The 60,948-nt window shown below is 37.1% G+C and overlaps 1 protein-coding gene across 1 annotated transcript; it reads left to right on the top strand.

Moving 5' to 3' along the window:
- Positions 1-11,897: 11,897 nt before the first annotated feature.
- LOC106055423 (silk gland factor 1-like) lies at positions 11,898-37,335 on the top strand. Its single transcript, XM_013211680.2, has 3 exons — positions 11,898-12,572; positions 32,926-33,068; positions 34,141-37,335. Exons 2-3 carry the CDS (start codon positions 33,026-33,028, stop codon positions 35,505-35,507), a joined length of 1,410 nt encoding a protein of 469 aa, XP_013067134.2. The 5' UTR covers positions 11,898-12,572; positions 32,926-33,025; the 3' UTR covers positions 35,508-37,335.
- The last annotated feature ends 23,613 nt before the right edge of the window (positions 37,336-60,948 follow it).

Here is a 60,948-nt window from a genome sequence, read left to right as displayed (position 1 = left end):
TAAGAGAGGTTCTAACTAAGGCAAAAGACAGAGAGGAATGAAGAGTGAGTTAATATAAACTTTGTAAAAAAAAATTAGTTTCAAACCAATCAACCCTCAAAAAAGCAAAACCAAATCTTTCACGACTTGGACAAGAAAAAGACTAAAGTAGGTGGTAGACATTGTTCTAGGTGTCTACAAGTACGTCTTAATAGACACGTCCTGATGTCAACAGGTTATATTCAAACGTCATTGTTGAACTACGTGTTCCCAGCCTCCACCCAATCCCCACTTCACCATGTCTTTATGAATCACGTCTTAAATAAATGAACACTATGACAGGATTCAAGTTTTTAATGTTTAACAATATTCAAAACACGAAACAAGCAATGTAGCATTCACGAAACAAAACAACAAATAAACAAATACTAGATTTAGATTTAATAAGTTAAGCTATAAACCAGGGGCGGCCTTACCAAATGCGCGGGGCCCTGGGCGAGTGTCTTGATCGGGGCCCTGAGCCGTAAGAGCAGACTATGTATATCGTACCGCATCACGCTAACGGGCTAGTCCGTCACTAACACTGTAACAATAACAATTCAGTTTGTACGCCCTTAACGCTGCGGGGGCCCTATTTTTGTTACAAAGCAAAGAACATTACGTAGGTACTGTTGGCCTACTATTGGCCCACTATTGGCCGCTGAAGTATATTATATACTGTCAGTATATAATATACTTCAGCGGCCAATAGTGGCAATACTGTATTGTAACTGTTCTGCATACAAGATTTTTTTTTTAAGTTAAAAAAGTCATTAAAAAAATATTCCCATGGCTGCGCGATGTCTGTACACAGTAGCCTATAAAACACTTAGGCGGAAGCAACCAATCGCAAGAGTTTAGTTGTAAATGTTTTGTTTGTAAACTGTTTTATATTTTATATATAAACATCGACATCCAGTCGTATTTTATTAGGAAAATGTTTAGTGATCAAGTTTGTGACAATAAAATCTCCGATAGCGGGGACCCTCTCAGGCGCAGGTCATGGTGCGGCTGCCCCACTTGCCACCCCCTAAGACATCTACTTCTATAAACTAAAAATGTCAGAACTATGGAAATGCTGCCCTAATGACCCCGGCCGAGTTGGTGCTCCTGCACAGTCACTTGTACCGTAAATCAAAACCAAGTTACGACTTTAAGACGACACCTGAATTTGAAATGTCGCTAAACTTTAGGGAGGTGACAAGAATCGATGAGGTGTGACACGAGACAGAACCTGGAAAGATTAGGAATTGCTCGCGCGTGCTAGCACACATACGCACACACATACAGTAGTGACACTTTCAATGAAATGATAAGATGTCGTCTGCAGTTGATATTGCTATTACAATTTGTAATTATCTCCCTTCTTTCTTTCTTTATGTTTCTCTCTTTAGGTCAATCTTAACGTAAGGTGTCATCAGAGCAGGGCGTATAAGAGGAGCGGATAGGGAGCAGGGCGTATAAGAGGAGCGGATAGGGAGCAGGGCGCTACGTGATATGGATGTAGTTTGTTACGGCTAGTTCAAACTTTTTAAAGTGGACCATTTCATTTTGTTTTGTTTTCCACGTTTCGTAAGCTCAGCTTTGAAACTGAGTCCACCCTAGACCCAAGCTTTCCACGGTGTTGGTGCCAGACCATTTGTCTCGGTTGGTGTGAGTTTTATTTTTTTCGGCAGCAAGGTTCGAACCGGGGACCATTGAAACGACAGTCCAGTTCGCATAGCACACGACCAGGCGTCCGACAATTATTTTTTGTTTTTGTTTTTAAATGTACAGTCCTACAAACTGGTGAATCCTGCTGGTCTGGTCACAGGTCACTTGACGTGCTGAGCTCTACGTGGGAGAAACAGTTTACAGTCGCAGTTATGAGCTGACCGTCTGAATTTGCATCCACCTCTCTCACCCCCCCCTTTTTTTCCAATCACTTTCCGCCTCACTCTGACATCACGTGATATGCTCCAGTTGAAATTTTGTTTAAAAAAAAACACAAACTTCTGGGAAACCCCAGATTGTACTTTCATGTGTGACGTAGGCTCCTGGAATACAAAAAAAAAAAAGGATGGCTAACTGATCGAGTGATATATGGGGTGAGGAAAATGGTGGAACCCTCTCCGGCCGTCATGGTTAGTGTTAGGACATAATAGTATTAGGACATAATAGTTTTAGGACATAATAGTGTTAGGACATAGTGCTAGGACAAATTAGTGTAAGAACATAATTGTATTAAGACATAATAGTATTAGGACATAATAGTGTTAGGACATAATAGTATTAGGACATAATAGTGTTAGGACATAATAGGACATGCTAATCTTCATTTCTAACGGAGGCTGTTTGACGAAAATAAGTCTACAAAAAAAATGTTTGCTTCTAACTAGATGTCAGCCTTATCTTTCTATGGAGTTCTTGTGTGTATTATACAAATGTGTTTTTCCTAATACAAGAATAACATAGAAACTAGAACTCTTTTCATTGCACATTAAAAACATCTTTCAATGTAGAACTTTGGTGTTTGTATTATTTGATATGTCTAGTCACGTTTGAGCAAGTCTCTCTCTCTTTCTTTCTCACAAACATTGTCACTCTCTCTCTCTACCTCTCTCTCTCTATCTCTTGCCACTCACTTCATTAGTAGGCCCACTGAAGTTCCCGGATCTACCCGAACGCCACTTGCTGTATTGACATTTTGTCACCTGTCATGACCTTGACATCTCGTGCTCCATTTTAATAAGATGAAGTCTATTGACACAGTCTTCAGTTCACCAAAATTTGAAATTCTCAACTTCAGAATAAGTTAGAAAGTACATTGATGATTGAGAGCGTTCAGAAAAATAGTGTTTAAACACCATTCTATTGTCTTTTTCAACAACAGGGTTTCCCTTGTACAATGTACACTTTAACGAAGAAACTATTAAAGATTTTCACAATAAAATCTTATCACAATATTGTATTCGTTTGGTTATTGTTATTGGCAGTAGTTAACTTATAGCACTAAGTTAGTGGTGAACGGCTAAACCGCTGTAGGCGTATTATGTATTAGCAAGAGAGAAAACTCAACTCATTCCATTTGCGATGTCTCCGTAGGATCTTGAAAATCACATGGAAAGAAAAAGTGTGCAATACCGAGATCCTTGCGCAAACAGGTATTCCCAGCATCTTTACAGCCCTCAGACAACGCCGTTTGCGCTTGCTTGGATATGTTCGCCGGATGGAGGACAAGCGCATCCCGAAAGTCATCCTCTACGGACAACTCGCGACTGGCACAAGAAAAGCTGGTCGCCCCCACCTCTGTTACATAGATGTAATAAAACGTGACCTCAAATCAGTGAACATCAATACTGACAATTGGGAAGACATAGCTCTAGACCGCACCAGATGGAGAGAGACAGTGACCAAGAAAGCTATGGTCAGTGAAAGAACATGGGTCTCAGTTCAGGAAGAAAAACGTACAATCCGAAAACCGGCCAGCTCCTCTACCACCGAAGCAAAAGCCACCTTAACCTACGATATTTGTGGACGGGAGTGTCTCTGCAAAATGGGGCTGCACAGCCACACGAGGAAGTGTGCGAGATGAACCATAGTCGTTCTACGACTGAAGGAAGCCAATAAGTACAACTTAACTTGAATAACTTCTAATGTAAACAATATTAAATATGACTTGTATTATAACATAGACAAAATCAACTTGTGATGAAATGCAAACGCAAAAAAAGTTAGAATATAATGTTAAAATGGCTGCTGTTCGTGCGGTTTGCGCGTTGGACTGTCATTCAGATTCATCGATGATCCCGGGTTCAAACCCTGCCCTCTCCCATCCCCCGTCGTCCTGCGGGAGGTTTGGACTAGGAAGTAATTATCTTCAACTCTGAAGAAACATCCGAAACATTTAAAACAAACAAACAAAATGGTATTTTTTAAAAAATCTAACTCCCTACTTTTCAGTCTTTCGTTCTAGAATCGTCTCCCCTCAACTAAGACCCAAAGAGGACAATGCCACCTATCTTGCAGCATTCAGAACCTCTTCCCACCTTCACCATGGAAACACACAAACACGCACACACACACACACACACACCATAACATTTATAGTTTTATTCTATGACTTTTAACATCCCTTTGATATTATGTCAATGCTATAAGAAACACAAAGAAGAGAAAGCGATATGAATAAATATGGTGGCTATTTAATGGAAGCTAAAGAAAAACATAACTAGACAAACTGAACAATGTCAAAGACGATATATTTAAAGATCACTGTCGCCAACTAAATAATACAAATGACATTCTGCTTCAGACGATAAAGCGAAGGTTATGTTATATAATGATGATGTTGATGACAGGAGAGAAAGATGACAAATTTGAGTTGATAATGCTGAAAGCTGCACAGAAAATAATATTTTGTTATCAAAAATTCTCCGAGCATCAATATTTCCGTATTCCGAGCACTGGGTGTAACAAAACAAAAAAGCTGCGACAAATGGAGTTTGTCTTATGTATGCAAAATCTCCAATTACAACCTAGGGCGGGATAGGTGGTTGAGAGGCTACAACCGCCTTGCTACGGTTCGCCCACATATCCATGAACAGCAGATCAGGGCGATAAAAATCTAACGTTTTGTCGGTCATGATAGGACTACGAGGCTGAAGCAGATGTGGGTTCTTGAAGTTTTTCTTACCGTTCAAATTATGTGTCAAAACCAAGTGTTGGGGTATTAACTTAGTTATGGCGAACTATTATTGTTATTATTATTATCTCAGCCATAACCCCCACCTTTAGCAGGGATAAATTTAAACTAAAAGAAGTACATTAATGTCGCCCATTCAAAAGAACATCAAAAGGACATAAATGAATTGAAATAATTTTGTGTTTAAGGCGACAGTGAAGTTGAAACTTATCTCCCCTTTGTAATCGTTTTGAGCTACGCAATCTTTGTGTCCAGTGATAAGAACTGACTCAATCCAAGAGATAAATGTCACCAAGACTGACCACTGGACCCAGAAGTGGACCATGGAGGTGCGATGATACGAGTGACCCTCAGTAAACATCCAAGTTATCAGCCGCCTCTTTGATGTGCATGCGACTCGGGATGGACACGAGGCCTTGCTGTACCTCGATATGGCTGGTCACCAAGGTCAGGTGACATTTGTTTAGCGTCCAAGAAAATTTTCAAGTGGTCAGCGCAAAGACGAGGCGCGAAAATTCTTCTTTCCTTTCAGAAACAAGGCTTAGGCCTTCCCCCCCCCCCTTTTCCCCATGTCCCTTCTTTACTTTAATTGATTAAAAAAAAAAAAAGATCTTGTTTGCTTAAGATTAAAATGATTCGCACATTTTTTCTAGGTCAGTTCTATTTTTAGAATGAAGGGAAACGATACACTTATTTTGTCTTCTGTTCTTTTTTTTTTTTTTTTTAAATGCTAAAAGGTTTTTCCCTTTTATTTTGGCTTCTGGTATTTAAATTGTATGTTGACATTGAAAATATAAGATTATTTGTCGAGACACTGAACACGTTGTGGCTATTGATAAGAAAACAAAGTTTGATTAATTAATCTTAAAAGGAATCAACGAAACATGCAATACACACCAAGGAAAAAACAACAACATTGTGTGCATGGGCGTATACTTTTACAATGCTGATAATAGTGACAAGAGCACTGGACTCCCATTTTGTCTTTAGAAACTTCCTTTTTAAAATGCACCCATTTGCAAAATCTCATATTCTAGGTACATAATCTCATATTCTAGGTATATGAAATATACGTAGTCTCATATTCTAGGTACATGAAGATGTACTAATCTCATATTCTATGCACATGCAATATACATAGTCTCATATTCTAGGTACATGAAGATGTACTAATCTCATATCCTATGCATATGAAATATACATAGTCTCATATTCTAGGTACATGAAGATGTACTAATCTCATATCCTATGCACATGAAATATACATAGTCTCATATTCTAGGTACATGAAGATATACATAATCTCCTATTCTAGGTATATGAAATATACATAGTCTCATATTCTAGGTACATGAAGATATACATAATCTCCTATTCTAGGTATATGAAATATACATAGTCTCATATTCTAGGTACATGAAGATATACATAATCTCCTATTCTAGGTACATGAAATATACATAATCTCATATTCTAGGTACATGAAGATGAAAGCTATTTTGATTTCTAGATATACAATAGTTGTGTAGTTTTATTCTCGCCTTGAGGGGGTGGGGGTGGTTGTGAGTGGCAAAGCGGCTGACTTCCGAAACGACATGTCTCGGGTTAGAATCTCCACACGAAGACAGGGATTTTGAATTTCGAGATTTTTAGGACGTCCCTAAGTCCACCTCCAATTGGTACCTGACAATATTTGTGGACAGGCGGTTGGTCGTGGTATTGGCCACATGACGCTCTCGTTAACCGTCGGCCATAAAAAAAAAAATGGATGAGCTTAACATCATCTGCCCTTTAGATCGCAAGGTCTGAAAGGGAAACATTTAATTTCTACTTTTCTTTTTTTCCCATAAACATCTGATTGAATTTAGGGCAGGAGTTGGCCAGGTTCATGTCAGGTTCATGTCAGGCTGGTGTGTATTGGATCTGAACTTTTTTTTTTGCCTGGCGTTTCTCTTATCTTATCTTATATAATACAGACGTTACTTCAAAAAAGAAGATGATTACGTCCTACGCGTCATGCATTTAGTCATGCATATTAACCAATGACCTAAACTCTGCCAAGTCACTGGTTTTCCTGGCTAGCTCAGGCAACCCATTCCATGCTCTAATAGCACTAGGGAAGAAGGAGTATTTGTACAAATTTGTCCTAGCATATGGGACGAGGAATGTGCCTTTATCTTTGTGTCTTTCAGAGTATTTTATTAAATTTTGTTTTTGTATTTGAAGATTATGGTTCAGTGTTTTATGTATGATTGCTACTTTACTTTTGAGTCTTGTCAATCTCTCGACTTGTAGCCACCCAATGCTCAACGCCAAGAGTTTCTGTCTTGAAGTTTCTCAGAGACGAGAACGGTCACTACAGACAACAAAGTTTAATTCTCTGACCTTGTGACCTCTGTCAATTCTCTTCCTTCCACCTGACAGTCTGAACGTTTCTCTCTCCCTCTAGACGTACATTAGAGCTGATATCTTCATAGACCATGCATGAGATAATTATGCTACGTTGATATAAAGTTGATCCGGATGTTTTGTAGTTGTCCACTTACCAGGAAACCAATCGGGGCTGTGCGAGACAGTGTGATTCTGTCGTGACAAATCTCTGTCAGAGAATTCCTAATCACTATCGTAGTCTGACTATGACGTCTTATAGTAACCAATGATCTGGTGTCTACTTTTATAGAGTCGCCATTATAGTTTTATACAGGAAACGGACACAAGGAGGACGTTAATTGTTAATGTCAACAATTCAAACATTGATTAGAGTGTTTTGATTGTTCTTTTCTAATCAGTTCCAAACAAACAAAAAAATACCCATGTTGTTGTCTAGGTCATTACAATATTATAACCAACAGGAAAAACGTACTTCTATAAGTGATTTTGTTTTGTTTTTGTTTAAAGGTTTAGGAAAGGGAAATGAAACAAAGAATGCGGATTCGTCGTCATAGGAGAATTTGAACAATAAATGTGTGTTTTTTTTTGTTGTTGTTTTGTTTTAAATGATAATAACAACTACAATACTACTAATAATAAAAATAAAAAGAATCTCATCAGTGCCGTATTGAGATTTTAAAAGGCCCTAAGCTATTTGAGGTATTGGTCCTTTTATAAGTCCAGATATTAAAATCAGAGGTAAATATTTCTTGGGAGCCCTAAGCTGTAGTTTGTGCTGCCTACAGATGAATCCGGCCCTGAATCTCATCTCTGCCTGAACCTAATCTCTGCCTGAATCTCGTCTGGGTCGTGGGCCACTATCTAACTTCCTCCATGCGTGTCCGTTCTGGGTCAATCTCCTCGATTGAATAATTCAGTAAGAAAATCTAGAATTGCTACTTCCAAAGAGGAGCTCTTCATTCTGGACACAACTCTTCGAAAATTTGAGATACACTGTAGACTTCAACAATGAATCCTTTCTATTTCATGTATCAGTGTAAATCTACCCCCCCCCTTTTCATAGGCTCACTTATTTATTCCCCCCCCCCTTTATTCTGTTGGTAAAATACCGCTCTTTTGCTTCTTTGATTTGTATATTCAAGACTTGCAACGAGTTATCATCCTTCTCAATTCAACGAATTTTTCATCTTTCTTGGTTTAACGAATTATCATCCTTCTCAATTCAACGAATTATCATCCTTCTTGGTTTAACGAGTTATCCTCTTTCTCGATTCAACGGGTTATCCCCGATCGATCTATTAAAAATGTCATATAATTTTACTGGGCGGGACATTTCAGGAAAGTTTATCCTAAGTTGTTTTTTTGTCTTCTTTGCTATCAGTCCTCTCCACCCCCCACCCCCACCGTTTCTTTTGCTAGTGTTCGTATCCCGTGGGTCATTTAAAAAAAATATACATGCCCGTGGATGTTTCGCCCCTCTGCCAGGGCTCAAGTCATCGGCCATCAATTCGCTGCGCACCACATGCAATCACTGCAGAGCAAACACGGCGCCCATTGTTGCATTTCCTAGTGCCTCCCCGAGCCTAGGGCGCCGATGAGACTAAAAGGTTATGATACAGCCATGAAAACCAGTTGCCCTCTTTGACCAGGGAACGCCAAGTTCACGTCTGCAACCTACAGCTAGTGCACAGATCACATACGCCTGGGCGTAATTGGAAAAGTGAGGAGGGGGGGGGGGAGATCAACTAAATGTGACGACAGCGGAGGGAGCAGATGTGCACAAAGACGATAGAGTCATTTTATGTGGTCATTAAATGCTCTTTTTTTTTAACTCCTCTCATTTGATCTTTGAGCACCTTACCTCTCCCTGACTCATATCACTTGCTCTATTCATCTGTTAAAAAAAAATAACAACAATATAACAGACACTCTTTTGACTTGAATACTTGGTCATCAATATGTCTTCATGTTGTTCAAATAACAACAATATAACAGACGCTCTTTTGACTTGAATACTTGGTCATCAATATGTCTTCATGTTGTTCAAATAACAACAATATAACAGACGCTCTTTTGACTTGAATACTTGGTCATCAATATGTCTTCATGTTGTTCAAATAACAACAATATAACAGACACTCTTTTGACTTGAATACTTGGTCATCAATATGTCTTCATGTTGTTCAAATAACAACAATATAACAGACACTCTTTTAACTTGAATACTTGGTCATCAATATGTCTTCATGTTGTTCAAATAACAACAATATAACAGACACTCTTTTGACTTGAATACTTGGTCATCAATATGTCTTCATGTTGTTCATAGCAATCTTTTTCCAGAACTATATCTGTGTCAGGACCCGGTGTCAGGACTCAAGGGACGCACCTCTATCCTCTCCACCCAGGGGCGGACTGGGTGTCAAAATCGGCCCGGACATTTCTATACAGTGAGGCCCACATATTGCATATGATTTGATGGGCATCCATTATGTTAAATTTGATAATGTATCGATAACTGTACGCATGCATACAGTGAATTTTGTGGCTTTAAAAGAAGTATAGGCCTTATGTTGCTTTTTGATCGCTAAGTGAGTTGGCCCTAAAAGGATGCCTTTCGATGGCCCTACAGGCCCATTTGGTTACCTGCCCACCAGGCATTTGCCCGAAAGCCCATATAGCCAGTCCGCCCCTGTCCCCACCCCTCCTCCAGGTTTAAAATGGAACCTTACGATCTGGCCTCAAAGTTACGTTGTAGTGGCGACACAGTACCGTCGAAGATTCTTGAGTAATTAAAATAAAGGATTTTTTTTTTGTTCTTAAAGAGAACTTTATAAAAAAATAAAACTAGCGAGATGATTTAGGTCAGGGTTTGAACTAGACCACTCAGGTCTATTGCTCTCATATACATGTAGTGAATTGCATTTCCCGATGAAATCAATGTACGTAATGAAAGTAGACAAAGTTTGTGTTTTTATGACGTCATTGTTGGCTCAGAGTTGGAGATTTTCATGCATGGCGGGAAAAAAAAACTATATATAGCTAGCTGTTTGGTGTATCCGGTGTAGAAACTAAAGAATGTGTTGATAAACAATTTTTTTTGTTTGTTTAAAAGGTAAATGTTAGTTTTTGTCCAGGATCCAATTCTTTAAGCTCAACTTTTGTGACACTTTGTAAAGGCGGTTGGTCGTTGTGCTGGCCACATGACACCCTTTTTAATCGTAGGATGCAGAAATAGATGACCTTTACATCATCTGCCCTATAGATGACAAGGTCTGAAAAGGAGGAGGGGGGGGACCTCTACGTACAGTACTAGACTTCTACTCTAAAACGTATTTAAAAATAAATGTTCTACTAATTAACGGTGTTATGAAAATCAACCTCCAGGAATCGAGATATTGTTAAAACAAAAGAGTTGAATTGAGCGTCCTTGACATTGCTTAGTTTATTATTTAATTTATCGTGAAAAATCTCCGGTACAATGCAGAATACAAACGGATACTGATATTGCCTGGAAATGCCTAATTCGTGTTCAAGTATCTAACATATAAAGTAAATATTTAGGAAGTTTCAAGTCCCAGTAGGAGAAATGTGTTTTGTCATGTAGCCTGTGTCCGGTTGTCAGACAATATTTTAGTGTTTTTAGATCAGTTCAAGTGAATAAAGGAACTATCGTAACCTTTCACACCTTGCAAAGTTCGTCTGTTTCAATAGCCGGCGGTTAACGAGGGTATCATGTGGCCAGCACAAAGACTAACCGCCTTTATTTTTCCTAACTAATGTCAGGTACCCATTAGAGTTGGGTGGACTTAGGGGCGTCCTAAAAATCCAGGTTTTCAACGAGATTCAATCCCTGGACTTCTTGGTTCGGAAGCCAATTGCTTTACTATTGAACCACCAAAAGTTAATCTCAGATTGTTGACTGGAAACAAAATTTAAGTCCGGTGTGTGTGTGTGTGTGTTTGTGTGATTGTGTGGTGCAGGGGTGTAGAAGTAAAGTCAACTCAACTGTATCTGTCTCACTCCAACTTGAGACTCCTTCTTGCTACGTTTGACCAAAGACTCGGCCATGTGACTCCGGGACGTAATGAGAGATCAGGCCAACAGCTAATATTTAGACTGCAGAAACTTTTGGAGTTAATTAAATTGAGAAGTTGGAACAGTTGAACATAGGAATGGGGGGGGGGGGGGGGGGAGGAGGCTAGTTCTGTAGGAGGGCGCCAAATATTAATAAGTTGCGGGGAGTTGAATAGGAATTGTATTCACATCGATAACATAAGACTTTTGGGTGTAAGAAAGAAATACTGAGAGAGAGGGGGGGGGGAGGTAAACCAAAATAAAAAAAAGGGGGGGGGGTGTTGAATCGATGTGTTGAAACCAACAACTTTCAACATCAACTTGGGGGGGGGGGGGAGTCCGCCCCTTAATTAACGTCTCGATGTCGCGAGAGAAATCATTAGTCTTCTTGTGATGTTCCAATTTGTGACCAGGTCCGTGGCGGCACATCAGTCAAAGATTCCCCCTAGCCCAGGCCCCCTTCCTCTGGGCGCTATGCTTCAACCCCAAAAAAACACGAGATCTAGGGGGTTTGTTTTTCACCCCACAGTCGATGAGAAGCGCTTAGGCCCCGCCCAGAATCGATCGATAGCCGCATGAGTGACGTTGCTGAACCTCTTCAGCCAGCGCGGAAACGGGGGATCTGGTTGACAAAGAAGGCGTGGCCTGAGCAGATCCGTGTCCCCTGTCGCAAAAATAAGATCTGCTTGTCACCGCGTCCCGCCCACCTGGAAGAGGTAGCCGAGGAATACATCGCTGAGGGTCATCTTCCATACAGGGGTATATTTTCCCAACTCCACTAAAGGAGTTGCTTTACGAGTGTGTGCCGTCCAGTCTAACAGGACTTTGTGTTTACCGAAGTTGTGGAGTTTTTAGTTCAACCCGTCAAACAGTCGCTCTTCTGCCCTTAGGCTCACAGGGAGGCTACTGCAATCAGACCATTAATAATATTAATAATTGCATATGTGGAGTGAGTGCGCCTGTTGTGTTTAAACATTACCTAGCCGAGGAGCATACTAAAGTCGTTTACTTAAGAGATAACTCTCTCACCAGTGGTCCATATTGACAATAAATACATGCGGCCTGTAGTGGAGAAATCAGCGCAGACTTTATTCAGCGACTACAAGTTCTCTACCACAGCGTCAACATTCAAGTATAAGTCTTAACTCTACACCAGAGTACATGGATGCCATCCACTAGCTAGAATTCATGGATTAAAACTATTCAGCGTGTATCCAGAAGTTATCTTCAAGAGTGTCTTTTGTGATTCGTTTATTTTTTCTGTTTAAATTTCTGTAGATCTACACATTTTGTTCCAAGCATGGCTCTAGTTCTAACGTGATCCAAGTTCTTGTGACAATTCCTAGATTCCAGGAGGTACGGAACTAACCCGTTAAGGTGTCACCATTTTTTCGTTTACAAGGTAAGACTCAATATTCCTTTACTCCAGTTTAGTAGTGACTCAATTTATTGGTAGACAAGTTGATTTTGAATAAAGTTACATGTTGTGAAATTCTTACAAACTATTGAACGTTGTGTATCCTGTCCCACAAGTCTCCCACTAAATCTGTTAGGTTTACACAGAAAACTACAGGGTCTAGTCATAGTAAACCAACACTCACGGTGTTCGGTCGCCATTTTGAATGTACTTGACAACAAAACAAATACTTAAGTCCCTTCTTAATTAACTAATTAAGTTTCTTTCGTTTTATATCTTTTGGATGTTCCTTCATAATCAAACATTACATTCTCGTCCAAACCTTCAGCAAGACGGCGGGTGGTAGCAAAGGGCAGGGTTCGAAGCCGGGACGATCAAGATGACAGCCCAAAACACATACCACTCGACCAGGCTGTTTTTAAAATGATTTTGATAAATTCTGTTCTAATTTTTTTATTTTTTGTAAGTTATTGTTTTTGCTAAATCGTAAAGTGTGGTCTAGTTATGAAATGTAGAAATCCTAATTGTTTACCAATCGCAGGCCTACATTTTATCATACTGAATTCTGTTCACCTAAATAATTGATTTTTCTTAATAAGCCTTCCATTTACGAATTGTACATAAATCGTGAAATAGTTTATATTTCCTAGCACGACTAGACGAAACAATAACAAAACTGTATTGAGTAACATTAACTAGATGAAACTATTCTCCGACCGACTGTAAACTTTCTCGATCCAGTGGTGTAGTTCAACTCTACACGTCTCTATTTATCTGTATCAACACTTTCAAGAGTAGGTCATGGCGGTGCCTGAACCTGATTGAAAGTGAACACACTGGAGGACCACGGCTGAATAGATTTCTGTACAGTTCTTTCAGTCGGCTTGTTGAGGTGGTTGAAACACAAAAAAATCGTTTTCCATTCGACACTGTTCTCACAGAGCCATCTACTGGAGGTGATCCAGTGCACTGACAACCACCAAACTTCTGGCTGGATTTAATTCTATATATAGATTTGTGTCACATAAACAGTAGTATGAAGACAATTTGTAGAATTGTAACTTTAGAAATGAAGAAACGCTAGTCAAACCACTAATGATAATAAGCTAATGGAATAAGTTTAGAAAAGATTAACGTAAGTAAATATAGGAACATTCAAGCATTTCTTCTTTGACCTTAAATGTGAGTAGGTTCATTTTGTTAGCACAAATATTTTCTCTGTTTCCTGTCAAAGTTTCTAACTTAAAAAACATATCAAAACTTAAGACATAATATCAAAACTTTAGACATAATATCAAAATTTAAGACCTAATATCAAAAAATAAGACATAATATCAAAACTTTAGACATAATATCAAAATTTAAGACCTAATATCAAAACTTTAGACATAATATCAAAACTTAAGACATAATATCAAAATTTAAGACATAATATCAAAATTTAAGACATAATATCAAAGTTTAAGACATAATATCAAAACTTTAGACATAATATCAAAACTTAAGACATAATATCAAAGTTTAAGACATAATATCAAAACTTTAGACATAATATCAAAGTTTAAGACACATTATCAAAACTGAATAGACACAATATAAAAAAATACACTCTATGAAAATCGAGCTACTTAGGCTCTTCAAATATATTATCCTTTTTTTTTCCCCCTTAGTTTTACATGTCAATTTTTGGATAATTTAAAATACTTTTTTTTTTTTACTTTAATACAAAAATACTTACAAAAATAAATTTTATTGAAAGCCAGACAATAGTGTTTTATAATATAACATTTAATTCATCTCCAGTGTTTGGAAAATGTCAGAAATAAATGTCAAGAAAAGACAAAAACTAAGAAAAAGTTTTTAGATTTAGAAATGTCTTGAGCTAAGTCGGACAATGCAAATGAAACTCAAAATACAGTACAAAACAATCCCAGATCTATTTACCAGATATACAAACGTTCGATAACTAGTTTAATCATCTATTCGTTTCCGGGACAGAATCCCCCATTTGTACAGAATGATCTCAACGTTTTATAATGTCAATAATTACACTTTCTGTCTGTCCAGAAATCAAAGTTCACATGTATTGACCAGTGTTTCATCTTGCTGACCCTCAGTTTTGTCTTCTTTCTGTCTGCCATTCCATCTCTTTCTCTTTACTGGGGTTGGGGGGGGGGGACAACTGATGAGAAATAAATGTACATTGTGTGTACTACAAGGTTCACTCAGGGCAGAGGTACACAGTACAAACTTCTTCAATATCAGCTATCTGTATGGGGGGGGGGGGAAACAGCTAACAACTCTCCGAGTTTCGATCTTATATTGTCTGTTTCCCTACTGACGTGTCAATCCAAGAACTGTGCTCAAAGATAAAGGATTGTTTCGAGTAGACGTGCCTTGAATGTAAGTTTTATTTCTGCATTCAACACGCAGTCACACAACTTTCAAAAGTCCACAAATATTTAATTCGTTTAAATTTCGCGTTACTTGTTTTTATATTCCCTTCAGTTTTTTCATTTTTTTAAATTTTCTTTCCGAGAAACATTGTATTAGTGGCGTGTTTTTCAAAATTTAACACATACTAAATACAATGGAAAACGCAGCTTATGAATTGTGTGATTTAGCTTCATTTCGTTGAGATTATTACAATTTTATCGCAACTGTTAATTTAATAATTCAAATTCTATTTAATTTAGAATTTTATGACCACTTTTAATTCTAATTCTAATTTTAATTCTTCCAACATAATAAAAAAAATGAAGCCTGTCATTTCCTGACATACAAAACGAGCTCTAAGATAATGACACATGTTATTGTAAACTTATAACTCAGTGGTTCACAGACTTTTTCCTTAACGGAACACTTCACACATTCGGGGAATTCGGCGGAACAATATATTTTTAAGGTTGGATTTTTTCTATTATTTAAATAAATTAGGCTTTTTTTTTATAGTATAAAACTTTTAAGTAAAATATAGATACACTGTAACGATATATATATATATATATATATATAATGATACATATACATCTATGTAATAAAGGTGTCATGACTTTGATTGTATTGTATCCTTAAAGAGCTTGATAACTTCTTGACATCAGGTACGATATATAGGTGGGTTGAACTCTCTAGTATGGGGTCTGGCCAGTTTCTGGAATTTAATTTCGTTCCAACATAAACTCCTTCTTGGCACTAACAGGTTATAAAAAAGTTAATTAAAATAGCGAGCAGCTTGTTTTGAAATAGTGTGGTACTCTTCAGAAAAACTTGACCGGAAATCGTTTAATGGTTGATCTTTTTTTTGGTATCTTTATTTGAAATCAGGGTAAGAAGCTAGATCAGTTCAAAGTTCAGAGAGATGTTATAGAATTTTATTGTTTACAAAGAATCTTTTTTGTTCTGCATTTATTTAGAGGTTAATTCACATGTAGGTCTAGTAGGCCGAGTTGATTAGTAGTTCGTGGGGCGCCTAGTCAGGACTCGCGGAACACTAGGGTTCTGTGGAGTACAGTTTGGGAAACACTGTAATATAACGCAATAACAGCACAATTTTCTTAAATCTATCTATCTATCTATCTATCTATCTATCTATCTATCTATCTATCTATCTATCTATCTATCTATCTATCCATCCAATGATATATATATCTATCTAACCAATGATCTATCTATCTATCTATCTATCTATCTATCTATCTATCTATCTATCTATCTATCTATCTATCTATCTATCTATCTATCTATCTATCTATCTATGTAACCAATGATCTATCTATCTATCTAACCAATGATCTATCTATCTTTCCAACGATCTATCTATCTTTCCAATGATCTATCTATCTTTCAAACGATCTAATTATCTTTCCAAACATCTATCTATCTTTCCAACAATCACTCTATCTTTCCAACGATCTATTTATCTATCTATCCAACAATCTATCTCTAAAGGTGTATAAAGATATATCTATGCCCTATTTCTACGTCCTGTACATCTCAGGTCTGGGTTTCCTTCTTTCAACTTGCTTTTTCTTGTCTTTGTTTGACAATGTAAAGAATGGCAACAATGTTCTCAATGTCGGCCGGTCGAGATGTTTTGTTTTTTTTGTTAAGTCACGGGTTCCTTCAAGTGTCTTCTGCTGTACATCACACTCAGGGGCCCCGTCCATTAAGCACGTGTCGAGGGCCCTTGTCTCTGATAAGATACACACCTTGTGTGTTGCGTACCTCTTCAACCGCTAGGTGGCGGTATGAAGATATTTGTACTACGTCATCCTGGAGGTCACATTATCTCTTAATGATAGCTGAAAATAATATAGTCATTTAGTTGTCTAATATTAAGAATTATTCATAGTCGTCAGCAACAAAAGAAAAGCCGAAAAACTTAGAACTAAAGCAGTAGGCTTGCTCTCCCTTTTAATGCGGTAGCATGATATTTACAAAGCGAATTGCAGACTCCACATCAATCTTCATATTAATATATAAAAGTAAAATCGACAACGATAGGCTAGGATATAGTTATGTTGTATTGATTATTGGAAGTAGTTTGGATCCAGAGTTATTAACTGAAAACTAATTATGGACTTGGTCTAGATCTAAATTTAGTTGTCGAATTTGGACAACAAATAGCGGACATAAGTGAACTAGTAAAAGTTTAGTATCAAAAGCGGTCGTTTAATTTCAATCTGTCCATTATTATCGCATTTCTTTGTCTTGTGGTCAATTTTATCTAAAAGTTGCTGTGTCTTGTAATGACGAAGTAGACTGACCTACTTACGATGACCAGACCTAAACCACTACTGTAGAACTATTACTAAGGAATTTTTTTTTTTTGCCAATACATAGTTTATTCCCTGACTGGTTTAATAGTTCCGACATTTGCGGCCTTTTGTACAAAATGAATGAATTAATTAATTGAAACACACACAAACACCTGAAGATATATTTTTTTAAAACCTTTAGTTGTGAAACTTAAAATTAAGCTGTTAATAATAATATAAGAAATATAAGACTATATGACATGAAAACATTTACAAAAGTGATGAACATTTTATATCGTTTCATTATTAGACTTTGGTCTCAACGACTTTAGAGCCTACTGTCTCAATGACATTAATGAGCGCTAGAACTAGCCATCTTGGGCGATTTGATGAGCCTATAACCAAACTATAAATAAATAAACATTATTCTTTTCACACTGTAAAAGTGGGGCACCACCCAATGTATAGACGCCCCAGGTGGCGTATAATTACCAAAATCGGTACAATATAAATACATATGAACAACATATATAGAATAATATTTTTAATTAGTCTACGAAATTATTTATTTATTTTTATATTACCATACACCAACTACTAATAAAAATGTCAATAGTAAATTACAATTATAATTTTAAATAAATACACACACACAATCAAAATTATTCAATAGCCTCTTATCAATGTCAAGGCTCTGCTATATTTATTCATACAACTGAATATTCACGTAAGCCCCAAGATATTACAACATCACGACAAAATTAAATAAACATTTAAGATTTTCTTTAATGAAAAAAAAAATACAAAATACAAACAAAATAACATAAAACTAAAGTTTAAAAATGCACAGAGCTCAAGACTGAAATAATTGTCTTCAATTGTAACAGTGTTAGGCAGACGAACCGGAAGTAAGCTACTAACCGGTGACAGCTGGGTTACAAACAATGCTTTGCGCATGACAGTGTTGTAAATATAAACTGATGATCATTGTAATTATCTCTATCGAAGTGCCAGAGCTTGAACATTGACTTGAAAATAACAATAAAATAATAATAATAATAATAATAATAAACTATTAAGCAAGATCAATTATGAACTATGATAGTAGATTATCATAATGTCTATGAAACAGCGTCTTTGTGTTTCTCGTTTCTTTCTATACGAAGAGAACTATTTGTGTTACTGAAGCCCTAAACATTCCAATGGTTTTAGTGTCTGCCCAACGGAATAATGCTAACACTATAAGACTTGGTCTCGTTGATATCTGTAGAACAAATTAATGCATGATTGTATTGGATATTTTGGTACACGGCGGGAGATAACTCTAAGAAACTAGCTTTCTGGCGTATCCGGTGTACAAACTCAAGGGAGTGTTGATAAACTAGGTCTTTTTGTTTGAAATGTACATGATCAATTGTGCTCACTTTTTAACAAATTGCAAAACAAAAAAAGGCAATAAAGACGATAAAGAAGAATACATTGAGATAGTGTTACATTTATAGATTCTTTTTTTTTTAGTTCGAGCTCTAGAGTTCTTCTTTTTTTTTTTTTATTTAATTGGCCACAGAGACTTTTAATTTATCGTCTTTGACATTGTGGAGTTGAAGTTGAGAAAATTCTTCAATAAAACAAAGCCAAAGCAACTTGATGAACAAATATTCTAAATGTCTTGTCAATGGAATGCAGGAGGATGAGATACTCGTTTGTGCTAGTCTCACACCACACCCTGGTTAACATTCTAAACAGACGAGCGCTCACCTCCATAATGGACCTAGGTCTTGAAACCAAACAAAAAAAGATTCAATAATCTATTGGATCGATTTGTAGGTTACAAGTCAAGCATTAACTCCCTTAGTGCCCGTCAGGGGCGTAGCTAGGAATTTGCCATCATTTTTGGGGGCCCGGGGCATGACCTCTTTGGGGGCCCCTGCGTTTGGCGTAATACTATATATTCAATGTAAAAACACACTTTGGAAGCCCCACTGAAGTTGCGACCCGGAGGGGGGGATTTTTTAAATTCTCTCCCCTCCCTCCCCCACCCTAGATACGCCTCTGGTGCCCATTTGCCAAAATCCGCGAGTAATGAACTTAATATATATATATTTTAAAAATGTCATCAATATTTATTTAAACCATATTTAGAATAAATGTGATAATAGCTAACTATGGATTCCCATGTGCTGGAAGATGCTCCGCTATTAAGGTCACCCTGACTTAGCCAGTCTTATAAGATAGTTCATAGCACGCACGTGTAACTGACACAGTAATTATTACCGTTCGACAATTGCCCTACCGTGGTGTGTATATACACACACACTCGCACATACGTCTCTCTCTCTCTCTCTCTCTCACACACACACACACCACAACATGTCTTAACAAATGGTAATCAATTAATACGTTTTGATACCTACATTTAGACATGTGACAGTTCGGGGGGGGGGGATGGGGGTGGTGGTAGAGGAGATAGATTTGAAGGTTGGGGGGGGGGTGTTTCTTCGCTGGTTTTTCTGGCTGAAGATAGATCTAGATCTTCTCAGTATCGATGCTATAATTACACACGATGTAAGAATTAGATCCCACTCGATACCATCCCATGCCAGCAATTATCGCCTGCTCTACATGTCCGTGGCCAGACAACACCACAGCGTAAAACTTACGACCGAGTAATACGACTCAGTCTTGCGCTATTGATTTTAGTTTACATCAGACCTTTTTTTTTCAAATGTTCTCCGCTCATTAAAGACGTCGGTAATGGTGTGATAATTAATAGTACCTTGAACGCCTGTTAATTATCTCTGGAGGTTATGTGTAAGATATCACAGTCTAGGTTGAGTGATAATTGCTTGTAGAAGTAGTAGGGAAAAAATATATCCAGTACAAAATATAAGTACAATTTGATTTTTTTTCTTTTGTTCGTGTCTAAGTATAATAATAATAATAAGGTTTGTCTTCGAGTCCGAAGATTAATGAGGAATTCTGTATTTCCGTGGCTACGTAGCCCCAGCTGCGACCTACATAGTTTGCGCAGGGAATAACCGTTGTCCGCGGTGGTCAATTTAGATTTTCTTTTTGCCGTCTACATCTAAGTCAATGTTTAAGTGGTCTGTGCTTCTCAATACTGGCATTTAATTTCTCCAGACCAATGGGCCGTCACAGACTGCCATTTCTTTTCCTTCCAGAACTTTGAGTATCACTAATTACACACTACACTAATTATGTCTGGTTCAACCTAGCACACATAGTAAAATTGTTTAAAATTGGTTTGAATGGTTGAAAAATACTGATATATAATTATAAAGAGTGTCCGAAGATTAATGAGGAATTCTGTATTTCCCGTGGCTACGCAGTCATAGTAATGTTTGATATGATTTGGTCATATCCGGTGTAGAGGTATATATTGTATATTGTATATATTGTATATTGAAGATGGTTTCCAAACATTTTTTTGGTTTGTTTGTTTTATTTGTTAATCAATTTTATTACAAAGGTTTTCTACTGAAAAAGTAATGTTAAAATTAAGTAGGCCTGAAAGGGATTTATTAGTATAATCTCTGTAGTGTGTGCGTGTGTGTGTGTGTGAGAGAGAGAGAGAGAGAGATTGTGAGGAAGAGAAAGAAACAGAAAAGAAAGGATTTATCACAAAAGCAGAGAGAACAAAAAGTCCAACTATTTGGACCTACCCACGAATAGAACTTCCTTAACCAGCTTTAACCCATAACCACCTCACAACAACATTGGGCTTTTTTTTTTATTTCGGTTTTATTTAATGACATTGCGATTTCAGAGTTTCAAATGCCACAACTAAATGGGACATCCCCAGGACATGTCTCCAGCTCCGTTATAGCAGGTCTAGGAGATAATTGTTTCCCACTAGGTCGCAGTAGTTACTAATGTTTGATAGAGACTTCAGACATTTCTGGATCATCCTATAAGCACCCTTTTTAAAAATTGCTTTATGAAATAAAATAGATTCGAAACAATGTAAGGGTTAACTTAATATAAGCTACATTACTGTGTATGTACGAAACTAAACATGTTCGTGTTCTGTTTGATTCAATGAATTTTTAGCGAGAAAACTTTTTTTTACGTTTCGTCAAGAAACTTTCAGTAGTTTTATAGGCCAGACGTGTAACTCATTTGCAAGTGGGTCAAAGTTTGGTCGAAATTATTACAAGAGACACTTAACTGCCTCAAGATGGCCGACTTACTAGCGGCAAATTATTCTACGGTCTTCCAGCACTTATAAGTATGAAACAGTAAATATTCATATTTCTGTAACCAAATTTTGAAATGTATCTAAGTAGTTCAATAATGAACATTAGTATAGGGCAAACAAGGATAGCAAAGCTACGTAGAGAGTTGCTAGATGTAGTTCCGCCTTCCAGCACCCGCTTCGCTAACACAAAATATATAAATTTCACTGTTTTATTTGGAGCTAGGTGGGCAGAACTACCGGAAAACTAAATGTTTCATTTTGTCTGTTAATTTTATTTCTCTCGTGTGTTCACTTAATTTTATCTCTATCTTGTGTTCACTACCTAACAATTGGAAAATATACAATATTTCATTTATTTGAATATCCACATTTTTCTTTTCCTTGATAAGTCGGTAGGAAATGGTTGGTTTCTCTTTAAATCTCACTGTTTCTAAATCCGAAAATTGTTGACAACTAACTTTAAAGACAGTTCAAATCTTAGTTTCTGTTTCTTGAGCAGTCCACTCCTCTGTTAATATCTAGCGATGTGTGGAAAGCTTGTTGAAGGAGTTGCTCCAAACTAATTTATCTTATTCCTAATAGGCCTACTTGCTGCCTCCTTTCTCTGCTTGGTATTATAAATGTTCACTCAATCTAGTCACTATCTTCTCAACTCTATGACTAAGTTTACAGTCTACTATTTGACTTAGTCTACACTTTAAGAACGTCCAACTTGAACGCATTCCCAAGATCTATTGATTTCTAATATCCAGTTCTTAAAACCGGAAACGCCATGAGAGTCTCGGCGTAAAATGAGAATAGCTGGGTCCTTGGAGAAAAGCACAACATGGAACAGGTACCAGACGTGGAGACTGCGAGGCGCCCTTGAGGTGCCAGGTTTAAAACTGCCAGCCCTGCTCTCGTCCACTCTAGTCTGTGTCGGGGTTGGACATATTTGTTTTAAATTTAACAAATACTTTTAAATCTCATTCATATCGTGTTGAAAATATAGTACTTCTATTTCTAGACTTCCACTCAAACTGAAGATCTAGGTCTCTATCAAACTTTATCTCCCGGAAGTTATGCTTCTATTCTAAACTGCTCTATTTTAGTTGTATGGGAATTCCTATTTTGCAAATCGCCATGTAAATATAATCAGTTTGCTTTGTCAATGTTATTTCTAAAAAACAAAAACATAAAAAAAAAACAACTAAATATGTGTTCCAATATGAAATCTTCCCCACATGTGTATGAATACATTGTTTTATTACTGAGTTTCCTAAAACATTTCCATATTGTTTTGGATTGAATGATAAGCATAATGTCTAGAATAAGTTTAAGAAAAATCCTACCATTCTAAAATTCTCCTGAGACAATAAAATAAAATGTCATGAATTGAATGTATTTGTAACACATTTGAACTGATTCAATGGACTGTTAAGAATGTCTATTTCATTTATTCATAAATATTGTCTACTGGTGTGTTAACACACGTGTGTTTGGTATTTGGAATAACTTCCAATGAAACACATTTGTTTGTTTTCTCTCTACAGCATACAGTCTGACACTTTGCCGTTTCTTTTATCACGTTCTTATAAGTAAACAACTGTTTTCTCTTGTATTTCGATGACGATAGTTAAAATGTGTGAACACTTCTTTGTTAGTGCAGCCCATATTTACTTGACCAGTCTTATCATCAAGGCGACAACTCTCATCAAGATGTCTGTACCGGCTTTCTTGCATCTTTCCATTCGGATCTCTACAGAGAATTTCGTCTCTATGCCCGACCTTCCAATGGTTGTGGCTCTATCTCTGCGTCACCAAGCCGCCCTTTTCGTGGTCTGTAATTAGAACTAAAACAAGTTACAAAAAGCTAATACAAATCTTTATTATGATTGAAAGAGTCTTGATGACGGTCGTTGGCTTTTAATATCCGAAAGACTCGGACGACCCTACCGCTGTCATCGTATTATATCTTAACTTATAAAACTTACAATAGCTTGAATAACTTTTTTGTGAACAATATTATATATATAAATTTTATTATAATATAGACTAAATCAACTTGATATAAAATGAAAATAAATGTAGTAGACTTTAGTTTTAATATAAATGTAGTGGTATTTGGAACAAAATGTAGCTCACTACAGTAACATGTCTTTTCAGTCTCACGTTCTGGAGTTGTCTGTCCTAATTTTAGACTGCTGACGACAATGTCACCTTTCTTGCATCCTTCACAACCAATCGCTAACCTCTTCCCACCGTCACCATAGAAACACACACACACACACTTCATTACAACGAGGCACCGAATAACACATCTATCATCACCAACACAATACAGCAACATTGTAACCATATTTTCACCACGTGACACAAACATAGACACGTATCAACACCATCAGCACAGATCTCCTGTATCATGGGTTGTTTTGTTTTTGATCTTTTGGATATTCATTCAGCAATGAAGATAATTTCATCCTAACCCTAAGCGTCTCGAAGGGCATCGTGGGACGGCTGCCAGCAGAGATCGAACCCGGGACCATTAAAACGACAGTCCAGACAGCATACCACACGACCAGGAAACTACTTTTGTTGGAATGCTATTTTCTTCAGTTTCATGACTTGTTGGGAGATACTGTGGTTTATGAAGCATATAACATCCCATAACATCATAGAACATCATAACATCATAGAACATCTGGTACAAAATCAAGTTATAGTACATCATCCTGACCTACATTTTATTTTTCAGTTAAAAAAAACTTCCGCGCAAAAAAAAAAAAAGTGTTTCGTTTAATCAAGAATCAAACTCTGACAAGAATTTTATAATGAAATGAAACAGGAAGGTGGGTGTGGGCAAAGGTAGGGCGCTACGAACAATGATTCCACCAGACCGGGTAGTTTCTATTCGGGAGATTATACCCCAGTGCAGTTGTTCAACCCTGGGCATTAGGCCAGCTTAGTGTTATCACTGCGACCTGTCATCTGACGTCACACAGGGGCCCTCAGGTGTGCTATCTCGTAGGGCAGATCGTGTCGTGGTGATATTATCAGCGCTGCTCACAGGCGATTGAGTGGTCACTAACTCAGCTTTGTCCTCCTCTTATCTCAGGACCGTCCAGGGGCGTAGTCAAAGTAAGGTTCATATACTAGCCATTTGACGTAACTGAATAACTCGTGAGACTGTGTTCTAGCTTGAGGCTGTGTATATTCATGTTAAAGTTGGCAACACGCGAATAGATGCACTTATCTATATGTCATGATAACATGTTAGGTCCAAGTGATCATTGAAATTATTTTACATGTAGTATCTATATTTATCATTGGATTTAATTTTAGTACAATTGGAAGTAATCAAAGATTCATATCACAGACCTATATATATTATATCTAGACTAGACATGGACATCTTTTAACACTAAAAAAAAATGAAAAAAGTTTAAACAAAGCGTTCTTTTGTGAAGTAGTTATAAGAAGTACATTTTTTTTTCAACCCTAACCTATGTAATATATAATTTAATGTTTAAATCTAGACCTAGTAATTACACGTCTCGTTATTATAATTTTACCATTTTTAGAACATATTCTTGAAAGATCTAGATAATCAATTTATTTAAATGTACATAGAATGATTAAAAATTAACAGACTTCAATTATTTCGATCTAGGATTTTCAAAACATTATCTCAATGAAAACTCACAGGAAATGTCTTTATTTCTTAGATTTGCGTGAAAATATAGTTTCAGTAATGAATAGCCAATTCTATTTAAAAATCTGCAAAATGGTATTGTATTATTTCTAAACTTTGAAAACTAAAGATGATTCAGAAAAGATTGCTTTTCCTAGATTCGAGGCGACTTCCCATACAGCTTGAAAAAGAGTTACGTACATAACAATCCATATCTATATAGGTCTGTGATCTGATCATTATCGGATAAGAATTAGTTTCCGTTTTCCAGTCTAGGTAGAATATATATAGGTCTGTGTTGTTTTTTTTATAGTCTATTTATAAAACTATGATTTGTACAACTGATGACATGGTCAAGACTGAACCAAGAGTCTATGCAAGAATCAAAACGACTGAACCAAATAGAAAGTCTACCATATTTTCTTGTTTTACAACCATGTTTTCCATGTAATAATAAAATAAGAATAAAATGTATGCACTACGTAATGTTGTCCTACGCTGTGTACACAATGTGTACACGTGTGCAACACAATTATGTAGGTTTCTAGGTTCGGTTGGCATAATGATAATGTTGGTCTATTGGTTTGGTTGACCTAATGATGTTGTAGATTTCTTGGTTCGGTTGACCTAACGATGTTGTAGATTTCTTGGTTTGGTTGACCTAATGATGTTGTAGGTTTGTTGGTTCGGTTGACCTAACGATGTTGTAGATTTGTTGGTTCGGTTGACCTAATGATTTTGTAGAGTTGTTGGTTCGGTTGACCTAACGATGTTGTAGATTTCTTGGTTTGGTTGACCTAATGATGTTGTAGATTTGTTGGTTCGGTTGACCTAACGATGTTGTAGATTTGTTGGTTCGGTTGACCTAATGATTTTGTAGAGTTGTTGGTTCGGTTGAGCTAATGATTTTGTAGAGTTGTTGGTTCGGTTGACCTAATGATTTTGTAGAGTTGTTGGTTCGGTTGGCCTAATGATTTTGTAGAGTTGTTGGTTCGGTTGACCTAATGATTTTGTAGAGTTATTGGTTCGGTTGGCTTATTGTTTCTTCATTTATTTTACGATTTAAAAAAACACAAACTTTACTCATCGATTGCTGTATTAAACATTACTAATAGCTTGCTTTATATTACTTAAACTAATGTTTAGTAGAATTTATTAATACTTCATTCTTTCTATAACATCTATCAAATATATTTTCCATTAAAAAAAATACTATTGAACAAAAAAAAATATTTTAATGTGCAAAGATAAGCTGGTCGTCTTACTGCAAAGATAAGCTGGTCGTCTTACTGCAAAGATAAGCTGGTCGTCTTACTGCAAAGATAAGCTGGTCGTCTTACTGCAAAGATAAGCTGGTCGTCTTACTGCAAAGATAAGCTGGTCGTCTTACTGCAAAGATAAGCTGGTCGTCTTACTGCAAAGATAAGCTGGTCGTCTTACTGCAAAGCTAGAACGACAAAACCAAGTCGTTCTTTGGAGAGAAGAATGTCTAAAAATGATCTGCGAAGAATATATAGGCTAGTTCAGTGTTTTCCAAGTTCCGCGGAACCCTCGTGTTCCACGAAGCCTGAACATGTTCCACGAATTAATGGAATAATTAACTACTAGGCCTACACATGAATTAATGTCTGCGTAACAAAGCAAAGTGTTCCGCTAAATACTCAGAATGTGCGAAATGTTCCGTTAGAGAAAACGTTTTGGAAACACAGGGTTAGCTCGTCCGAGACCAATCGTTTTACAAGTCCTGCGACATCAAATCCCGTGGGTAGTTTAGACCAATAGCTTGTTGCCACGTCACACTTCCGACGTCACGATTCACCTCGGTTCATCCACGTTGTTTTTAAAACAGACTTGGAAATACATTTCGTCTATTGAGAGTCGGAACACATTATTTGGAGAACTATTCGCACGCGGGGAAATTCTTTAATTTGTTAAAATGTATTACTTAAAAAACAAGAACACTAGTTCAACTATAGTTCATCAAGTTTTAGTTAATTACTGACAGACATTTTCATGTAATAAAAATAAATTCTTAGAAAATGTTAATTGTGGCTGTCCACCTTTATTTATTTGCGTAGGTACAATTTTAAATTGTGCCGATGTGCCAAAAACCTAAAATACAAATACAATTTTCATATCAGGCGTAAGCATTTAAAGCGGATAGCTATAAATAGCAAGATTTTCGGTGTATCCGGTGTAAACAACAAAGGAAGTTTTCATCATCTATCTAGGCTATTTTAAAACGCTTTACGAATATTTTTTGCGCCCTTTTTGTAAACACTGTTGCAGAAATGAAGTTGTATTATTAAGTTGGCAGAAGTGACCTTTCAGCTTAGCGACCTTGACATTGTTTAGTTTGTCCACTTCTGACCTTTTTACTTTACGGTTCCTTATATCGCCTCCATAAATTCTCTACAATAACTATCTCTACGTCTGCTGTTCAAACTGTATTTTATTGTCGTAAACTAGATCTTCACAAAATTCGACACGCTAAATAGGTGGAGAATTCTTTGTTTAAAATTTGTCACAAAAATCTCTAATAGTGATGGTTTTATTTATATAATTTTTTTTTTCAAAGAAATTTTTATTTTGGTTCATTATTTTACAATGAATAAGTCTTCTCTTAATAATGAAACTCTAAAGAACAATTGAATTAGCGTCCATGTGAGAACTTCATACTACTTTTATCTTTAGATACAATCTCACGTTTAGTTTTTTGTGTTTTTTTTTAAATCAAAATTCAATTTTATTTTCAAACCAATCATCACAGAAATGTCACAGAGTTGAGGTTCTTAAAAGGGAAGCTATACCTGGCACAAACTGATTTTGTCAGACCACAGTTCTGCAGGTTAATGCTTAAAATTGTATCACGTTGCTAGGAGATTAACCCGTTGTAAACACATGAAAATAAGACATGAGGTATTGTCATATTGACACAATTCTTAACTATTCCTTAAATAGTTCATTAATGGTATGGAAATGGTAAAACTGGGCGAACATTTCTTTCTACAAGTAAACATTAGTTTTCTAATCATAACAGGCCAAACACAAAATAAAATCAAAGATCATACAAAGTTTCATAAGGAAGCTATAATAATTCTAATTTTATTGAATAAACAACACCTTTTTCATAAAAAACAAAGAATCAGGACATTTCATTATGGACATCTATGTGATAGAAAAAAATACATTATATTGTATGGTATTATGATAGAGATACTATGAGATACTAATATGACATAATACATAAAGAAAATAAGGAAACAATACAAGCGGTTTCAGAAATAATAGCTTATGTTTCGTCTATATTCAAATGTCACATTGATACTTTACTTTTAAAATAGATTTTTTGTGTATACCAGCTGCAATGTTATGTACATATAAAGGATGTTAAAGGATGAAGACATGGGATTGGAATAGTACCAGAATATGGGTTTTTGTCTACCTACTAAAATTAAGCTGAAAACAGACAACTGTCATACATCTTGCCTTTAACTGTCGTACAACTCATTACATTAATAATGTGAACAGTTACTTGTAACCAGCAACAGAAATAACATGAAATAACACGTAAATCTAAAATAAAATGTGACGTGCCCAAGAAAAAATAGAGCATTTTTAGGTTTTATTTTAACTTTCTAAAGTTTTCATAATAATTCCACTTTCATTACATTTATGCTCGTCTCTGTGCCTGTAGAAGTTTTGTGTGTTGTGAAGTGAGTGTGTGTGTGTTTGAGAGAGAGAGAGAGAGAGGGGGGGGGGAAAGGAGTAAAAAGAGTGTGTAATTATTTTTTTGAATCCTATTAGAGTATTTTTGCAAACATATTTGTTATGGTGAACCTTGTAACTACGAATTCTGAAGGTTACTACCGTTGGCAATTGTCAGTGTCATGATTACTTCTACACTATATAAAACCCAATTTATGAAATAAAATAAGTATACGTTTTAAAGAATAGTTATTGTGAAGCGTGAGTATATATAATACCCACGATAACCTTGACACGTATCGTCTGCTTAGTCACGTGATGAGCCTAAGTGCCCCCTGTCCAGCACATCGCTATCTTCTCTGTCTGACGTAATGGCCTATAATAAAGCTTGAAATTCTGGCAAAGGTCCAAACTAATCTCACCTGGCTATACTGAGAGATAGCCATGACAGCCCAGTAGTCCACGGCTTACATGTCACAGGCTGTTAGAGTAGTTATCACTATCCGTTGAAGCACAACCTTAACCCTAACCCTACCGCCTTCAATCTTATAAAAAAAAAGCAAAGTACCCGATGTATACCTTGCCATCTATGGGGTTATTTGTTCCTGTGGCCGACGGTTAACGAAGGCGTCACGTGGTTAGCACAACGACAAACCACCTTTATGTTCGCCTAACTAAAGTCAGGTATCCATTTGAGTTGGGTGGGCTCAGGTACGCCGAATCCCAAATTCAAAATCTTCAGCGGGGCACGAACAACGAGACCTCTCGGTACGGAAGCTGAGCATTTTAAAAAATGGGAACATCTGTTACTTATCACTATTTTATTACCGTACTGTAGGTAGTAAATGGACTATGAATTAATGAAAGCGGTACGTTCGAACCTAGAGCTACGACACTTTTAAGATTAGAACTCTTTATAATCATAAAATAAATACAACTTTGGGGTAGTAACAATAAAACGTAGGCATCAAAGTAGTCCAGGTAAAAATATTTGTCCAAATAATTAACTGAAGTAACTTAATTTTTTTTAAAGAGAGGTGTATAGCGTTTTTGGCCATTTTGAAAAACTTGATTAACTTAAGAAATGTTCTAACATATATGTTTTATCCTTTTATACAAACAAGAAATAACAACATACACTAATAAAAATGATTAATTTATACTCATAAGTTAAGAATTATACACTATAGACAAAGTACAGTCTTTTTTACATAGACATCGGAAGAGGACCAAAGTCACGCTTTCGTAGATTCCTCGGATTGCGGCTAGGATAAGATCTTTCCTTGTTTAAAAAAAAACCCAGCTAATTCTGTAACAGAACAACGGCCTTTTGCGAAATAATAATAATAATAATAATAATACACAATTTGACGGTAAGGATACTCCTCCTTATTACAAATACTCACCACAAGAGGTTCTCACGTCTACGGATCATCTACTGTACCGGGATAGGCCTATTTTTTCGGACAAAGCGGTAGACTTTAATCGCCCTGATTTGCAGTTCATCGATAAAAAAGAAAAAAACCGCTACCATTATCGATATCGCCGTACCACTGTCTCATAATTTAAGAAAAACTGAGTTGGAAAAACAAAGAAAATATGGGAACCTTGGCCTGGAGATTAAGCGTCTATGGAAGTTATCTAAAACAACAATATACCCCATTGTTATATCAACCGAAGGGATAATAACAACTGACCTCACAGATACATTTAAGGCCCTTGGCATTCCTAGGAACATTCTCTTTGCCTGTCAGAGGGCGGTACTTCTGCAGACCTGCCACATCACCAGAAAATTCCTCGGTGGAAACTGATAAAGGATGAATTTTGTTTCCCTTTAACGAAACTCGACCCTGGCTTCGCCAAAGAATGAATATTAGTTCGTTTCTAACATAATAATAATAAATAATAATAATAAATAATAATAATAATAATAGTAATAATGAGTCTCTCTGAAGTTGCTTGGGACTACCAGAAATTTAATGGTTCAAATATTTTTTTTTTATGAATCTAAACTTTAGTATCTAACGATAGACTGTAACTATGAAAGAGCTCAGGGTAGAGACTGTCATACACTTAGTGAATAGATTACTGTTATCTACATTTCGATAGTGCTCATATAGTCCTGTGACATTGTAAACACATTTCTACAAGCAAAGAATGTTGATATTTCAGGTAAAGAATGTTGGTATTTCAGGGAAAGAATGTTGATATTTCAGGGAAAGAATGTTGATATTTCAAGGGAAAGAATGTTGATATTTTTATTTCTATTTTTTTTAAATTTTTCTTAAATCTTGATCCTGTAAGTGTAATGAAATATTTTTCTAGGAGAATGAATATTAGTTCGTTTTATCACATAATAATAATTAATTATTATGATGATAATAATGCCAGTCAAGGGGCAGTAATGCTGCAGACCTACCATATCATCAGAAAAGTTCTCAGTGTACACTGTTAAAGGGAGACTACACTGAATTGTTTCTCTCTAACGAAGGAAGTGTCAGAGAAATAAAATTAATTCGGTTCAATTATAATAATACCAACGAAAATCGACCCTGGCAGTGCCAGAGAAAGAATACTCACTCGTTCGTTTCTAACATAATAAAATAATAATAATAAGGGAATGGACAACTGACTTTGCAGACACATTCAAGTCCAGCCAACATTCTTAAGAAGACTCCCGCCATCTGTTAGTGAGAAGTATTACTGCAGACCTGCCACATTAAAAAAAAAAATTCCACGTTTCACATAGTTAGGGTGTCTACAATGAAATTTATTTCCCTCTGACGAAGCTCGACCCTGGCAGAGCCAGAGAAAGAATATGATTTCTTTTCTAAAATAATAATGATACATATTTAGATTGTTAAAACCAGAATAAGATATTAAAATAACCCCACATTAAGCTAAAGCCCTTTTTTTTTTTTTTTTTTTTTTTTTAACAACATGCAATCATAGATAACACAAATATTTCAATTGAAAACTGAATATTTAAATTTTCTACTAAATTAAATAGAAAACGAATTGATCGATATTGCTTTTGAATGTCTTTTTTTTTTTTTTTTTTTAGTTCTACTTGTTAAGTTTCGCTAATAGTAAATTCTAGTAACTGTAACTTTCAAACAAGAATACCATTTTTAGAATACTATTTGGAATCTTATAATACAAATCCTAACTAAATAGGCTCACAACTATCATATTGAACATCGACTATGTTTGTATAATGTTTAGGTATCTGTAAGATGAATGTAAGAAACACACACAAAAATAATAATCGATTGCAAAAATGCAAACAGAGTGACAGGTAATAAAAGCGTTGTAAACTGTTCACCATATGTTAGTAGATTAAAAATAGTTTGTTCTGGTCTTCTAAAGTCGAGTAGTTTTGCTTTTCAAATCTAAAAATATCCACTGCACTCACATATAAACATCGCATAGGACAAGATTAAACAGGTCGTATTTGTTCGTAACATCCATGTAGAACATTACCCTTTTTTTTTTTACAAGCCTTTCAGAGTCTACGACTGACCCACTAGGGCCGCCCTGGAGTTTATGTGTAACATATCTTGTTTAGAAAATTTATTAGCCCCCAAATAAATAGGATTATATTAAACAATTATTTATCACGAATAAGACACTCTAGACAACGACCAAAACATCTCAAAAATATATCGCCATAATCACAGTAATGTTTTCTCTGTGAGGTGCACTTCATCTGTTGTGCTGGGCTAGTATATGATGGTGTGATGTGGCCAACACAATGACGTCTTTTTGTTTTAAAATTTGCTTTAAAAAAATGAAGACTATTATTATGTTAACCCTAACCCTAACTTTATCATCATTGTCAATTATAAAAATAAGTTTACCAAAAATTCTATCAACATTCAAATATTCCGCTGACACGAGTTTTCGTGTGATAGTAATTTATTAAAGAGGAGCCTCTTTATCATCGCACGGCCAAGCTAAATATTTCATTTGTTTCCTCCACAGTTCCAACCCAACAGCCATCACGGTGTCCACACCCACCCCGTCTCTGTACCCAGGCTGTGTGGACGTCCCTGGGGGTCAGACGGACAGCCGCATCACCAACATGCTGACGTCCAAACCACCACACTATGACCCCGTGGGCTCAGGTAAGACGTTTATGTGTTTAAAGAATATTTCACTACTCTTATATTATTATTGATACTCGTATTATTATGTTAAGATTAGATTATATTCACCTTCACCTTACATTTATTACTATGGTAAGGAATTTAAATAAAATCATTAGGGTATTTTCTTCTTTGGAAAATAACTATAAATAACTAAGATTAGCTAGAATTTTGGTGTATGCGGTGTAGAGATTAATAATGCTGTTGATCAACTATTTTTAAGTGATTTAGGATAATTTTTCGCGCCTTTTTAACACCGTAAATTTAAACGTCTAATCTCTTTCCCCATCTTTCACTTTTAATTGTCGGACTCTTTTCTTACATTCCATTTTATTGCCTCCACAATTCTCCATACAGGATTCTCTTCTTTTTCTATGTTACCTCATTTAATTGCTCAAAGAATTAGACCATTTCATTCCATTTTATTGCATCCACAATTCTCCATACAGGATTCTCTTCTTTTTCTATGTTACCTCATTTAATTGCTCAAAGAATTAGACCATTTCATTCCATTTTATTGCCTCCACAATTCTCCATACAGGATTCTCTTCTTTTTCTATGTTACCTCATTTAATTGCTCAAAGAATTAGACCATTTCATAAAATTTATATTATTGTGTTTAAAATGTTGCAGTAACAATCCCAAATTAACTTTTCAACTAAACATAAAAATGAAAGTATCAACATATCCCTTCAGCTCAGTTTTCCAACTGAACAATTTTTAAAAAAATCTGACTAGTGGATACAAGCCAAACATAAACAAGGCGAAAAAATGTTTGTATTCGAAAATAAATCAAAATCTAAGACATTAGTGTTGTTAAGATTTTACATTTAGTTTATTTAAGGAAACATAATGGTCTATTATGAAATATTTATATTAGCAAAACCCATTTTAGTTCTTATAATGAAGCAATGAATTTAATTAAAGTTTATTATCTTTGTTTCCGTAGTGTTGTTGCTGTATTAATTATACCTTTTCATTAGACAAAAAAAAAATAAATAAATAAATAGTTATCTAAAATGAAACTGATTTGTTCTTGTGTGTTCCACAGGCATTGGGTCAGGCTACGGTAACAGCATCAACTCCATGGGGCAGTCCATGTCTCCAATGCCATCAGCGGCCATGTCGTCTATACCCCCCATGGGCTACAGCCCCCAATCTATGACGTACCTGAACACCATGAACTCCATGGGTGGCATGGGCGCCATGGGGAACATGACCTCCATGACCTCCATGGGAGGATACGGCGCCATGGCTGGAAACGGGATGGGCGCCATGGCAGGGATCTCGCCCATAGGCAACCGTCAGTTCGATCAGTCTTTGATGGATAGAAATGGCTCCCTTAACAGACCTCGCACGGATAAAAACTACAGACGCGCTTACACGCACGCCAAACCGCCCTATTCCTATATCTCTCTGATCACGATGGCCATACAGCAGTCCCAGAACAAAATGTGCACTCTGAGTGAGATCTATCAGTTCATCATGGACCTGTTCCCTTTCTACAGGCAGAACCAGCAGCGTTGGCAAAACTCAATCAGGCATAGCCTCTCCTTTAACGACTGCTTCGTCAAAGTCCCGCGCACGCCAGACAGGCCCGGGAAAGGCAGCTACTGGGCCCTGCACCCAGACTCTGGGAACATGTTTGAAAACGGATGCTACCTTCGACGACAAAAAAGGTTTAAGTGTCCCAAGAAGGAGATGATCCGGCAGACGTCCAACTCGGACAGGACTCACGACGACTCAAGTCTTAACCACGACGAGAGCAATCAGTCCGGGGACGATCACAGCCCGATGAGCTCTCCCATTCCTGGTGGGCACCAGCACCACTCTCACCCCACGCCCCATACGCCGCCACGACCTCAAGATCATCACCAGCAACCGCCTCACCATCAGCAGCACCTTCAAGCTCAGCAGCACCAGAACTCAGCGCCTGTCCAGCTGAAATCAGAGGTCATGTCCAACTCCTCCCCTCACCCACAGGACATCTCGCACCCTCCCCCGGCACAGAGCCTTCCTCCCCAGGTGTGTCACACTCCCATCACCTCTCAGACATCCATCCCCTACCACCACGGCGTACCGGGCGCCGATCTCCGATCTCTGAACACCCAGGATTACGGTCAGTCGCTGGGCTTCCACTACCCTTCAGGTCACTACCACCCACATCATCAGCACCATCATCCAGGCATGCACCAGCTGAACCCCAACCATTCCTTCAACCACCCGTTCTCCATCAACAACTTAATGTCCGAGAGCAACAAGCTGGACATGAAACCCTTCTACGACACCATGGGCTACGGCGCCTACACCCAAATGTCACCTCTCACCATGGTGAAAGACTCCTCTCCTCCAGTCATGGGCAACCACCATGACGCCGGCGGTTACTACAAAGCGTACCAGTCCACCGTGGACTTATGACATCAGGCCACCACGAGGAGCAGCTTCAGCCCGCCCAAATGCGATCAGTATAACAACCGATCGTATGAGAACAACTTTTACAGCAACCAAGGCTCCTCCTACAATGTTCCTGCTGTCAGAGACGTTTAAGCCTCGAACCCAAACTTTCCCCGTGTCCAAATTTCTCGCTACTCCGAGAACCACCACATACATGCACATTAGCTATCAGCACGTACGCTGATACGTTTTAAAGATAAACGCGTGCTGCTTGAAGACTCAAAGAAGATTCTCTTCATGCGAGAGACTCACTCATGTATAATAGTTGAAGTCCAGTTCAACGTGCTTTTGGACACTGACAATCAAACGTTGTGATATCGTCACGAGATGACGTCATCTCGTTTGTGGTCGGGGCGGCTAGCAGTCACGTGACATCCATGACATTTGAAAGATACTCGTGATAGTTCTTGGAACTCTCCCAGGTCGGAGATTCAGACAAAAAACAAACATTGTCAAGCTTTAAATTTCCAAAGATTTGTTTTTTTTTTCTATATTATTTAAGCAAAACGTCATATTTTATAAACACTATTTCCTATTCACATTGGTCTGCCACACATCTTATAACTCTAGTGTAACATATTTTGTATTTATGTTTGCATATATTTTGAAGTTAAGAACGCAATTTCTATTCTATCTTTAAATTAAAACGCACACCAATTTAAAAAAAAAAAAGGCTTATTTTATTTCTCTAATCATTAAATCAGTTGCATTAATCGACAAAATATCTATATTAGATATTCCATTGAACTATGAAGATGTAGAACTTTGCTTTTTTTTTTTTTTTTCCACGAAGATTTTGGTTTGAAAATCTACTACAAAAGCAAGTACGAGAAAGGTCAAAACTGATAACAAGGTGTGCCCAGATTGGGTATTGACATAGCCAAAAAAAAAAATGCGTTTAATTAATTCCAATAGATTTTACAACGACTTGCAACGAATGTGTATTCATGTTCTTCATCCTTTTAAGTTCGTTTCTCCGGAACGAACTTTCATCAGAGGCGTAGCTGGATGACAGAAAGGAATCTAGGGTTCCCTAGTTTTATTCATCAAAAATAATTTTTACCAAATGGTCCCAGATAGTTAGGTGAGGTAGGCAGAGGTGGGTTACTATTTAAACTCTTTAAGTCTGAGTCAAAATAAAGGCCAGCTACGCCCCTGATAACATTGTCTGTCCATCGCCCACAATTTCTTGCTGTTCTCATCACTGTGCTGTGTTTGTGTGTACATAAACCTGTGTGTCCAGTACACACAGAAAATAAAGTACACATATTGAAGGGCTTCTCAGTACAGGCTCGGTCAAAGATTTTGAAAAAAAAAAACATTCCCAGAGGCTCGCGAGACATTTTGTTATGCTCCTGCTAGTACACCAAAGATATATATCATTGTACAGATCGCTTATAGAGCACCGCACTTACACGTTATATATGTACATAGTCGTGTACATGTACATAGTGATATAATAGACTTCTATTTGAATTCAGTGCATTCATTACCTATCTCAAAGATATTGAACAATGATGGAAATATTTATTTTATACTCATGTTGCTTGCTATAATGTATTGTTTATTGTTTTTTTTTTTTTATAAATTGCTTTTTATTTTTTGGTTCTTTTAGTATTTGTACACATCCTGATGATATTAGGTACTAGTTACTTCTCCCCTAACCTCTGTATGTAAAATAGTTTTAAAACAAAACCAAACAAATAAACACAAACGAAGAAATATATGGTTATGACAAAACTGAGTTCTGTAGGAATGGAAAAAAAAAAAAGGTACAAGTTTCGGGGGGGGGGGGGGGGGGAGGGGGTTACGGACGGGCTCAGTGACCTATGAAAAATGTGTAGACATTGACGGTCCGTAACCAATAAAAGAAACAGTCGCACTTTCGTTAATCATTCAATGTCAAAGCGACAAATTTTGCCATACATAGCTTTATGTGTACTACGTCATTCATTTTGTTGACTTCCCCCCCCCCCCCCCCCAAAATAACATTACTAAAACAGGGTAATTGATTATTTCCACAGAGTTTCATTTTTTTCATATTAATTTAAAAAAAAAAAAGAAAAGCATACATTTTTTATTCCAAGTAAATGGCGCCATTTAACCCACAGCCTTCCCGCTTGCATGTAATAGAATTGTGTGTTCAACAATTAGTTAACGAATCAACCGAGGGAAACATAGTTTTTAACATTCAACTTCGATTTAAAAAAAATAAAAATAAGAGCGTTCTAGTATGTATTAGGCATATTTATTTTACCTCTTTTCTTTCCAAAACTAGACGATTGAAAAAAAAATAGTATTCGAAGTACACACGCTATAGACGTGGTAGCCAGAGAGACAATTATTTTCATTGCTATAATAGTGTCCTGTTGTTTGTTAAATTTGAGAGGAGCGAGTATATCTTGTCCCATGTAACAATACCATGGTTTTAAAAACAGTTCACTCTTCGGTTTCATATCTGCGCTGACCATTCCACTGTAATCAGATCATTCGTTAGTTCTATTACACATATCAACGGAGCTCATTATCCTCACTAAGTTAACTAGAAGACGACTGTGATGGTCAGCAGTCTCTGAAAGGGCATTTACCCCCCCCCCCCCTAACTTCCCACCCCCTCGTGTAATTTTACTCATTGCAGAATGTTCACGGTACAATCTAATTTTATCTCATAGACCTAAATGGTCGCTGTACCTTTAGTGTGTTTGTGGCATTCAGTACTCAACACCTGGATGTCCCAGACTGAAATGACATTTTGGGGTACTCTTGACATTTACTACATGACATATGTAAAACGCTGTACACAATACATAACATTTAGGGTCAAACATGAGACTGGACAGATGCTACAAATACATGACATTGTAGGCGTTTCAAGAAAATTAACTAGATGAAAAACAAAAAAGGGGCCCTTGAAGTGGTCCATACCCTCTAATGGCCTGCTACGTCCCTTGGGTAAATGACAATGACACTATGACACTGACACTAGGAGACTGGGTGACAATTTATTATGTTTTAATGTGGATGAATGGAGATGACGTCGTATCTGTACACCACCTTGCGAGACGTCATATGTGTAGATCACCTTGTTGTTCTTTGGATGCTGCAATAGTCTGTGTAGATATAAGCTATCCTTATGTATTCTGTCATGATGTGTATATAAATATAATGTTTTTTGGAAAGAGATCTATACCAAACAATGTCTGTACTATAGGAAGAAGGGGATTAAACTAGACATTAAGTGACCAAAGCATTGTTCCTTTTTCTTTTACTTTCTTTATTTATATAAGATTTATATGTATTTCTCTGTTTTGTTGTTGGATATTATTTGAATCATGTAAAAAAAAAAAACGAGCTTTAAAATTTAATGTTCAAAATGAGTCAATTAGTAAATACTCAAATTTAAAGATAAACTAACAGCAAAATGAAATAAAACACGGTTACAAAAACACAAACTCAAAGTCGGTCCTCGAAGTGGTCCGCTCATGCAGGTAAAAAGGAAGGTTTCATTATTTTCAGAAAGAATATCAGTAACTAGAAACTAGAACACTATCTTTAGAGTGCTATCTGTTATGTAATTTTATAATTCACGTGCATTATATGAAACACTACTTATTAATTGGTGTATTAAATTATATTCGACTTATATGCATACTAAATAAAAAAAAAATTTAATTTAAGTAGCTGGTATGACAGAAAGTATTTGATTTAGAAATACACATTTTTAAAAAACATATTTAAAAAAAAATCTAAAACCGTTTGTGTTATAAAAATGCTTAATTGTCCCTTACTAAATAGTCTCCGTGGCTTTTTTACTATTTATAGTGATGGTTGTAAAAATGGTATATTTTAATAAAAAATCTTCTTGCATAGTTGATTTCAAATTTTTTGAAAAAAAAAAACAACAAACAAACAAAAAAAAACAAAAGAAACCATTGCATGTGATCTTTGAAAGATCTAAAAATATCATCATATCGGATTTTCAATATATTTTCTAATTTCTGAGACCTAAACGGGACGGACGGACAGACAGACCACACAAAATTAATAGCGGCTATTCCCCTTTCGGGAGCCGCTAAAAAACAGAGACTGTATGCAAAATACAACAAATATACTGTAGACATTTTGTTTTCAAAGCATAACAGAATGCTCTATGACTCTATGAAATCAAAGGATAGGCTTTTAAGATGTCAACATGGAAGTTTTCAAAATTTGTAATAATGTTTGTTGTAATGTGTTTCCTGTGTATAGAGTCAATCACTAGGAAAAATCTTGTTTAAATTTATCTATCGTTTTTTTTTTTTTTTTTTTTTTTTTTTTTTTGAGGAGGCTGGGGGAAAGGGGGGAGGCTGAAACAAACTACTTAGGAGGGTAAGAAAAAAGAGAGAGAGGGGGGGGAGTGCCAAACGGGAGGAGAGAGAGAGGGGGGAGAGGATGGAAAATAAAGGACAACTATTTTACGTTGACAGTTAATGTTATCATATGAAAGCTATTATCCTAAATGTAATTCAAACATAACATTAGCAGATGAATGCTTTTAATTATCTGTTTTCACTTTGTTTATATCCAGAAATAATTGTTAGGATTGAAAACACACACACACACAATTGAAAATTATGCAAAAACAATTCTACCCTTTTTTGTTTATTAATTTTAAACTACTACAAAGTTCATAACAATAGTCTCTTTGTTTGGATATTGGCAAGGTATCACTCATGGAGTGAAGCTCTATCTCCTGTACTACAACGTAGGCAGGAGCTTCGATCAGCAATGTGGATCTTGTTCTGCAGTCACAGAAGGACGCTCAATGTGAGCAAACACTATAGCCACATCCACACCAAGATGATGGAGGGGGGGGGGGGGCGAACGCCACACACAAAAAAAAACCCACACACAAGGGGGCGCCAGGTGCCTGAGGGCAAACTCCGTCTCTTGCTGTTTGGCCATGGACGGCCGAGCCATTCAGCTCCTTCTTTCTATCACATTCTATTCTTATTAGCACTAGCATCTATACAACAGTCATGCTCGCACGCGCGCAACGTCTTGTGGGGAAGTTTTTTTTTTTTTTAAAGTATAGGATACATTTCTCTGGCTGTATCGTCTGTTTAAGATCGTGCATTATTCTCTTGAAATGATTCACACAGAGCATGCAGACAACACACACACACACATACACACACGCACACATACACATGAAATTACAAGTGGTAGGGGAAAAAATCAAGCAAAATAAAAGCGAAAAGTAAATAAATGAAATAAACGAAACGAATCAATACAGAAGATACCTCTTTAATTAGATGACTAGCCCCGAGGATAGTCAATGCATGTTCGATTACAGATAAAATACAAATACTCGATTAGGATTTCATAACACTACGCCATTACGTATTATCAGAGCCGGACTTTGGACAGTGCAAGACGGAGCAGCCGCCCAGATCCTCACCCTTAAAGGGGGCCTCCATATTATAATTTATATATATATATATATATATATACTTTTTAACAAATATAGGCTACATATTAAAGACACAAAAAATGTGATTACATTTACAAGCAGACTACTCTATTTTGTTCTTCACAAACATGCCTTGCATTTAGATTTATTACTTTTTAATATATATTATTAATATTTATATCGTTGCATGAAGAGGGTAGCTGTATCTCCACAAATCCTACCATGCGCCCCCACTTACTAAAATTGGGCACTTCATATTATTATAAAAATCTGCGATGTTTGTTGGCTGAAAAGAAATCATAAGCGGCGAGTGGTTCGGGAAGGGGGGTTCATTCCAACATTTTCGGGTTTATGGGTTCATTTATAAATTACAAAAAAAAAAAAGACTTTTCATGTCCCTTATCACCCCTTCCAGTAAAGCACACCGGGTTAGGGCCCCTTTTAGGTTTCATTGCCACAAAGACTGTCCGTTCTCCTAGATAGAACTATGATCTACGCCTCTGAGTCCATGCATAATTTATATCACGAAAAATGAACATGAGCAGTGTACCCATGAAGTGAAGGCGTTGTCTGAAAAGCCCTAAGGGTAACAGGGAACTTGACGTCAGCCTGATCAACACCTTTTTTTGTCCATGTCTATTGTCCATCGTCATCGCCTTCTGTTTGTGAAACATTCGTCTGTATGTTTCTGCGGTCAGCCTCGTTCTACGCACCTATTCGAGCAGTGCAAAGTGTCTAATTAAAGACACTGTCCTATTCACACGATGCGCAGTGTCTTCTACCAAGTTTCACTTCTAAAGTAAACGCTGGGAGAGAGGCTCAAGGCTACAGCCATAGAACTCAAAACTGTATGACGTTTTATGCAAATATGTAAATAGCGCGCGGTATCAAGGGAAGGAGATGACCAGGTCGTCACTTAACAATTCTGGTAATGTTGCGATGAATAATTAATCACGTGCCACAAAACAGACGACCCAGACTTCTGGAATGTTCACAAACTTTAGGATCAATGGACGTCTGTTGTGGTTTCTGTGGTTTACGATCAAATTTATTTATTTCCTTTAAAATTTCCCAAGAGATGATTTATTTCATGTTTTTAATCATTTTATTCTCTTTCCTCCTTCACCGAAACCAACAAATGAAAAACCTAACAGTGGTTACAATTACTTAAACGAATTAATTATCAGCCAATGTTATAACTTATTTAGTTGTATTCTTTTTTTTTTCCGCATATAGTGTCAATATCGCCTCGAACTTACATCATATTTGAGAGCAATATAAATTATTTATGAATATAAATATAAACAAAACAAATATTAAATGACATGTTGATAAATATGGTGCACTTTAGTGACCTTTTATAAGTCAAGAGATTAATGGCCTATATAAGTGCTAAATATTTCTTGGGATCCTAAGCAATAGCCTGAGTTAGTTTTAGGTCAATCCGAACCCGAACAACTCCCTCTTCCTGTCCTGCAAGATGTCTGGGCCATGGCGTAATGATCAACATGTCTTAAAGTATAAAATAAATAAAAATAAAATGAGTTATTCTAAAAGGCATGTCTGCAATTGGCATCGAAACTTTCTGAGCACCTGGCCACAATATACAATCGTCAGTTTACAGAAAACCTAGTCTATCTGATTTTAAAAAAAAACCCAGCCTATCTACCTCGATCCATAGACTTTAAAAAAAAAACAACAAAGTCTTCTTCCTTCTGCAGCTATTTGAGTCCTCAACACAAACACAAACTTAAGTGGAACACACAAAGCAATCCAACACCTTAAGGTGGCTCGTTCAGTTAAAACATACACACATAGAAACTTATACAACAGGCGTCTCTTATCTATTGCGTTTAACCAAACAAACTAAGCTATAACCACTCAACACAGTAGATTCAAACTCTGCGCACAAAGGCTTAACACTTGCCGACTACATGGACTTACTTCCAATGCTATAAGGAAAGTGGAAGAGAAAAAAAAAAGAAATAAGAAAGGTTAAAAAAAAAAAAAAAAAAAAAAACATTCGTCACTATCAATTGACTTTTATGGACTCCCACAAAACTTGTATTAATCTTATGGGACTGGTTCTAGTGTCAATATTTAGAGCTAGTGAAGCCCGTATTTATTTACAAACGTGATCTTTCTTGAGTGAGATTGGTGTGCAGTCTAGGGCTGGAGGGGTCAACAGTCATCAATGCACGGGACACACACCTCCTTCGTTCACTTCAAATACAAATCTCTCTTGTCGATGCCTTGCCATCTTTCTACATTGATAACACTACATCTAGCTTTGGTACTTAATTATCTTTTAAAATTTTAATAATTATTAATAGGATATAAGTGGTTACAAAGGCCTAAGTATTGAGATGTCTACGATATTCAATCCCTCAATTTTATATTTGATGTGATGACAGATGCATCCCTCAAATTTATATTTGATTTGATGACAGATGCATCCCTCAAGGTTATGTTTGATGTGATGACAAATGCATCCCTCAAATTTATATTTGATTTGATGACAGATGCATCCCTCAAGGTTATGTTTGATGTGATGACAGATGCATCCCTCAAATTTATATTAGATGTGATGACAGATGCATCCCTCAAGTTTATGTTTGATGTGATGACAAATGCATCCCTCAAGTTTATATTTGATTTGATGACAGATGCATCCCTCAAGGTTATGTTTGATGTGATGACAAATGCATCCCTCAAATTTATATTTGATTTGATGACAGATGCATCCCTCAAGGTTATGTTTGATGTGATGACAGATGCATCCCTCAAATTTATATTAGATGTGATGACAGATGCATCCCTCAAATTTATATTTGATGTGATGACAGATGCATCCCTCAAGTTTATAATTGATGTGATGACAGATGCATCCCTCAAGTTTATGTTTGATGTGATGACAGATGCATCCCTCAAGTTTATGTTTGATGTGATGACAGATGCATCCTTCAAATTTATATTTGATGTGATGACAGATGCATCCCTCAAGTTTATAATTGATGTGATGACAAATGCATCCCTCAAGTTTATAATTGATGTGATGACAAATGCATCCCTCAAATTTATGTTTGATGTGATGACAGATGCATCCTTCAAATTTATATTTGATGTGATGACAAATGCATCCTTCAAATTAGTGTCTGTGAAGATGGCAGATAATCCCTTGATTCTGTCTCTGATGGGATGACACACTAATGTAGACATTGTTTAGTGTTCTACGACGTTTAATACGAAAACCAGTACAAATTTGATAAAATCTTTGGCTACAGAAACGGGTCAGCCTTATGGATAGCATTTTTTAAAGGTTAATCTTTTGTTTTTTTTTAACAATAGTACAAAGTTTTATTTCGTCTAGTCAATAAGATTTGTAGGTCTGTACTAAAACTCTATTACATCAATTCTAATCTTTTACTGTATGACTTTATGGCATACATTTATTAAACTCGTCTATTTTCCTTCTGATACCAACCATTCATTTCGTATTGAAATGGCGTCCTATGAAATGAAATTGGTTAGAACTCAATTTGTTAATGTCACTGCTAAAGTCTTTTTGTGTGTGTGTGGTTTTTGAAAGAATATAAGGAAAAGGGGGGTGGGGGAACGCTGGTTATTTAATTTGAGCAGAAAGTCACACTGACACGCCAGACAGCTCACCTTACAGTCATCACGTTAAAGACCAACACCACACCAAAAGTAAAGACCTTCCCTTAACGGACAACGGACCTGGCATATTTACATTCACATCTTTATCTTAATTGTCCCTGGCCTCGGGACTGACCGCCATTTCAAATTATCCCTCATTATTGCCGATTCTTGTGCGGACATTGGCAGTTTGAATGGCGGTGTCTACAATGACCATCGCCCCGTACACATTTAATGCCAGGCCTCGCTATGTGTGTGAGTTTGTGTGCGTGTGTGTATGTGTGTGTTCATGCCACTTCTTCACCCCCCCCCCCTCCCAAAACGAATTCATCCTCCCCTTCTAACATATTACGTATCGCATTAAAAGAACAGAAAATCATGCGTTCTATCATTATATAGGTTTCATCGACTGATATAGAGTTACATGACAACAAAACAAGAAAGAGATTTAAAGCAGACATTTTTTTTTAGAAGAGGATCTTGTATTAAAACCTTGGCGTCGTCGGGGGGTTACCATTACACACAAAAAAAAAAAAGACCTCTGAGAGAAGAGGACCAAAGCTCTCATTAGTAAGGAACTCTATGCCTCGCTAAAAACCAAAGCAAACACTGGCGACTCCAAAGGCTTTCAGCCTAGTTAGCGGCACTCGGGGTTGGCCCGGAGTGGTGTAGTGGACGGGGGAGGGGGGGGGGGGGCGAGGGGGGGGTGTTACACACGTTGGGTTGCTAGGCAACGAAGGACGCTGTAGGAATTGGGTGCGCTTGGTGTTGAGGTGTCAGATGACGGGCCAGTGGATGACAAGATGGTCACGTGAGACGGGCGATATTATTGTTCGACTGGAGATCCAGGGCTGGACTCATGGGGGATGTGGACTGCGTGAGTGTGTGGGGAAATATCAAACAAATTATAGGGAGACTGGTACAAAGACTTTTAAACTAAGTCTAAAAAATGGGTGCTGCGTTGTAGATACACCAAACTTGTAAACCAAGGGCATGCAGTCGTGTAAACAAAGCGCCATGCAGACTTCAAACTCTCGAGAATGACAAACTGAAATAAATTGGGAGCTCAGAAATATCAGGCTTGAACCAATTTTTTGAAAAAGGGGGGGGGGGCGATGGATAATGATAATTCCTGAAACAAACAGGTGACCATGAGGTTGAGGGGTTATGAAAGATACGTGGCGTAATGAAAGATATGTCTTCCATAACGTCGCAATGTGACCTTCACATTCTGATTACTGATTGCGTCACAGGATGCAGATGCTTCACATATTATGGGATTGGAAAATGTTTTTTTTCCTTTGGTCAGTAAGTATAATACAATCATCTTTTTTGTTTGTTTGTTCTTACCTTATGATCTAATAAGTTCCTTTATGTACTGGATACTTTCATATATGGTGGATAACTATAAATAACTAGCTGTTTGGTGTATCCGGTGTACAAAACATAAGAAGGATTGATTAGTTCAAAGGTTTACGATAAATTCTATGCACATTTGTGCCCACGGGGCTTGCAAAGACCTTCGTTCACGGAACAGTACCAGGAAAAAGAAGAAGAGGCAGACAGAGAAAGTGATGGGAAGACAAAGTGAAAGATTAGACAGGCCTGTCATTGAATGAAATTCGATCCAAGACGAAAGACAGAGAGGAATGTAGAAAGACGGTTGACAGATCATGTGTGGCGCCCCAACGGTTCAACAGACAAAAGTATAGGTGAAGGTGAGGTAAAGAAGAAACTCAAATGTATCGCTTTTTTCACACAAACTAATTTATTATTTTTTAGTTGGCAGTTATCTTTTAATTTAGCGTCCTTGAGATTGTTCAGAATTGAAAATCTATCGCTAAAATGTCCAATTGTTTAAAACCTTGAGCTGAAATAAATTAATTCTTCATATAAGGACAGTCGGTAATTATGTATTTTTTAGTCTTTATTTTAAATTGCCTAACAATATAATAATAGCACACAGACAAGAGGAAGGTTCGCACTACGCAAATTTTTTTTTTGACCAACTGGTCTGGACTCGTGCAAAATAAATAAACAAAAATATTTATACGAGCCATAAATAGCACTTGCTAAAGAAAAGTGTATACAGTCCACACTTGTTTGTATTGGAAAACAAATTTAATTACTTTACTTTAAGATTAGTCAGAAATGAACAAACTTTTTTTATAACTAACAAATAATATATATCAGGTATTTATAGAAGTATCGTACACACGACATATATGTATATACCACCCATTTCCATACGTTTTAAATGATTTGTTCTCTTTCAAAACTCCTCTAGATACAAGCTGAATCCATGCTGGACTGAAAGCTCCTGATGTTCAATGATCAGCTAGGAAATCTTGTCACGCTTCGAGACGACGTCACGTCCACATGACGTCAACGAAGAAATTGTCACTCTGACGTTTGGATGGCTGCCTGGTCGTGCGGTTTGCGCGCTGGACTGTCGTTCAGATTTATCGATGGTCCCGGGTTCAAACCCTGCCCGCTCCCATCCCCCGTCGTCCTGCGGGAGGTTTGGACTAGGAAGTAATTATCTTCAACTCTGAAGGAACATCCGAAACATGTAAAACATTTTACAAACATTTTGTACACAGGTGAACTAGATTGTGCTATTTTTAAACAAAATTTTTCATTCAATAAACTATATTGACCTATATTGAAATTTCGAGCAAAAAAACTAAAAAAAATAAAACCAAAGTATCAGGAAACAGATTTTGGGATGAAATCAACAACGTTGGCATCAAATATTATTCTACCATGCTTACACATGTATGCATATTATACAGACCTGATCTGCATAACGCCAGAAGAGTAGTGAGCTCAGGGGCAATGTACGTTGTTAGCGCCCCCCCCCCCCAACCCTTTTTCCATGAACATCACATAGAAATATAGGTTGCGTGTGGCGCCCCCCATGAGTCTTGCGCCCAGAGCGCCGTGCTCCCCCTTGGACTACGCCTCTGCATAACGCTAGAATCAAGCACAAAGTCTGGCGTTGGCCAAGTTGATCGCTGCTGACCGACTGAAGGTGTAAGAGAAATCCAGTTGCTATAGTTACCTTGGCGATTGACCTGTCCAGTAGACCTGTTTCCTACTTGGCTTAAGACCTGTAAGGGCGGCGGGGGGCCACAAAGAAGATGAAAAGAACCTTGTGTCACCAGCGGGTCGAGACGCTCGATTGAAAGAACTCACTTAGGACAATGATTATCTATTATGGTCAATGTTTGCGCTGACCTAAGATAGAGAAAAGTCCTATAGACTTTCGTGTTTACATCTCACAAATAGGGGGAGCGGGGCGGGGGGGCTTCATTAGAGGCGGCTCAGAGTGACCGCCAAGTGGCCAGCTGAGATCGCTTGACTTTTCAAAGAGTTGTTCCAGGGTCTGTTGTCCACAATGACGAAGTCAAGACCTGGGACATGCAAGAGAAAAAGAAAACAAATCATTACGTAGTGTGCTAAATATAGTGAGTGTACTTCACGCGCAATGGCGGATCTACAATCAAGGCGCAAACATAACAACAATAGCGGAAGTGAAAACATTAGGGGCTCCTAAATCAATAGTAGTAGGGCTTTGAACCTTAAACTCCTCAAATAAAGTTGTAGACATCACTGCCTCTACCAGTTTATTATTTACGGTGCAATAAACAATCAAGTACATATATAAAGGCGAAAAATCCTCAATACTGTTTCGTCAATAGTAGAATCCATCAAATCATGTTTACTAAGGGGTTGAGAGCATCGTTAGATTGATATCTCTGCACTACACTTAGTTAAGGGAAGGAACTCTATTGACTATTTGATCGCCTGTTGGAGCGGTGTGATATTCTCTTGGAAAAGTGCATAGAACTGAAAAGAAATTCTCCACAGAATTTTTGAACTAATTTCAAGAAAAAACGGCCCCTTCCATCGTTTGGTCAAAAACTTTTTATACCACACAATTTTACGGAGGAAAAAAAAGCATTGCTTAGATTTGAAGTGATTTCTGGGTATTTAAGAATGGAAATAGAATATGGAAGAAAGGTTATTAAAGTAAAGTAAATGTGCCAAATTATGATGGAGTTACTAGTGAAGGTTGATATAGATAGCAGCCGCCTGTTAAACATTATGTTTAGCTGTTTACCAATTATAATTGATAAAGATATGATCTGGTTACATGTATTTACACTACTAAAGGTTGATATAGATATGATCCTATTAGATAATGCACATACCAGTAAAGGTTGATTTAGGATCCTGTTAAAAATTATGTATGCAAGTAAGGGTTCATATAGATGGGATTCGTGAAACATTAGGGCTACATATGGATGAAGGCTTGAATTTAGATAAAATAGCTGTATAAATATTAAAGTACAAAAAAAAAAAGGGAAGCAAAGCTGTAAAGATCTTGAAGACTGAAATCTCAGTTATTGTCCTTGGAAACGAAGCACTTAAAGTTGAGCATTTTGTAAGGTATTGTTTTATTTCCCCTATTCTATTCCAACGCTCTCTGACTATAAAAGGACACAACATTGTCCGTCGCATGTCGCTATTAAAGTAGGTATGTTCATCCCATGTCTAGGTCTAGAGCACAAGTCTCGACATCAAGTCAGACATCAAACACAGCCCGGGCACACAATCGATGGACACAATACAGATCTATCGATTCTCCACTGCGCCATTTAGCCGGCTTTACCGGGCCCCATTGCTCGGCGATAACCATAAGCACCCAATAGGATACAGCGTAATCCCGTGGCCCATTGAGCTAAACAACATGATGAAAGAAAGAAAAACTCGCTGCTTGACAGAATGGGAGAATTTAGTGCACTACAATAGGAGATGGTAGTGTAAAGAAGGAAGAAGTAAAGAGAAGATCGAAGGTAGGACAGAGCGCTTTGTGAAGAGAAACACTGGATGTGTTTTTTTTTTCTAGAAAGCTCTCCACTCGTGCATCGTGGAATGAGGAGAAAGTAGCCAGTACGATTTGTCTTAGCACTGGACCGGACTTGAGGTCACCGGGTACACTTAGAACTCACTGAAGTACTCAAGCATATCGTCGACATATAATACATGGGTCAGTGGCATAGCCGCCATGTTTCGTTTACACCGCAAAGGTTTAGGTTTATACATAAAGAAAGTAAAATGTTGAATTGGGTTTTTTTTTTGTGTACGCCCTCCAGAAATTCTATCTTAAAAAATCGTGTATGACTTGAGTTGACATTTCGACATTACTGAAGGCGAGGGAAGGGAGAGGGTGGTGGGGGGGGGGACGTTTCCGTTGCTATTTATAGCGCTAAAAAATAAATGCATCATATCTACACTAACAGAACCACTAGCATTGAACATTACTAGATCTAAACTTATCAACTTCGTAGTCCATGTCATAACAATGGAAAGTCTGCCAGATATAATATTTATCTTATTCAATGACGTCATTCCCCCCCCCCCCCCCCGCCATTACATACCTGGTTATCGATAGGGCGACCTGTGTATGTAGTCAACTACTATCTCGGGTTCACGCCCTAAAGCCATTAAGCGGAAGTCCTCGATACCGGCGGATTGCAGCGTTCTTTGAACTCGGGGGGACGCTGGCGCTGAGAAGAAAGGAAAGGGGGGAATAATCTGATTAGGTTCAAATGATTTTTGGAGACATGGTGGGGATTTGGTCACGGAATGATGACCAGTGTCCGAAGAATAGAGATTAGGTCCTTACCGTAGTCCGGAAGACTTGAGAGAGAGAGAGAGAGAGATTGAACTGGTGGACAGTCGGAGAAACTTAACGCGATTGAGACTGGAACAATAGAATGAATAGGATTAGAATGACCCATACAGCATGGTATGTGAAATACTCGAGATAATTGAAATACTCCAGAGTTGGTTATTTGGACAATAGATAGATAAATAGTTTATTAATGATGAATAGCAGGTGTTCACACATTAACACAGCCATCTATTTTCTTTGATGAAAAAAGTATTTAGAAAAGATGTAAAAAAGTACATGTACTTAATTTAAAACAAAAATAAAAACGTCTTAGTGGCAAAGATGTTGGAACATTAAATACTATGGTAGCCATCAAATCTATTGGGCATTTTCAAACAGGGCTGATAACTATCAATTAAATAGCTAGCTTCTTGGTCAATCCGGTGTACAGCATCTAGGGAAGTGCTGGTGAGGTCAACAGGATGCACACGACAAACTAAACAATGTCAAGGACACTTAAATGAACTTCAAGGTTGCCAACTAAAAAATGAGCTAAAACCGGAAGTGCTTAGCAAATTTCGATTCTGTAATACTAAAAAGTAAGAAAACCAATGACTTGGCAGAATTTAGGTCATTGGCTAGCATGCATGACACGATTGACCTAGTAACACGTGTAGGGCGTAATCATCTTCCATTTTTGAAGTCACGTCTGTAAGTCTGTATTGGTCACATCGTGTGTTGTTTTTAGTTCTCCAAACTTGACATTAACCTATGCGAAAATAAATCGCGATTCGGACATTGCATAGTCATGTTCATTTTTTACAGAATCTTACACGCATATAAATCTATTTGTCTAGATCTAGTCTTGCTTGGTAGTTTTATTCTGTTAAAAGGAGAAATCAAATAGAACCCAGATACTTATTCATGCTAAATGCTTATCGTTAAATGCTAAATGATTCTTGTCAAATGCTAATCGCTTAACACTGATTGCTCTGTCGGAGTGCTCTTAAGATATGATAGTCTGGTCGTGTTATAAAAGGTGAATGCCGACTCAGATATTAATTACATTGGGCAGACGAGAGTAGAACCGGACAGGGGACTTTCTTTCCTTACTCTTGTCAACTTTCTGCATTTAACATTCCATGCAGCCAGCAAAATAGAAACTGTTTCTAGCTAGCTCCCGGGTGGTAAGTGTCAGTTGAGTGGCTACATTCAGACCTGGAGCAGTGAATGGACTGTACAAGGAGTAGGTAGCGAGTGAAGGACGGGGGAGGGGAGGGGGTCGGCGTTGTTTAATGAAACTAAATAATTAGTATGGATCTCTAACTGACCATGAGTCAGTTGTGTCCATCGCGGTGCTCACCCCTGCAGACACCATCTCAGACCCACTTCATAAAACCTTCTCCCCGTCATGTGTGGGGGCAGGTGGGACAGTCGGGGGCATGTTATTGCAGCCAGCGTGCCAGTGAATGGACCCACCGCCTGGACAGCAGAGAGACCAAATTGAGCGCGATGATGGCCATTGTATGTAGCTGTTTCTGTAAAGTGGACCAATATTATTTGAACACAGCACTGACCATTGGCCTGCTTGACAACTATATTGAGACGACGCCTTCCGAGTTTGATCTGGACAGGAAGAGAAAAAAACGAAAATCCACCTCAAGAGAATGCTCTCTGAATTTATGCAGAGTGTCAACTATAAATTCAAATATCACAAGTCCAGTTCACCAGTTTAAAAACTAAACTAATTCAAAAGGATTCGAATTGTATAACAGACTAAGTATGTGAACAAGATAAATACCTCAATAGACCTTTTGATTTCATACAATTTGTTCCAAAAATAGTACTTAGTACTCGTCTAGTTCATCGATTCATTAATTTGTCTCTCAGTATCCGCAGTGGAGAAAGAAAGAAGACGATATACTGATATACAGGAGTCTAAATGAGGTCTGAGATCAGGTTATGGAGTTGATGATACTCCATTAAACCGTCTTTGACTTGTCCTACCTGCCAAGAGTCTGACATTGTTTGTCATCAAAGTAATCTGACATTGTATATCATCAAAGTAAATTGACATTATATGTCGTCAAAGTAATCTGACATTGTATGTCGTCAAAGTAAATTGACATTATATGTCGTCAAAGTAATCTGACATTGTATGCTGCCAAAATAATCTGATATTGTATACTGCCAAAATAATATGATGTTGTATGCTGACAAAGTAATCTGATGCTGTGGGCTGCCTAAGTATCTGATGTTATGTGCTGCCGAAGTATCTATTGTTTTTTGCTGCCACAGTATCTGACGTTTTATGCTGTCAAAGTAATCTGATGCTATATGCTGCCAAAGTATCCTAGGCTGCCAAAGTATCTGATGTTGTATGCTGCCCAAAAAATCTGATGTTTTATGCTGCTAAAGTAATCTAATGTAGTATGATTTCAAAGTAACCTGATGTTGTATGCTGTCTAAGTATCTGATGTTATATGCTGCCAAAGTAACCCGATGTTGCATGCTGCCAAAGTATCTGATGTTGGATGCTGTCAAACAGGGACGGACTGGATGTCAAAATCGGCCCGGGCATTTTTATACCATTCAGCCCATAACTTTTATGGTGGGCATCTAATTCTAGTCCTGAAAATCATTTTGTTAAATTTGATCATGTATACAGTGAACTCTATATCTTTATAAGAAATGAATATAGGCATTAAGCTGCTTTCTAATGGCTAAGTGTGTAGGCCCTTAAAGGATGAATCCTACTAGTAGCACTGTCTACTATTACATTATTTTGGAAAATGTGTTAGATTAAATTAGCATTACACCGTAGAGTCTGTTAAAGTTTTATTTTTAACACGACGCTCAGAGGGCCTCTTTTACAAGAGAATACCATAAAACCTTTGACAATTTAATACTTTCTATAGTGGCATTCATGAGACAATTTAGGTGGCCCCACCAGCCCAATTGGGTACCGGCCCACCGGGCATTTGCCCGAACGCCTATATTGCCTGCTGCCAAAGCTGGTCGATTGTCTGAAGAGAACATATTTATCTAAAAAAAAAAAAGAACAACAACCCATCTTAATTGATTGTTTGGTTTAACTCTTTCTCTCCGTAATTATTTACCACATTCTAGTGGAATCAACGTTGGTATCGTCAGTTAGGAGAGAAAGAGTTAAAGAATCACATACTTCTTTCTTTCTTTTCTTTCTCCTTCTTCCTTTTCAAATGAAATATTTAAGTAAGTCAAAGGTTATAAGGATATAAAAAATGCAAGGTCAAAGTTCGTTTACAGCAGTGCACTGGAGACACTCCAATGTTACAATAAAAATAAAAACTTGAGCTAAAAGAAAAAAAAACAACAACTCATGACCAATCGGACTCAGCTATTGATGTCACAGTTCACTTGGCGCTACTCATGAGGTGACAAGCAAGACAGAAAAACTTTTCCTTTAAAAAATCGATTTTGACTCACTTCTGAGACCTACCACAGTCGGGTCTCTGTCTTAAATACGTTATGTCTTAAGCGTCTCTTAGATATTGCAGACTAGGTGGGAAAAAGTTAATACTATTTTTAACCTGATCTTAATATAGTCTTCATTGGCAAGTCTCCCCCCCCTCTTAGCCGAATTCACCTCCTCCCCCCCTCCTTTTTTTTTCCACGTAATCTTCTCACATTTGGAAGTCGTACTCTCTATTCGTTCGCACCAATTTCACCTTTCCTGGCATTTCCTAATTGATATTGAACGTGTCATTATAGTGAAAAGAATGGACCGCAGGAACATGGGGGCGACGAATCATGTGTATGAGTGTGTGTGTGTGTGGGTGGGAGGGTGTGTGTTTGTGGGTGCAGAGCCAAGGCCCATTGAGTAACAATTTTTTTTTTATTCACACCTAGACTTGTATAACTTATTGTGCTCGTGAATACTGAAGCTATTCACACCCCAAAAGTGACGTCATATCGGGGGCTTAAGTAGATGAAGAAAAAAACTATTTTGAGGTTATGGAATTGATTGAAACGAGTTAGTAGACTTAAATCGCCGAGGCACAAAAATAAAAATCTATACGTCTAAAAGTAATCTGGTCAACTTATGCAAATTGACAGTAATCGAAGATGTGCAGTAGATCTAGATCGCACAAGTCTTTAAAAACAAATTTGAACTGTGTAAGTAGGTCATGTCTGCTATTAATACCTGGAGGTCTTGAGGGCAGATGTCAAACTCTGATATTGGCCCCGTGGGTTAGGTAGAGGACATACGACTGGAACAACTACTTTGTTTAAAGTCCTTCACCTGTACTTATCCCGTAGTCTGTTGGACCGTTGGGGCATCATTTAAAAACTGTCAACCGTCTTTCTCCATTCTTTGCAGACAACAAAAACGAAACAAATACAAAATAAAACAGAACAAAATGTTTACGTTTAACACTGAAAACATCGTTTCGTACAAATTCGTTCGAAATTGTATTCTTAAAAAAAGCACACTCGAATACAATGTTTCAAACACATTTAATAAAATACTCATTTTAAAACATTAAATATTACGTATATATAACGTAACCTTTGCAATCTATTATCAATATACCATAATCACATTACTAATGAACATAGTGAGACAGGCAGAGGAGGAGCACACCCGATATTGGAGACCTGAGAGATGAACTCCAATTGGTGACAAGGCAGGGAGACCCAGGTCTCCCGTAGTGCCCTGGTAAGGAACTCCGCTGTTATATTGGAGACAGACAATATCAGCAGTAGGTGTCCATCTAACAAAACGGTATGAGGCAGGAATAACAAAAAAAAAAAGGGTATAAGTGAGTAAAGTGACCCCCTCCCGCAAACAAATAAATATTGAGAAAGAACTTGAACACAATGTGTTAGCACGAGTTAACTCTACTATCTAGGAAGACACTGGGAACCATCTACCGACGACCCCATGCACGGCTAGGTGTAAAGGCCTTAAATAAGAGCAATGGAAGCAACTCGCTTACTGATCCCCAGGTGTACCAGCTCTTCCTGGTTATGTGGTTTGCATGCTGGACTGTCGTTCGGTCGTCTCGATGGTCCGGGTTCATACCCTGCCCGCTGCCATCCTCAGTCCCACTGCGGGAGGTTTGGACTAGGAAGTAGATTATCCTAAACTCTGAAGGATCCTCTCATCTAATATGTTCAGATCTACATTTCAGAATCCTCTCATTTAATATGTTTATATCAAATTTCAGAATCCACCCTTCTATTGTGTTCAGATCTACATTTCAGAATCCACCCATCTATTGTATTCAGATCTACATTTCAGAATCCACCCATCTATTGTGTTCAGATCTACATTTCAGAATCCACTCATCTATTGTGTTCAGATCTACATTTCAGAATCCACCCATCTATTGTGTTTAGATCTACATTTCAGAATCCACTCATCTATTGTGTTCAGATCTACATTTCAGAATCCACCCATCTATTGTGTTCAGATCTACATTTCAGAATCCACTCATCTATTGTGTTCAGATCTACATTTCAGAATCCACCCATCTATTGTGTTTAGATCTACATTTCAGAATCCACCCATCTATTGTGTTCAGATCTACATTTCAGAATCCACTCATCTATTGTTTTCAGATCTACATTTCAGAATCCACCCATCTATTGTGTTCAGATCTACATTTCAGAATCCACTCATCTATTGTGTTCAGATCTACATTTCAGAATCCACCCATCTATTGTGTTCAGATCTACATTTCAGAATCCACTCATCTATTGTGTTCAGATCTACATTTCAGAATCCACTCATCTATTGTGTTCAGATCTACATTTCAGAATCCACTCATCTAATATATTTACCTCAAGGTGATACTCAATTGGTTCCATGAAAGCTGTTTATCTTTGCAACTAGGGAAACCACATACTCACCCTGAGCTTAAGTATCTTTCCATCTCTAGAACATTGTACCGAACCTACTTTCTATGACATCAACGTAAGCCCTGTTTTGATTCTCAATTTAATTATTGTATAATAATAATATCGTCGAAATTATTTGTCTTTCTTCCCCAGGAGGCTGAGAAAACATTGTCGGGAAAGGGCAGTGAGGGTCACGTGACCTACTGGACCTCTCTCGAGTGGTGAGAATGTTGACATTTATGACACAGTGAGAGGTAAAGCCTCCAGTTAAGTAGTTTGGGCGTTCAAGAGCAAATCCTGTACAACTTTTGAAAAGCGGGGAAAAAAACATCATGTTCAAATTATATGACAGGAAAGAAGCGAGAAAAAAAAAAAAAAAGAGTCACCCTCCACGCTTGGTTGCCTGGGGACAATATAATGTCTTCACGAGCTAGCATCCTCAGCCCCCCCCCTCTCCCTCCAGATCACCTGAAAAGAAAATCGTTTGATTTGCCCGATTTCACGCTTTAACGCCCATGACGGTGATCGCCTGGAATATAGTATCTGGGTGGGCTGCCATAACCCGCCTCCACCATTTTGCACGGGAGGTTGTTTTCATTGAGTCGAGCTCAAGGCGAGTTATTTATTACACGGCGAGGCATGGGCCGTAGTGAAGCTGTCAAAACTTGGTCCACTTTAGCCCGCTGTCACTGCAGTGGGCTGACTTACATACTCATGGAGTTAACGAGGCAAGTCCAGGACAGACAAGGGAACTGTCACTGCAGTGGGCTTACTTACATTCTCAGTAAGTTAACGAGGCAAGTCCAGAACAGACAAGGGAAATAAAAAATAGGCAACACTAAGGTCCTTTAATCGAGAACAATTAAATAAGTCACAAGGATATACTGGAGATTTTCATCAATGGCGGATAACTATGAATAGCTAGCATTTTGGTGTATTCGTTGTACAGAATATAGGCAGTGTTGGTAATCGCTTTAGTTTAAAACAGGGGTTCTCAACCTGTGGATCGCGACCCCCTTGGGGGTCGATTGACGATTTGGCAGGGGTCGCCTAAGACCATCGAAAATATGGATTGTTATTGTCTATTCTTCTATTGCTGTGGGGGAGGGGGTCGCGGCAGAGTTGGGGATTGTAAAAAGGGGTCGCCGAGCATAAAAGGTTGAGAACCGCTGGTTTAAAAGATGTATAATATTTATTCTAAGCTTTGTCGCTTGTAAAAAATCGTAATTTTTATTCTTCAGTTGGCAACAGTGATCTTTCAATATGGCGTCCATGACATCGCTGATAGTGAACTTCAAAATCTTCTCCAAACTTTTTTAATCTTATTTTTACGTTTTTTCTCCATATCACTTTCTGTTCTTTATCTATGTTAGAGAAGGCTGTATTTCTCCATATCACTTTCTGTTCTTTATCTATGTTAGAGAAGGCTGTATTTCTCCATATCACTTTCTGTTCTTTATCTATGTTAGAGAAGGCTGTATTTCTCCATATCACTTTCTGTTCTTTATCTATGTTAGAGAAGGCTGTATTTCTTAAGATAATAAACATGTTAAATTGTAAACTTCTTACAGATATTATTTCACCCGGCTTAAAAAAAAACGGGCAGGAGGCCAGAGTCCAAACTAAAAAATGAACAAGCCCAAGAAAAAAAGAGGCCATCAAAACCCAAAGAAAAGCCAAGCATAAAAAATCTTTTTTTTTTTTTAAATCTAAAATCCACCAACAACTTCACATTGATTTTAATCTTCATCTGTATACCCCCAAAGAGGTGCCTACCATAATAATGCACAGTCCCCACTATGTCCATGTATTCCCTAAGTAGGTTACTACACAGAGGCAGGTGCTGTTATGATAATTAGAATGCTCTGAAAAAAAAATCCAGATCACGGCCATGAGACTCCAGCAATGGCAGAGAAAGGAAAGAAAATGTCACCGGAAAAGATTGTTCCTAAATTCATCATCAGGCTTGTCAGAACGTTGCGTCGTGGCCTAATGTTAATGGGAGACAACCCCCCTTTTTTTTTCTTGCAAGGAACGATAACCAATAAGTCGTTTAAAGTAAATTCATTTTTTTTCTCTTATATTTGGTAACTTTTTTTTTAAGCTGCCCCCAAAAGGAGAAAAGACGTTAATAGTTTTGTGTGGCCTGTCTGTCCGTCCGTCTGTCAGTCCGTCCCTTTTTAGATCTCAGAAACTAGAAGAGAAAATAAAAATCGGACATCATGATATTTTAGATCATTCAAAGTTCTGATGCTACGGCTACTTTTGTTTTTTTCCGAAAGTGAACCATCTAATTTTTGAAATTATATAAGCAAGCAGATTTTTCAAAAAAAAAAAAAAAAAAAAAAAAAAAAAAAAAAAAAAAAACAAACACTTTTCAAAGAAAAATCTTAGCGGAGGTATTTTTTTTTTTTAAAAGGTCACAGACTTCTTCATTAATAAATCAATTTTCATTCATAGATTCGCTCATTGGTACGAATAAATTGCATCTAAGGTCACAATGGAAAAAGTATGATTGGATCAATATAAAATATATTTTCCATTTATTAATTAACTTATTTAATAGAATACTGATTCAAATGTTGTTTTTAAAAAATAATTTTAGTACGAACTTCGTTTTAGATGAAAGTTTAAAAAAAAAACGAGCTACTTTTATAGCGCGTAGATTTGACATATCCTCATTTGACAACAATCTAAATTAGACTCAATAGAAGCCAAATGTAGATCTAGATTTAGACGTATTAAACAATTTGAACACAATTTACATCTATAAATTATGAAGGAAATAGTTTATCTTCTTACAGCTTATGGGTGTATATTTATTTATTATGTAAACAGAAAAATCACACTAAGAAGCGAATGTGGTGCAAACAACATAGTGCATTATTATCCAGTAGTAGGCCTACTTGCTCTGATCATAATATTGACATAACTGTAGGTCTAGTAATTTTACGATTAAACGTGTAAAATCATACGAATTCTATTCTAGATCTGGACTTAGTCTAGATTCTAGGTCTAGACATAGATATCTAGACTACATCTAGAGCTAGACTAGAAATCTAGATTTAGTCTAGCTCTAGATTCTAATTATATTCTATATTCTAGATCTAGTCTAGACCTATAAAGTAGATAGAGCGATTATGATCAGGATTAGTAGGCCTACTAGTGGAAAAAAATGTGCACTATGCTGTTCGCATGGGAAACCGGTCATTTGTGCGGGCTAATTTAAAAAAAAATTTCCTAGCCCGTCTACTCAAATATATTTATCGACATTGTTGGGGAGAGGTACGTATCTAGAAGCAGTAGCGTCACTAGGTGGGTGCGAAGGGTGCGGTCGCACCGGGTGAAACCATTTTAGGGATGACAACCAAGTTGAAAAAATTATGTCTTGGCAAAAGCAGACATATCGGAAAAGATAATTATATTAAAATCTCTTGATATAAGCCCAAACCTGCCTAGGCACGTCTAGATGGTAGTGTAAGTTTAAATGACAAAGCACAACGTTATAACGCTTCTGTCTTAAAGTATAACAAAAAAAAAAAACCTGTTCAGATGATGTTAAGTCTATTTCTTATTTTAATTAAATATCATTGTAAAAATTGCAATAAACTTTGAATAAATGTCATAAACAGTGGGATTTTATAATAGAATTGACACTTATTTTATATTTCAGTAAAAATCAAGAATAGTAGGTAATCAGCTCACTGTAATAGTTCAACAAAAAGAACTAACTAGCAATATTGTTTATTGAAACATATTTGAAGAAAGTTGAAGGGGAAGGGATGACACCCTGAGCTACCGTACCAGGTGCCACCTACACTGTCTAGGAGGTTTCCATTCTGTTTTTAGGTGATCAGTAAAGACGAAGTGTTGTCTTGTTTGCTTTTATGTGAAAAAAAAAACACGCCATAATGATTGTTTACAATGTTATTAATTTAAACGATCAAAACAAGACTATGGCTTAAATATTCCTGGTCCATTGGTCCATTGGTGACTCGAATGGGGGCCGCCTCTGAGTTTATGTGATAACACAAACTCTCTTTGTAATCTTGTTCTTTCTGCTTCCAATAATAGATGAAACATTTGAAAACAATTTTTTAAAATCTTTTATCTGAAATACGATGGAAAATTGTATAGAGGGAAAGCTACCTCTTACAACACGGTGAAATGTAGATACATTGGTAAAATTGTAAGATACATTGGTGAAATGTAATGAAATGTAAGAAACAAAGATGAAATATGGTTAAATGCAAAATACATTGAAAATGTAAGATATATTGGTAACATGTGGTTAAATGTAAGATAAATTGGTTAAACATACGATACATTAATGAAATGGTAAGATTCAATGGTGAGATTTTGTTAAATGTAAGATAAATTGGTAAAATGTAAGATACATTGGTGAAATGTAAGATACATTGGTGAGATGTAAGATACATTGGTGAGATATAAGATACATTGATGAAATGTAAGATACATTGGTGACATGTAATGAAATGTAAGATACATTGGTGAAATTAATGATACATTGGTGAAATTTAAGATACATTGATAAAATTGTAAGATACATTGGTGAAATCTAAGATGCACTGATGAAATATGGTGAAATTCAAGAAACATTGGGAAAATGTAAGATATATTGGTGAAATATTATTAAATGTAATATAAATTGCTGAACTGTAGGATACATTGGTGAATTGTTAGATAAATTTGTAAAATTTAAGATA

Source organism: Biomphalaria glabrata, chromosome 3 (genome assembly GCF_947242115.1).
Source record: "Biomphalaria glabrata chromosome 3, xgBioGlab47.1, whole genome shotgun sequence".
Taxonomy (NCBI): Eukaryota; Metazoa; Mollusca; class Gastropoda; family Planorbidae; genus Biomphalaria; species Biomphalaria glabrata.
This window is presented reverse-complemented; position numbering and strand designations above follow the sequence as displayed.

Excerpts from the sequence above, each read along its gene's own strand:
- LOC106055423 (XM_013211680.2), top strand. The coding sequence starts at position 33,026 with ATGCTGACGTCCAAACCACCACACTATGACCCCGTGGGCTCAG. Across the intron at positions 33,069-34,140 it reads CTATGACCCCGTGGGCTCAG|GCATTGGGTCAGGCTACGGT; the intron begins GTAAGACGTTTA and ends TGTGTTCCACAG.